We start from the raw sequence: 60,948 nt of genomic DNA on the forward strand, positions 1-60,948 counted from the left end.
TGTAAATACTTTGTATATGTATTTTAGGTTTTAATATTTAATAGTTGTTAATATGTAATAAGTTGTTTTATTCACAGCAAATCATTTCCATTGTGAGCATGCTGATTAGCGGGACGCTTTGTGAATGGAAGCCAGCTCCATTGCTGCATTTGATGGGCAGAGCTTTTTAAGCCTGTGCAGCTCAGTACTGCCACCTAAATGCATGCCCATAAGCCTAAATGTGCATTTGTGTACCACTGAATGTCATCATTTTCTTATCCTGAAAGGGTTATTATTTAAAGCAGATAGGATTAAAAGAACATAGCAGATGGGCACGGAAAAGGTAAGGAGAAATAATCAAGAAGAGAAAAAAGCAGAAAGCATTTCTAGCATCATGTTTTTTAAGGCAAGATTTTGAGAAAGAAGAGAGTAGAAGAACTAGAAATGAGAATGGTAAGGGAAAAAAGGGTGTCCTGGAGTTGCTAAGAAGGAAGAAAAAACGATATATGGCTTGGACATATGAGACAAGGGAAAAGGAAGGAGTACTTGTTTTCGAGATACAATGGGCAGATGATAAAACTTCCCATGATTCCTTCAGCTTTGTTTTTTTCCCCACTATTTTGCTAAGAAAACTCCTGGGCCAGCTAAGGTCATCTCCCATCCCACGCTGAAAAGCTTTCGCCTGGTGATCTTGACTGTGTCTGCACTGCGACTTCTCTTGCTGCCTTCCTTTACTGTGCTGCATGAACAGAAAGCATAGTAAGGGAGAAAGGAGAAGGTGGCAAGGCTGGTAATGCAGGGCCTTACTGTTCCCAAACAAGAGTCTTTTTCCCTCTGAATCTTTGATAGCAGGATTAATTTAGTTCAGATCTGAGGTATGAAGGCTTAATGAAGATTTGTAAGCTGCCTGCTCCTCAGACGTAACCAATTTGTCTTCCTTTTATCTGAATGCTAGTGATAGTATTATGTCTCTGCCCAGTGTTATGCGTTCTATGCTTAGTATTTGAAAACATCTGCAGTTTTGCTGGAAATATGATCTCAATTTTGATTGACCTTTGTAAGCCTTCTACACTTCAGCTTTTCTATTTTTGTGCAAACTGGGAGATCTATATTTCTTCTTCCTTGTCTCAGGTATTTAAGCTGTTCATTGCTGCTGCTTCTCCTTTAGCATCCCTTTTTCTTACCATTCTCAGTTGTATATCTTTAAAGCAAGCCTCAGTTACACTGTGCATTTCCTATGGCAATATCTTTTTCTTCAGATGATCCTTTAAAAATGCTGTCACTGAAAGCCATGTTCCCGTCCCTCTCTTTGACCATGGTCTTCCCATATTTGCAGACTTTCCACCTGCCATCTCATTAGATTCAAGCTTCTTGTCCTTCATAACTTCTTACAGTTCAGAATTTTTTTCTAGCATCAAGAGATTTCCCTGTTTCCCCGTGTCAGGAACAACTTTCAGGCACAAGGAATTGTATGACCCATGTATTTGCCTCTCAGATCTTGCAAAGACTCTGAACCTAGGCAGATTGTTCCTGTCCTTTGTGGGAATACTGAGGATAAGGGGGCTATCTGTGTATTGTTGTTACCATCAGGTTGCAATGGAGGTGCAAGTCTGTGTTACTATTTGCAGCTTTTTTAATTAGCTGTCAGATGGCATAATAGCAAAATTGGAATCCAAGGCTGTGGCTGGAATCTTGACTCATGCTGATTAGCTTTCCCATGCCCAGCAGTTGAAAGGATGATTTTCACTAGATGGTTTAATTAATAGGTTGTAAGATGAGAAAGTGCCCATTGTGGTAATGTAGTTTGATATAAAGCTTCATGATTGGCTGTCTTAAATTGCATGCTGTTTGAGTATATCCATTTTATTAAGTGACCCCATTTGGTACTTGTGACCCATCACTATCATTGCTTACTGTGTCATCTACAGGTTTTAGCAATGATAATTTACCTTTTCTTCCAGATAACTGATTATAGCAGTAAACTGTCATCAGGGAAAGAAATGATCTTATTCATATTAAACATCACATTGTTCAAATTAACCAGTTCTTAATCTTTTCACTACTCCTAGTTTTGTGTTAGTCAAAATGCTGCACAGTACAGAGTCAGTTGCCATATGGAAGTGTCAGAAAGAGTACTCCAGTGTTGGAGTCTTGGCAAAAAAAATGGTCAGTTGGGTGGTCAGGCTCTATTTTCATTGTGTTTCTATTGACAGGCCATATTTTTACTACCTTTTAAAAATTCTATATTAATTAAGATGTATCAGTGATTGATTTTGTTAGAATCAATTTTAAGTTGATAACTATGTAGTTATCTGGACTGTTCACCTTTTAAATACATGTTCAACATTAGCTTTGTTTCCAGTTTTCAGGAACTTTTCCAGTGTTCCATCAGTTACTGAAAATCAACAGTTATGGTTCAGATAACTCTGAACTCTCTAGCAATTTAAAACTTTTAAATACAAATGACATTGATCTGCTGACTTAATTTCCGCCCCCCCCCCCCCCCCCCCCCCCCCCCCCAGTATTTGTATGATATCCTTGCTTAGTTTTTGCATGGAAATTGTATCATTATCTTCCTAGAATATAAAAATCATCTGCTTTTTTCCTCTGCAGATACAGACCAGAAATAATAGCTGTATGCTGCCTTTTACTAACATTCTACCATCTGTGTGACCATGGTCTATATCCAATATTAGGAACCTAGTCATTATTCCTAATGTATGGAAAATCTTGTTATTGTCCTTATCCCTACGGACCATAGATTTCTGCTTAGAGCTGTTGGTTTCTTTACCAGTTTTCTGAAGTATCCAGATTTTAGTTTATTTTTCTTGCTGACCATTTCCTGCTTCTTCCATTTGTGTATATATTTTTGTATATTGAGACAGACGTACATACAGATCCTTGCTGCTGTCACATTTATCCAAAAATGTCTTTGTTTTCCAAATTTTTCTTGATACCCTTAAAATGTTTTCTACTACTATTCACATTTTTCTCCCAGGCAGCTGAATCACTGATTTTTAGCAATATAAAATTAGCCTTTTTAAAATGCTGATAGATGTATAAATACATGCACATATATTAGTAGCTTTAGTGTTCTTCTGTTCGCCTATGAAAATCTGCTCAAATTAGAGTTCCTTGCCACTTAACTACTGCTACTTTAAATGTCCAGGTCTTCTTTATCTGTGCAGTGTCCTTAGAGTTACAAAACTGTTAGTGATAATTATTGTTATTAATAATTATTGTTATCACTATTTCATTAGTGATACTTAGAAATTAAAAAGTTGGAAAAATAAACATGGATACATTCTGTTCACACTAGGAGTGGGCATACTCCATTACCGGCATTTAGACTTCATGACATTATTTATATGTTTCTCAGATTGAAGTCACCTGTGATAATATAGCTTTCTAGCCTACACATTACAGACTAGTTCTTACAGTGATGATCATCATGTTCACTGGTGTGATTGTTTATCCTTTAGGACATTGATTTGTAAGCATTCAAGAACTTTCTTCCTAACTTCTCAGTGACTTGGAAAGAAGTAATGCCATTTTTGACATAGGCCCAGACTCTCCTTCCATTTTTTGCCCACTCGATTCTTCTTAAATAGTTGAGACTGAATGTGAAGTGGAAAGTTACAGGTATGCCTGAGAGTAAACCTTCCAAATTACAGGCTGAGGTCAGGCAAACTGTGAGCAGTATCCTAACAGTTCTTTCAAATGAGAGCAAACAAAGCTTCAGACCTTGTAAAATATTTAAAGCTGTGTGAAACTCAGCAGTTTTTGTTGGCAAGAGTTCTGACTTTGTTCTAGCTGCAGTTTGCATAAGGTTTGCATACGCTGAGAATTCAAACAAAAATGTAAGAGGAAACTCAGCTAAAAGCATCATGTTTTTGATAGAAACCTCAAAGCAAATACTCTTGATGGCTTTCACTAAAATTCCAATTTTGGCATAAAAATTACTCACGCCTTGGTCCAGGTTTGTCAGAAAGTTTAGAGTTGTGTTTTGCCTGTCACAGATGTAAGGCCAAAATTCAAGTTGTAAGGAAAACAGATGAATCCTATTGAATTGTATTAATTTAGAAAATTTGACAGCTCTGAAAATATTGTTGCCATTTCCTTTGAAAAAATGGGACTTCACGATCACCCTCATGGTACCATTGTGGAGATTCTTCAGTCTCATATCAGCTCTTGGTTTGATCTGTAGCAAACAGAATCATAGTATTAAATTCTTCTAAGAGTGAATTCATCTGGCTGTGCAAAAGAATAGAGAAGGGAAGACCAGCTTCCTTTAACTCCTCAGTACAACAGCTCTAAATTGGTGAAGAGGTTAAGTTGAAGTACGTGTCTTTAGATTTCAGTCCAAAGAGTTTCATTTATTACAGTAAATGTGGCGTATATAAGATCACTGAAATCAGCAATCTCTGAAACAAAATTAATTGAAGCTTTTTGTCAGTTCTTGGAGTAGTATAAGGGTCTTCATGTGCTTTCTTGCATTCTCAAATACAAATTGACAACTGCTGGGGACGAAACAATGTGGAAATCTGGAGGCATATATTGCATACAGCTTCTTTCTACAGACTTCTTTGGGTTCAGTAAACCAGACCCTTAAAAAAGCTATGTGTTTCAGAATGTCAGAATAATCATTATCACCTTCATAATGACAGGTGTAGGAGCAATATAGAATATCTACCCTGCCTGCTCCAGTTGATATCACAGTCAAAATTGCCACTGACTTCAGTGGGAGCATAATATCTATCTTTAAACTAAAAAATAAGTATATTATCTTGGCATCTTTCAGCACAGCTTTCCACTGCTCAGACTTTTTATAACATGTTCCTCTCCATGCAGTTGGAGCAATTAATCATCAGATACAAAATCTACCCCTTGCATATCTGAATGTTCTCTTCTTTCCCTTATACCAATAGAAGGAAACGTTTTAAGGAATTTAAGTAGCAGTTACAGAGTGGTTGTGATACCATCTTTTCAGGTTGCAGGTCTCTGGATGTTGGCGGGGGGGGGGGGGTGTGCGGGGAGGATACCAATCTCTTTTGGGTTTTGCAATTAAATTCTTGTTAAGGCTGATTAGAAAAGCTCCAATGTGGCAATATAGTAGCAAAATGTCCCTTGCAGTATAGCAGTTAAATTGTTCATTATTAAAAAAGTTTTCAAGTAAATTAGTAAAATGTCCATAAATTAGAGATTAAAACAGTGTTTCATTTATAAACCACTGCATCCTCAACTTCCTGAAGGAAAACTGAATGGGAAAGCCAAGATTTTTTTCATACAAGAGCATGCTATTTCTTAATGTCAAGTAAAGATATATGACACCATGTTTCAGTGAAGCCCAGAAATACTTTGTCCTTTCTGGAAACCGTTAACATTAAAACAAACCAGTTTCTGTCATTGAACAGTTAAAAATCTAATCAGTTCCTCACTTCACTCATGATTTTTCTGCCCAGTTTACATCCTTTAACTAATCTGGACTTTGTCTGTAAATTTTAAAAGATATATGTGGAAGTTAGAATAACACCTGATTAAAATAACTGTGAAAACTGATCTTTCTGTAGAGAGAGAAGTTTACAGTCGTCTAGAAGCTTGTTATTTGATTTTTTTAAGACATTTTCAGATTTTAAGGGACAAGATTATGGTCACAAGAACAAGGAAAATCAGATGGAATAAATTATTATAATTAGAAAGGCTGTTAAGAATCCTGTAATAATTACAAGAGAGTCTAATTTTTTTTAAGGCTTTAAATCATTTATAAAGGAAATGTTCTACATCTGGTCTCAAACTTTATGATTTTTTAAGTCTTTTTGAAACAAAATTTGTAATTAGGGATGGATACCACTGTATTTAAATGTATATATTAAAATTGTATATGATTCATTACATCATATTGGTATGTTTATATTGATAGATTTAGTCTCTTAGTGAGACAGAAGACTGCAAAAGTGATGGAAGCATAAGAGTAATTTATAAATAGATATTATGATGTTCAATAAAATAAAACTTCCTTCTTGCAAGGGAATTTTAAAAGGCCCATCTTCTCAACATGTCTATTAAAACAAAATACAAGTAGAATTACTGATTACATGCCATTTTAGAAAAATAGTGAACCAAAAGCTGTTTAAAAAGTTTTTAGTCATCAGGAAAAAACTTAAAACACACAAGCATCCTAAAACTCTTGTAATATTTATGCCATTTTCAGGTGAAAAATCTGTAAAATGGCACAATATTCAGTGCGCCAAATTTCAGGAAGTATGGCTTCATCTGGAGGTGCTCAGTTAGGAGGTATGTACTTAAAAACTGGGATTCTGATGCACAGTTGGCTTCATTCTTTATTCTTGTTGCTTCTTAATTTACATTTATTAGAAATTGTCCTTAGAGGTATCAAGTGATGGTTGTCTTGTGAATATTGGCCGTATATTATCTGCTTTTCTCCTTTCTGAGCTCTAAAGGACAAAGGCAGTGAAGAAAAAGTTTTTTACAAAGCCATGTTGGGATTTCTGTGTTTATAATAATTACTGTAGAAAGGCTCTCCCTTCCCTTCTCCATAAATATGCAGCTGATCTTCATCACATTCTTCTTGCTTCTGGCATCATCTCCCAATTAGATCCGTTGTCCGCCTTGGCTGTGTGCTCAGTTGTACCCTCTCACTGTATCTGTCTGTGGTTCAGGAGTTCTAGCAACCACGATTGCATCCTGAAGTCTTTTGTTTCCCCTGTTGTAATTCTCTTGTCTGCTGCTCAGTGACCTCGGACTTCCTGCAGTCAGGGGCTCTGGGTTACATTGCCGTTGTGCTCTCTTTGTTTGATTATCCACGTTGTGATGGCTGCCCAAATGGTCTGAACTTTCCCTTCTCCTTTCCACTCCTTCAGTCTATCCAAAGCCACCCTTTCCTCCATCTAGAGTATTCAAGTCCCTTTTCTTCTCTTTTCCTGACATCAGTGGATCGTTCATTTTCCATACCACTTTAGCTGATTTAAGCTGGTTTTTAAACTTGAAGTCATCTTTCTGCTCATTTGTGTATGTGGCTAAGTACAGATGGTATCAATTCAAGCAGTTAAGCTGAGTATTCTTCATGCAGGTTTAGGAAAGAAGAAACTGACTTTCATCTAAGCAGAGATCAAACTGTTCAAATGTTATTTCAGTCTGAGTGGGACTTTTAGTCAAATACTTAAAGACAACTAAATATAGAGCTGTTATTTTAAATTGTGTAGACAAAGAAAATTACTTCACAACTATTGTTGGAGCCAATAGTGTGTTTTGAAATTTGTGCAAAGGACAAACTGTACAAAAAGAAAACTGAACATACTTATTTCTGACAGCTGGCAGTGTTAGTAATGAGCTGAAGTTGAAACTTCTGACATAAGTGTATTGGAAGTGGAGAAACCTATTTAAGGATTGAAATATTATTTCAGAAAGAAGATTATCTGCTTATCTAGATGTCTTTTATGAATATTTTACGGGGAAACAGTTCACCAACAATTAAAACCTAGGCAGTTAGGCTTTTTTCATATGTGCTAAATCTTATTAATATATAGTATTAGTTTTGATAACTGATTGTCCTTTGTGGTATAACTTGCACCTTTTGACCTTGAAAAATGAGACATAAAGTGTACTTCAGAGTCAAGAAAACTAAAGCAAGTTGTTTAAAATGTGCATGAAACAGCAAAGAGTTAAACTGAATGTCTCAAAACTGTTACAGACTCTAAAGCTAACATATTTGAAGCTCCATAGAAGCATTACATGTATATGGTTAGCTGCATTACATATAAAGGGAGGCAGGAACCAGGAATCCTATTGTCCCAGAAATATCATCTAGTCTGGAAGAAAGCCCTTATGATGGGAATCCAGTAGGGCTTGACACTCCCAGATAGGTTTTAACCCATTACTTGTGATTTTAAGAGACGGTACTGCCAAACTGGACTGAATCACATGCAGTGTACTCCCGGTGCCAATACTGTCTTCGAGAGTGAATACTTCACAGTGGCAGTCTGAATATTCATGTGATTTTTAAAAATTCCATTTAAAATGGATCTAATTAAAGAGCAGACAGGAAATATCCAAGCTAACAAATACAACTTCACTTTTTAATTTTAAATATCAAATACAACAGGCTGTAGAAGATCAAAATAAACAACTTGACCACATTGTGGCATTAGATTTTTAGCAAGTAACTTTTTTGAAAATTTTGTTAAATTTTCTAGGTGAATGTGATGATGTAAATTTTCCCCTATTTTGGATTCTTCCCTGTTTAAGGGGATATAAAGGTTCTTGCTTCTTTGTATCCTTTACTTTCAGATCCCCTCATGAAAGAACTTAGGTGAATTAAAGCAATGGGATAAAAAGCCTTAAAAAAGTGTTGAAGTAAATCACAATCCTGAAAAATCAAAGTAGAAGAAATGCACTTAACAGTTACACATAAAGAAGACATTTAGAAAATAAGTATGCATGTGTATTATTACCTTTGAACTTTCTACGTATGTGAATTTCACTGGGTATTATAATAAACAAGAAGCTCAATTTTTAGCTGGATAAATGGGTGTGAATTCACTAATTTCCTGGGGAATTCTCCTAGCAATATACAGCATATGTGAGGTATGAAAACTTGAAAAATGATCTGGATCAAAAAACCCTGCAAACCATTACTGTCTGTCTTGCACATTGTAGCAGAAAATAAGAAGTAGTCCAAAGAGACTTTGATTTAAAATTCTCAACTATTATTGGGGATTTGACAGAAAGAAATTAGATTTCTATCCAGTCACTCAGGATCTCATGGTTTGTCATTTTATGAAGCTTTTTAATTGGTTAGAAATGTTGACTCTTTTTTTCTTCCTTATGTCATTACTCTTTATATTGCTGTTAGCAATAAACCTTGTTACAACTTAGTCAAAAATGTCAGCAGAAAATCAGAGATTCCTGAGCCACCTTTAAAGATGAACTTTGGAAGCTCAAATTGATGAGGAAAGCTGAAGTTATAATGTCAATTACTTTATATCATCCTAGATTTTGGCTTTACAAATCAGCTATATTAGGGCTGTAATTCAGCAAAGAACTTAAGCATATGCTTAGGTCTTATTTAAATAAATTAGACTTAAGCATGAGCTTATGCAGTGTATATAGATACATATGCATTTGAAAGCTTTGTCACATAGGGATGATTTGTTCAACTAGAACTAAATCAGCATTCTTTTCTAATGTTTTCCCAGTTTTCATTTAAATAATTTTTTTTTCTGACTTACATTTTACAGATTATTTTTAGGATGAGTTAATTTTTCTAGCAGCCTGCTAGCAATAAGAGTTAGACTCTGATGTCTTTACTTGTACTGAATAGTATCTTTCCTGTGTTATTTATTTTACATATTTGAGATGAAAAAGAAAAAGTCTGGCTAGGCTGGAAATATTTTTGTATGGTTTAAGACTGCTGTATATTTATCCAAATGCATTCTATGGTTGTCTTTCAAAAAAACCCTGTACAACCTATGCAAAATGATATGTAATATAAACCTGTTGCATACAGAGTAAGAATTTTTTTTTTTTCTTTATTAGGAAAAAAATGAGACTGCCCATAAAAGCGTAAATATTTGGCAACTGAACTGCAGTAATTTAGTAATGTGGACTACTTCCATCTTTCATTTTTGTGATCTGTGTTCAGAAAGCATTTCATGAGGGCATTGACAAATCTTGTTTAGAGCTATGACTTTTTATAATGTTAATAGATCATGTAAAGTGATATATTTGAGGGTAAGAAGGGGAGTAAGCCTCAAATATTTACTTCTATAAGATGTCCTGTGTTTAGTATTAATTGTGTAAGAAAGGTTTCTGATCCTGTAAACCCTAAACCTGGATTTAAAAAAAGAATGCAGTCCCAGTAAATAAGAAAAATCTTTTCATTCCACAATAAGATAACAGCTTTAATTAGTAGTATTAGAATCGACATTTATGACATATCAAACTACATTTTTGCATTAGACTGTATAAGTAAAATATTGTCATCAACTTTACATTTGCCTGCATGGCAGATGTGCTGATTATTCTGCACTTGTCTGGAAAAAAACTTCAGAAAGTTGATATGGAGCCAAAATATGCATGGAGACAAGTAAATTGCCAATTGTAACATTTTTTGCCAGCAGCTTCCTTAGTCAAGCAAATCAAGTACCATTCTATCAGCACTAAAATCAGACAGCTTGAGACTCTGCTGCCATTTTAAAACTTTCCCTAAGCAAAGACGCTGTAGTGGAAAATCCCCAGCTCAGAGGTGGGGATAGAGAAAAAGTAATCATTTACCTGTCACCATGTGTGCCTGTAACCAGCACCAGCTTTCCAGGTACTCCAGCCCCCTGTTACAGAATTCAAGTGTGGAAAACGATCAGAAATACATGAAATAGATTAGAAATGAGACTGTTTTTCATAAAAGCTCATAGCTACGGCACAACTACACTGTAGCTCTCAACAAACAAGGTTTTGTTAATTTTTGTGCAAGGAGGGGAACGATGAGGTTATTGTGTGTTCACCTTTCATTCCCCTCTGTGATGTAGTCTTTGGGCCCTCTGAAACAGTTGAGACACAGAGAAAAAACTTTTGGACAAACGTCACAGGGTAAGGTTGGGGCATGGCTGACCTCTGTGGTACATTACTGTGACCATGTAGTCTACAAACTTAAAAGACCCATATGTCATATAGGTACCTGCCCCATGTTCCCAAGTGTATAGTTTCCAGCTGGTGAGATACCTCAGGTCTGTTAGTCTCTATGCTCTACTAAAATAAAGACAATATTGAACAAAAGGGGATCCTCGAGGGAAAATTTTTCATATCATCATTTCCAGAATTAAATTCCAGTATGTATTTTCTTGAGTGACGTTTTGCCTCACTAGGTTTATCTTCACTGCAGAGTTCATTGGAATCATAATGTGAATGCTGTTCCTGCCTTAAATCCATTCACCCAGAAATCCTAACTCTTCTTGCAACTCAGGTTGGCTGTTTACTGTGGGGTAAACTGGCTAAGAGCTCAAACCACCACAACTCACCAGCAGCTAACACAACCGTTCTGTGGAAGAGTTACTGGCTCATTCCATTTACCATTGCTAGGCCTTCATCAGTAAGGCCACACAAGATCTTCCATGGTTCACTAGGAAGGATTGTGTTGAGTGGTTTGGTTAGCTGTGGTGCTGAGAACCTGGGCAGTTTTTTCTGGAAGGGTAATTTCTATGCAAGGGAAGGCAGTACCAGCACAGACAGAGCAGCTCCAGGCTTCCAACAACAGTCACAGCCAAACTCAGATCTGGCAACTGAAATGATTGGAGTTGCCAGTCTTCCGCTCTGCTGGGCCACCAGAAATCACTGCCTCAGCAGCAGGACTGTTGTTTGTTGCCGAATGGAACTGTTTTATTTGTTTCTTAGCTGCATCAGTCCATAGGCCACCGTATTAACACCGACTATCACTGACTCAATTTTGCATTAATACATGAATTCTAGACTGTGGTTGCTATGTTCAAATACCAATTGGTGGCTTCCTGCACAAGGCCTGGGCAGCTAGAAGGGGGTGTTAACCATAGCCCAGTAAATCCCTCTGCAGTTATCTGCAGCATACTTAAAGTAAAGCCGTCGTTGATTTTAGTTGGTTGTAGAGCACTGTTCTGACATTTAAGTCAGCTGTTTTATGAAACAGCTGTTTCATGAACAGTTCAGACACCATTGTATCGGGAATGGGCCAAACTGAAGATGGTGATAACTCTGTCAGCTGTCTCTGTTCATTGATTTGGGCCCCAAGGTGGACGAGTTACCATGAGAAGATAATCTCATTCTTTTAATCATTCTTTTCATCACCCTTAATAAGACAGACACAGTGACTGACCTTTTCAAAATATGGCCCCTATTAGCTGCATGAATTTGCAGACTTGATTGCTATCCTGGAGACAATGTAAGAGCTAAAGAACTGCCCGGATTTACACTTGTGGCATTTCAAGTTTTGCATACACCTGGGTACAGTTAGGATAAGGCCGCTGGAAAATCAAAGTCATTAAGCTGGTACTGAGCAGGTGCTTTCCAGATAAACCTGTCCCATTATATGTTACGCAGGTGCATTATGGAAAAAAAAGGAACTATCAGTAAGTCTGGCTTGTTATCAGAAGTTGCTGTTAGCCATTTGTAAGTGATTTATCACGGATGGGTATGACTATTTAATTAGTTAATGGCAGAGTGTAAATAAACAAGCACAAGAGAGACTTCACACCTTTCCCTTTTTCTGATGTATGTATTGCAGTAGATCTTATAATCAATCAGAGGCGCCTGTTATTTTGTAGCAAGCAAAAGTTTCCCAAGTTTCTCAGGCACAACCCACAGAGAGGTCCTATATAAAAAGAAGCCATACAGAAGTGATATAGGAAAAGAGAGGCTTTAGAAATGCTCTGTCAGTTTAAGAGTACACAATAGAATGACATACATTTGAATTATCTAAGTCTCCTAGAACCCATAGTGCTTTCTGTATTACCCACAAATAATGACTGTGTTGGTATGGGAAACATGTCTAAGGCAGGTTGAAGACTAATAGAACCATTGCACATGAGAAGCTTGAATACATAAATAATAAAATTGTTACAGAATTAATCATAGATTTTTAAAAATTGCTTTTAACTTTTAGTCAGAACTGGGCACTTTTATTGCTCTTCTATAGTTTAAGCAAATGTTAAAGCTTTGGTGCAGAAATTAGCAAGTGCCATAATAATTTTTATGGCCATTATACAGCATGGCTGGCTATATTATTATAATCATACTGTAAGCATTATGATTCTGTGAAGCTAACAAACACTTTCTACCCTTTCTTAATATGGCAGCTTGACTATGAAATTATGTAAAGAAGGTACATCAGCAAAGATTGCATTTTACGCTATATATTGCTTTTTTGAATATGTGGGTTGTGAATTATTTTGTGTCTGCATCACACACATCCTCTCAGTTTATTTCTCCTTTGCAGAAACCTCCATGGAAACATTGTTTGTAACTGTAAATAGCATTATAAGACTCTATTTTCACTTAGTCTTGGCTCTTCTTCTTTTAGCTCTGGAGACAAATGAAGACTTCAGTGGGCAGAATGAAGTGCTGAAGCAGGTATCATTTTCCTAAAGAAACCAAATGACGAAAAAGTCCTCAAAGATCATGACACTGAGCAGTTTGCAAGATGCTAAGATTTCACATGGGAGTGCCAAACACACACAACCTACCATGATGTCTTCAGCACAGCATGCAGGTAGCACAATCATAAGCATATTAGAAATGCACAAAATAGGTCAGGTCAGATAAAACCAGTGTAGTTACTTAAACATTAATAATTGATTTAGAAAGAATATTAAGTAGATCAAATTCCTGATTTGCAACTGCAAATTCATTAAGTTGAATATTTATTTAGATGCTGTAATAATATGTACTAGCCATTTGATATATGTGCTGACCTCACCAACAAGCTTGAATAAGCTAATACTTGGCACCTTCTGACCTCCATAGTCAGGAAGACAAGGAATCAGCTAATCAATTTAAATTGTATATTGCTCCTTTGATCTCCCTAGCAATTCTCAGTGAGGTATTCCTGCACACTTCTAAATATAGACTGATTGTGTTACATAGTAAACACAGTCAGAAACAACTATGTGAATTGAATGTAATACTCTTTTTCGAGACAGAATTACTGGCTTCACATAAATAGTCACATGTTCATGTGACAGGGTTTTATACAATTCTGATTACACTTTAGAGTCTCTAATAAAATGAATTTTTAAAAAAGGAAATATTTATATAGAATTTTTTCTATGAAAAACTCTGTCTTTCATGTTGCAGAATTCTTTCTGGGATTTGCAGATAGAGATCTCAAATTTTGGAGTGTCAGATTCTTCAGCAAAGTGTCATTGCAATGAAATATCATTTTTCCTTTGTACGAGGGCTGTCCTTCAAACTTCCTAGCTTAATATACATTTATCTCACAGGAAACGAAATATACTTTCTCATCAGCTTCTGGAAAGCAATGCCTCGCACCATTTTACAACCACTTGATTTGGAAGTGTCAATATGCTCCAAAAGATTTGTAACCTAACTTTTCTGACTGGAAAAATATATCTACCTGTCTTCACAGGTCTGATGACTAAAACAGGTAGGTTAAATGGGGGATCACTTCAGTTCTATAATGATAATCCCACAGTCCATTAAAAAGCAATGTTTTCTTGTGAGCTCTTTGTTAACAGGTTAGATTTGTGTATGTGTTTGAACAAGAACTGTCATAGGACTTTTACTTTGAACGAGTCCACTGGGTGTAATTTTTGTGCCTTGTTATTTTTCATCACGAGTCTAGGTTTTTCAGTATTTGAGGCAGCACAAATAATCCATTGTTCCTAGTAATGTATATTCTGCCACAATATAGCTGTATCAACAGTCTTGTATTTCTTTGCTTCTCTGTCTTTCATTTGAGAACACAATTTATTACAGGAAAACATGGTGTTATAGACACCCAGGACTCTGGGCAGTGGAAGGCCGTAAATCAATACATTAAGCCAGTAGCAGCCAGAATGAGAACTGAGGCTGCAACTTCCCAGTTCTTAGCAATAGAAAAGTAGTAACAGAACATTATTAAAAAAGACGCTTTTTGAGTTAAACATATAGGGACATCACGTACCCAAAGTTGTGCAATAATCTTACTGTGAAACCGTGGATCATCCTGAATTCAAGCAAGACTTACAAGAAGCAGAAGAAAGTAAATCTGGCATCAGTTTCTCTCTGTCATTCAAGCATTTGTATTTGAAAAATGAGCAGTAGCTCAGAAGGAAACAGGAATACACTGAAGACCTTATCTTGGCTCTTTTTATGACTGACATTCTCTGCAATATACAAAGACACTGGAACTACTGATATGATTAAGGAATATATATTATTCACATTTATTAAGCACTCCAGAACTGAAATCTGTTTCATCAAAAAAGCGTGAGATATTCCTGATAAATTTATGATTGACAATGAGAATGTACATTCAGCCTCCTAGTTAAACTTGGGCAATACTCACAGGTAACACTGACTCCCTTTAGAAAGGAAGCATAAGAGGGAAGAAGTTGTCTGTATCTTCAAGTGATTGGGTATGTCTCTGACAGTTGCTACTGAAGAACCTAAATGGACAGGTAACATTTAGAACCTGATTGTGTGAGCTGGCACAGCAGGATGCAGGAACAACCACAAAACCACAGAGGAAATGCAGAGTAAATTTATTTTCGTTACCTCGCCAAGCGGGGGATCCCCAAAGCAGCACCCAGGCGGAGGCACACAAGCAGGGAGGCAGGCACTGCGGAGCTCGGTCCATGCTAGAGGATCACTGAACCTCCTGTTTTCGCCTTATTTCAGGGATTCACGCAGGTGTGGTTTACCACTGTGCTTTGATCTTTCCCACAGCAGGGCAGGAATCTCAAGCGTGTTCGACAGGGTGCCTCTAAGTCTATCACAGGCATATGTTATAGAAACACAGATGTTCTACTTGTCCAACACACAAGGCTAAACAACAATTAGTATGATATAGGTGTTTTTCTACACCTCAGCTGCAGGTCACTTGAGCGTGTTTATAATCCTCCTCACCAATCTTCCGGTATTTTCCCACACTGATAAATCTAATTAAATATATATGATAGAGGAATGATTAAATGGATTGGAAAAAATTAGTACAGTAAAGGCACCACAAACATAAAACTTGTGAAACAGTAATAGTAGGGGAGGTGTATATGAAATCTGTTCTCTTCTTTCACATTAAAAAAAAATAAAAGGAAAAAATGGGGGGAATTCTTTAAGTTTAATGACTGAAAATTCCTAAACATATGTATAAACCTAGGTTCTAGAGTTTTATCAGAGAACCTAAATGGTGCTATTTTACAATTAACTGATAAATTATGGTGCCTGTTGATGTCAGAGGGGATATTTTCATTGACATCAGGGAGACTTGGATCGCTCCCTAACACATAAAACTGCCAAATAAAATGGATGGTGCATATTAGTGAATGGCAGAACATAAAGGATTGAGTCTGGTAACAATCTTTTTAATGAATGAAACACTAGTTTAGCAGTCGTTATAACATAGAGTAGGTGTTCTATAATGATTTTTTTTTTCTAATGATTAATGGTTTGATTAATATCAAACTGCTTTAAAAGTATTAATTAATTAATTAATTGGGTGCTTGTGGCGACAACTGAACATCCTTTGAATTTTATATATAAGATACTAAGACAGGAAGCTGATTCACCAGTGGAGGCCAAGAACAAATGTCACAGAGGAGCAGAACAAAAAATTCTGTGCAGAGATCTCACTCCACAGGAGTGAGTAAACAAGCAAAACCACCTCTCCTTTTTGCTTCTTTGATTCTCTATCTTTCCTTCCCCCTCCATACTCATTTTTCCTGTAAGGCTGCTCACCTTGTCAACTTTTACCTAAGAAAAACAACTGTTGGGTTAAATGAGAACACTGACTACATGAAGGTTCAGTAAGGAGGGGAAGATGTGGCTATAGGCCATACTGTAGCTGCCAAGAAAAGCATACCTCAACGGATGTCCTGTACAAACTACTTCCATTCAGCTTTATTGCTCATTCTTCAGAAGAAAATTTGACAAGCTATTTTTACGTTACCCAGGAATGTCCTTTTTCAGTATTGAAAAGCTATGCGAAGAGAAACATTGCCTAAAACTGCTAGTTTTCCACCACTGTGTAGAAAGAAGATCATGATTTCATTCCTCATCATTTAAGGCAACAATGCACCATTCTGGATACTGTAGGTTTGAAATAGCACTTGGAAGAGCTGTTAAGGAGCAAAAAGGTTAACTAACTTCTGGCAAGCAAAATAGTATGACTGACTCAAAGCATGATTCTGCAGTTTCTGATTGTCATTTAAAAGCCAAATACTGTCAAGCAATCAACCCACAATCATAGAATCCTAGAATGGTTTGGGTTGGAACAGACCTTAAATGGCACAGTCAACATGGATTCACAAAGGGAAAGTCCAGTTCAACTAATTTGATATCCTTCTATGATAAGGTCACCTGTCTAGTGACCTAGCGGTGGATGTAGTTTTTCTGGATTTTAGTACGGCTTTTGATACTGTCCCTCACAGCACCCTTCTGGACAAGTTGTCCAAGTGTGAGATGAGCGCGTACATGGTGCACTGGATGAAGAACTGGCTGAACGGCAGGGCTCAAACGGCTGTAGTGAATGGGGCAATAGCTGGCTGGTGACCAGTCACCAGTGGTGTTCCTCACAGCTCAATTCTAGGGCCAGTTCTGTTCAATATTTTTATCAGCAATCTGGATGCAGGAGTTGAATGCAGTGTTAGCAAGTTTGCTGATGATAACAAACCGAGAGATGCTGTTGACTCTCTTGAGTGGCAAGATGCCTTGCAGAGGCATCTAGATAGGTTGGAGCATTGGGCAATCATTAATGGGATGAAATTTAACGAGTCCAAATGCTGGATTCTGCACCTGGGACGGAGTAATGCCGGGCACAAGGATAAACTGGGAGAGGAGTGGCTGGAGAGCAGCCCTGCAGAAAGGGATCTGGGGGTGCTGGTCGCCAGCAGGCTCAGTATGAGTCAGCAGCGTGCCCTGGCAGCCAAGAGGGCAAACCGCATCCCGGGGTGCATCAAACACAGCATGACCAGCCCGTCAGAAGAGGTGATTGTCCTGCTGTATTCAGCGTTGGTGTGGCCTCACCTTGAGTGCTGTGTGCAGTTCTGGGCCCCACAATTTAAGAAGGATGTGAATGCATCCTCAAATGCGTCCAGAGGAGGGCAACAAAGCTGGTGAAAGGGCGGGAAGGAATGTCCTGTGAGGAGTGTCTGAGGACTTTGGGCTTGTCCAGTTTGGAGAAAAGGAGGCTTTTATGAGGAGGGGATGTGGAGAGGGAGGTGCTGATCTCTTCTCCCTGGGATCCAGTGACAGGACGTGTGGGAATGGTTCAAAGCTGCATCAGGGGAGGTTTAGACTGGACATGAGGAAGCATTTCTTTACCGAGAGGGTGGTCAGATACTGGAACAGGCTTTCTGAGAGAGGTGGTTGATGCCCCAAGGCTGTCAGTGTTTAAGAGGCATTTGGACAATGCCCTTAATAATTTGCTTTAACTTTTGGTCATCCCTGAAGTTGTCAGGCAGTTGGACTAGACGATCGTTGTATGTCCCCTCCAACTGAAATATTCTATTCTATTCTATTCTATTCTATTCTATTCTATTCTAAGAATAAGGGAAAAAAAGTAAGGACAACAGTGGTTTTCCAGGTTTTATCAAGACAGGAAGTCAGCACGCAGCCAGAACACACACATGGCAACCCAAGAGCTGGGAAATGCTCTTGGTACCACAACATAAATGTAACAGAACTGCTCAGGAAACAGTTTGTAAGCTTGCAGGTTGTTTTACAAGACATTGTAAAACAAGCTAATAGGTGTTGCAGGCTAAAGAGCTAGTTTTATTTCTTTATAAAATATGGATGACCGGATACTGGGTAGTACATATTATTTCATACTACATTATTTCGTATATTCATAGCATATGAAGAAGGTGATTAGCATAAGCAATGCAGGTGATTATTGGCCCTTACTCAGCACTTGCTAGACCGCATGTAAAATATTGCGTTCAGTTTGGGGTCCTACAGTACAAGAAAGACATTGATAAACTGGAGCAAGTTCAGCACAGGGCCATGAAGGTGATTAGGGGCCTGGAGCACTTGCCCTTTGATGAGGGGCTGAGGGAGCTGGGCTTGTTCAGCCTGGAGAAACAGCTTCAAGGGGATCTTGTAGCAACTGTTCAAAACCTTAGAGGAGCTTGTTAAGAAGATGCAGCCAGACTCTTTACTGAGGTGCACAGCAAGAGAACAAGACAGAGTGGTCATAAATTGAACTGGGGGAGGATCTTACTGAATATAAAGAAAAAAGAACAGGTTGTCCAGAGAAGTTGTGGAATCTCTGTTCATGGAGGTTTTCAAGACTCAACTGAATAAAGCCCTGAGCAATTTGGTCTGATTTCAGTGTCCACCCTGCTTTGAGCAGCAGGTTGGACTAGATGATTCCCCGAGGTCCCTTCTAATCTGAATCATTCTGTTATTCCATGATTTTGATACATAATTTTTGACATGGAAAAACAAAAGACATTTAAAAATCCAAGCCAATGATTTAAAAACTGAAAAAAATTACTTATATTGACATATATAGAGTTCCAGTTCTTTAGTGCAAAATATGTACTATAAATAGATTCAGTAGTGCACATATTGCTTTCACAAATTAGTACACAGGAAGCACTGCACATGCACATTCACACAGATATACATCTGTGGAAAACGTGCCCTTTTAATAAAGCACATGCCCCTAAATTTTACATAGTACTGCTAGTAATAATACATTTTATTTTTACAATGTCTTTCATTTTTGGACTTCAAAGTACTTGGAGGATGATATAACAAACATAGAATTAATTCTGAACTGGCTGGTGTCTCTTAGTCTTTAATGAGTTTGATTTGGCAGCTCTGGGGATAAAAAATGAATGTGTATGTCCTGAATGAGCAACATGCCTGGGAAGTCAGTTCATTTTCCTGAGCTGCTGGTTAGCAGAACACCACATGGCCCCAAACTGTTAAAAATACTCTTGTTTTGCACTGCGTGTTTGTTCTGGAATACTATAGTGGAAATTTAAGTAGCAACTACTTACTGCCAAACACATCCCTCACTAATTTCAACAGTCTTCACCAAGCTTTGTACCTCCTCCAGATCCCTTGTCAGGCAGCTGTGCTAAGTGACCCAGTCGGGCTCCGAGCCTTTTCCTTTTCCTTCTGCGTGACCCTGCCCAAGTTAGGAGCTAGATCTCACTTAACAGCCCTGAGGCTGCTGTAAACATCCAGTCAGTAGCTCTCCCCATCTGCGTAAGCAGTAACTAGAGGTGGCAGCAACATGTGCTCTCTCACTACCTTCATGCCTCCTTCCCATTCAAAGGCCAAGTGTGTTGCAACCCTGGCTCTAGTTGTCCTTGCCTTTGGGGCAGGTGAAAGGAGAACATGTTGCGAGTACTCACAGCGTAACAGGCACATACTCAGTTACCTCACTGAGCTCCCCTCTGTTCAGCTGTTCTACCATGCAACTGAACAGACAGGCAGGGCAGAAATTCTGGCACAGAGACCCCCCTCAAATACAGCATTGGAACTGGTCTGAGAAAAGAAATGTGGGAAGGGGTTAAAAATCAATAAAATGCCCTGCTGCACTAGGCCAAACTGAGCAGAGTGTAAACTCTGTGTTACGGGAAATAGGTAAAGGACAATGAGCAAAGTACTAAGATGACTGCTTTTTAAGTATTTATTCCTTGAAATTAGATGTCAGCTGTTATCAAAATCTCATGTCCATTCTTTTGTTGTTTAGGTGTGGAGAACAGAAGTGTTGCAGCCGCAGGGTGCCATTATAGACTGCATTTGTTCATGAGGGTGGGGGGCAAGGTGACATGAATGTGATATGAATAATATTCCCTCTAAAATTTTAATAAGTGGAGAGTGCTTAGATACGTGCCTTTTGGTTGAGTGATTAACATATCTGAAAATTACAATTAATGTATTGTGCTTCCTTTATTCATGTTAAATAAGGAACTCTCAGAGGTTATCTTTGGAGAAATAGGAGTCATGTGAGTGCATCATGCTGACATTCACAAAATCTGTGCTGTCCTTGGAGGTTCTGTTTAATGAGAGGAACAGATCTGCAGGGGAGAGTGCCAGCCCTGCCAATGACAGCAGGACACATGCAGGCATTTTCAGGACTTCGCTGAACACTAATTGCAAACACTTGGCTTTGTTTGTTATAATTGAGTGCTCACAAAACTGTTAGACTCATAATTAGATTATAATGTCTTTGGTCTAGAGTTCATAGTTACTTTGTCTATAAAAGAACCTTGCACCATTTGGAGGCTTGAAGAAATAAGGATTTTATCTTGTGACCTAGCTAAGACTATAGCACAGCAAACTCTCTGGTTTTACTTTTATCTCTCTTAATCCAAAATTAATTTCATCATGATGTGATGAAAAACTACTTATGGATAAGCTAACTGTTGTTTAATTTACATTTTCATAGAAGAAATATCAAAAGTACAGGATATATGTGCTTTACGATTTCCAAACAAATTATTTTGCCTCTTTTTACTTTTAGTTTACAGTTTCAGATGATGTTCTACATTCAATTGGCTGTCACAGTGTATTACAGATTTTATTATTTGAAGGAGTTCTGCAAGGAAAATGAATACGGTATTAACACAAGGATAGGAGAACGGCGATTCTGGGTTGGACCACAGTATCCTGTCTTCAGCAGTGGCCAGCAATGGATGCTGAAGCTGAGAACAGGACGAGCCGCTGTGACGCTTCCCAGAACACTCTTTCCTTCTCCAGCAGTTGTAGTTAGGGACATCTAATAATCCAAAAGGATTCTATAAAATCTGTCACAGGGAGTCACAGGGATTCATTTCAATCATCTGTATCTGTTGATTGTCAGCCAGTGCATCTGGTTTCACTGCAGACTTTCTGTTGCTGTCAGGGCTGGTGCTTTCTGCAGGCTGATCTCAGTGTGCTCAACAATCACATGGCTGAAGCAGCCATTCTTTATATGTTCTATTTCAAAGGTGTCCCTAGATAGCAATAATTGCATGCATAAAACAGATTAAGAATCACGTGTTCTTTGTGACCATTCAAACCCACTGATTTCGGAGGGACTCCTGTCGCTGATACAAAACAGGCTGCAGGTTCCCTGTTAGTCCAACAGGCAATGCCAGGGAAGGTGTAGCAGTGATGTCAGCATGCAGAGCGGGACAGCAGCGCGGGCTGTGCATGCTTTGCTCTGCTTCCTTTCTCTATACCTACCATATCACTTGGCAGGAATAAGGACTCTGGCCCCTAGCATTTTTTTTCTGAATGTTCAGTTTAACTGACAAAAATAAGACCTCTAGAAACAAAGCATTCTTCTACTACAGTGGAATGAGACATTCAGAATCAGAGTGTGAAACATGGAGATAGATAATTGTTGCATTTTCAAACAAAAGGTAGGTGTTTGAAAGGCATGGCCAAATTGAGCATTTCCGAGTAAAGAAGAAAAGTTACAGTGTGAGGAAAAATTAATTACGACTCTTCACGTTGTGAAAAGCATCAAAGCATAATTCACATCAAACCGATGGAAACATGAAAAACAAATGAAGTGGAAATACTCAGAGCTTGTTTTTGGAGGAACTGGAGTATTTCTCATCACATTTGCTCTTATAATTTTATGGTTGCATGTTTGTTGTTTCTGTGATTCTAAGGAAGAAACTTAAACATTACATTTGTTGGGCTTTTTTTTTTTTTTTTTTTACTACTATATAAGTTGTGTTATTTTACATTTTGAAACATCCTGAGCTTTTTGGGATCACTACCTGGAGATATATAAACCAACATACTGACAACGAAATGTAACACCATGTAAATCTTGCCTCTTCTGCAGTTTTACAACATTTTAAACTCACCTAAGTTCAACTAATGCATTCTAATATTTGTAATTGTTTTGAACAAGTGTAGGCCGAAAGTTAAGCTAAGCTGGAGCAATGCATAATTTCTAAATTAAGTTGGTAAAATGGAATTTAGGTAAATTTCTGTAAATTCAGCCATTAAATTGTTTAGATTTTTCAGATCTAAATATAAAAATTTAATGTGATCTAACGTAGATCATATACGAAGAAAACATTCTCCCAACTAGGAATAGGCCCCATCTGCAAAGCTGAGACCACGATCTGCCTCCAGGTTGAAATTTTCCAGATGTTCTGGGATTCTAAGGCTTTAGATTACAAATCAAACTCATGTTTGATATAAACAATCACATTTAATTTCATACACCTCTAAACTCAGACTTTCATTTTACTTGGCCACACTTGGTATTTAAATACACTTATTTACAGTATTTTAAATGAGTTTCACAATAATAGGTTGCTGTGGGGAAGGTTGATTACACACTGGTCACAACAGAACCCAAAACAATGCCCAACAAGAACAGAATGTTCAGAACCATTAGTTCAGTCTCAGTATATTTTCAGACTCCTGCAGTGGTTGCTAACCTCTATGACCTCTATGGATTTTTTAACGTAAAGAGTTATCAGTCCCCTCATTTTAAGAGTAAAAACAGTTTTTTACACTAGTTTTTTAAAAGAATAATTCTGATGTCAAATTACAATGTCCTAATTTTCAGATGTACTAAGCAACTGCAACTCAAGCTGAATTCAGAAGAAGCTTGCTCAAACAGAGCAAGAAAGATGACCTTAAAATCACTGCACTCAAAAAAAATTAGTTTACCATTGTTTAGAATTGACCTCCTAAAATTGGCCCATAGGATTAAGATTTTCAACTCAGCCAAGTTAGCAATACATCATAGAAAACCTTTTCTTTTTAAGCTATATTAGATACATCGATCAGGAACAGAAAATGCTCAGCATCTTCCAACATGCAAATGGTCTGTTGATTTATGTCTTTATTCACCATATTATTCAGACGTTCACCAAAAGCATAAGGGTCTTGATCCTGTAGTAGAGTACACAGTAAGATTATATGGTACAGTATGCATACATGTAAGCACAATTAAAACCTCTAAGTACCTAGAAAATCTGTAGATCATATTTATGAATACACAGAAGAAAATGTATCACCAATTTATTAGTATTCAATTTCTAAGAATTCATTTATTTGGCAGAAATCAGTATGCAGTAGATTAAAAAAAGCAGTTATGTCAATTATTTAGACATTTGTAAGTCTAAAGTTAGCCCACAACTAAATATTCTTGGGATCAGACCAAGTATTAACATGACTCAAAAGCTACCTAAGAGATAGGGGAGAGAAGGCAGAATGAAATGATTAGTTTTATTGAGCAGAGATGAAAAACAGATTTTATATTAAGGCCTCTAGTGTAGCTGAATTGGAAAGCGGCCAACAATCCAGCAGCAGCATTTGCAAATGAGTTATTTAAGTCAGTCAGTTGAGAGAAGACGTTCAAGAAGTTGGGAAGTCTTCCACCCTACTAAGTGAATTGTCAATAAAATGGCAAATACTATGACTAATGACATAATACTAATGACAAATTACTGTATTGAAGGAAAAATCCTTTATAAATACATGTTATGGGATTCTAAATTAACTCTTTGACAATCTCAAAAAATGGAATTTGGCATTACCCCAAACAGTGTGATAACACCTCTGTTCAATCTGCAATATGACAGAAAAATGACTGAGATGTTAGGAAACATCTGGAAGAGAATGAAAAATAATTCTGGAGAAATCAGGCATAGCTCTGTGCCATTGCCTTTTCCGCAATGTTGACCGTGGGCCACCTGAGTCTGAAGAACGGTGTTCTGGAACTTGAGGCTTGAGACCTGCAATGGAAACATGAGCAATTCTCAGAGGAATAATGATTGAAAAGTTTTGAACAGTTTATCTCAGAAGATGAATAGAGTATATGATAAAAGTATAAAACAATGAAACGTTGTTCAGAAGCTAGAACAGGACTGTTGCACATACCAGTAACAAGGCAGTATTCAACTTACTTAAAGTGACAATTTGCAAAATCAAAAATGGCAAACAGTTCTTCACGCAATACGGTGACTGTGGAACTTGCTGACATAATGCACCCATGAAGTCAAGGGTTTAGTAAGCTTTAGACAGAGGCTGCACATTTAACTGGAGTTCACAAAAATACCTGGTACTAACAGTTAAGGCTGAGGGTACTGCACCTCCAATACTGTGTTCAGTTTTGGGCCCTTCGCTACAAGACAGCCATTGAGGTGCTGGAGTGTGTCCAAAGAAGGGCAACGAAGCTGGTGAAGGGTCTAGAGAACAAGTCTTATGAGGAGCGGCTGAGGGAACTGGAGTTGTTTAGCCTGGAGAAAAGGAGGCTGAGGGGAGACCTTACCGCTCTCCACAACTGCCTGAAAGGAGGCTGTAGCGAGGTGGGTGTCGGTCTCTTCTCCCAAGTAACAAGCCATAGGACAAGAGGAAATGGCCTCAAGTTGCGCCAGGGGAGGTTTAGATTGGTATCAGGAAAAATTTCTTCCTGAAAGGGTTGTCAAGCATGGGAACAGGCTGCCCAGGGAAGTGGTTGAGTCACCATCCCTGGAGGTATTTAAAAGATGTGTAGCTGTGGCACTTAGGGACACGGTTTAGTGGTGGACGTGGCAGTGTTAGGTTTGCCATCGGACTCGATGATCTTAAAGGTCTTTTCCAACCTAAACGACTCTATGATTCTATGATTCTACTGCCGTAGGGGTAGAATGGCACACTTCAGAATTTATGCCAGCACACACAGGGTCTCTAATGAGGGAAAATTACTCAACATCTGCCTGCTCTTGGACTTCTTGCGTCTTTTTCTGTGAAACATCTGATGCTGGCTGTGTGGAGAAACTAGATTAGACGTATGGTTCTGATGAACTTTTAGCAAATTCCTACCTTTTTGTCTTGAACTATTAGGATTAGAGGCAGTTTAACACCAGGCCTGCAATGTAATGGCCTGAAATTGCTCCCACTTGAACTGAAGAATTTGGGACTGTCATCAATTAAGTGAACAACAGGAGACACAGGCTAGGCTTTATAAACTTGCTGCACAGTGCATCTGGAAGGAGTGGGCCGTTAACACCTGTTTTTGCTGACACTGCCTTTGGTTCATGTCAGCATAGGAATAACCGTAGTGCTTGGCTGTCTTGCTTGATGTTTCGCCTTCTTTTTGAAAACAAAAAGCCCAAAAAATCAATACCAAGCGCGACATCAAAGGAGCCAGCTGCTAAGCAGAATCCGCTATTCCATTAGAGCGGAAGATACGGGCCCTTCATGATGAAACCACCAACCGGGGCAGCAGCACCGGTGTTTTAAGGGGCCCGGCTTTACTGGGTGCGTTTTGGCGATGCGCTGTGTTTCGGCCGGCCGGACAAGGGCCCAGGCCGCGGCGGGGGGCAGCGGCGGGCCGCAGCGAGGGCCGTGCTCGCGGGCGGCGCTGCAGCCCCTCCGGCCGCCGCCGCCTGCTCCAGCGCCGCCAGGGGGCGCCGGGCGCCGCCCGGCACAGCCCGCCGCAGGCCTCCCGCCTCCGGGCCCGGCTGGCAGCCCCGCTGGCTGCCGGCCCGCACCGTGACAGGCCATCAAAGGCAGCTGCCGGCCTGCCGCCGCCCGTTCCCGGGCTGGAGGCGGTGGCGGAGGACGGCGCTCGGCCCTCACAGCCTGGTGAAAGCCCTGGAGGGCCCGTGCCCTCAGTGCCGCCGGGCGGCCGGCGGGATGGTGAAGAGGCGTTCACGATCCCGGCGATCTGCGGAGCAGCGGGACAGCAGCTGCAGGAACCCTCGGGGGGGCAGTTCACCGCGACGGGAACCGAGCCAGCGCCGGTAGCGCTTCCCCTCCGCTGCCGCGGCTGCGGCTGCGCCCCCGGGCAGCCCAGCCCTGCCCGCTGCCTCAGCCGCCAACGGGCACCAACAACCCCGTAAGCCGCGGCAGCCGCCAGCCTGTCCCCCCGCGGCCCCCGCTCGGCCGGAGGCTCCTCACGCCCCTCTCCGCAGACGGAGGGGTCCCGGGCGGTCCCGGCCCTCCCCGCCCGCCACACGCCGCTGCGCCTACCCGTGACTGAACCCGCCCGCCCCGCTGCCGGTAAACCCCACGCACAACCCCTCCGGCCGCTTCCCCGCCCGCCCTCTTATGTTAATCCGCCGGGCTTTACATATCCCCTCCCCGCGGCCAGCCCCCGCTCAGAGCTTGCCCCGAGCTGTCACCGTAGCCCCGCCGCGCCCTCACTCCCTCACGGGCCGCCGGAGCGGCCGCGGCTCGCTGCGCCGAAGCGCTGCCCGGCGGGCGGCGTCCCGCATCGCCCCGGCCCTCGGCGGCGGCCCGGCCGTTACCCTCCGGTGGCGGCTGCGAGGGCTGCGGGTCGCGGAGCCTCGCCCGACCAGCTTTGAGCAGGGTGGCCTAGGGAACAGCTAATAAGACTAAATCCAAAGTTCTAGACCCAGCTGCGGCTTATATATATATATATATATATATAATATATACATAGACAATTACATACATATATATATAAAAAGGTACTTCTAAGGACCGCATAATGAGAAACCAGCCAATTCCTGCTTGCAAAGGGAATGTTTTGTATACAGGTATGCGGCGCTCCTGTGCAGGCTATGACGTTTCAGTCAGATCCGGGCACAGTGCGAAGGCTAAACCTAATCTCCCCAAAAGAAGAGACTGGCCCAGTGACCGCTGGGCTCTGCACCATGCTGCTTGCACACAAGAACAGACCACCCGAAGGCCCTGCCCCGGCTCCTGTAGTGGCAAGTTAAATCCCAAGGAGGAATGCTGTACAGGTAGGTTTTGTTGGCTAATATCTTTTGCATGTCTCCTGTGTTCCCCGTGCAAGGAGATTTCTGGGGAATGGGATAAACACAAAGAATGTGCCCGGTTGGTAACAGTGTTGTGGGTGATGCAAAACAAAAGCCTGGCTGGCTGTAGTTTCTTTATTGCAAGTTTCTAGTGGTAACCTGTCAGGAATCTCCAATTTGTGTTTTAGTTGAAGAGAAGATGCTACCAGATAGTGTACATTTGGTGTTTTACTTGTAGAGCACCTCAAAGTGGTCTCTCCATGTTTCTAAGAGTATTGGCTCCGCTGTCCTTTAAAATTTCTGCAGCTTTCCAAAATGCTGGGCCTCGCAGCAGGTGGGAACAGCACTCGCTTTCCTGGCCGTTCCTGCCCTGCACACCTGGGCACTGAGGGCAAAACTGGCCCTGTCTCGCTCCTCAGAGACATGCCTGACTACAGAGGTGCACAGCAAAATCCTTTATCATCTAGGTAGTGAGGAGGGCCAAGAATTGAGAATGATTTACATGAAATTGTAATAGTAACATTTTTTTAAGAGGATGCATAAAGAAACAAGTACTAATACTAAGGGCATTCTGCAGATGATGCCACCAACCATTTTTTACCATGCAGGCTGATGAATGAACCCAAAACAGCAAAAGGAAGGATGCACTTTCAAGGTCTAAACCTGATGATACAGTTCAGAGTGCTTGGGCTAATTTCTGAGTCAATCAGCCTTTCAGTTTGTGCTTGGTACTCAGCACACATAGTCCGATTTACTTACATACCTAAAATTAAGGATGTGTGAGTGTTGTTGGATCATGGCCTTATTACCTGAATGGTTCCACTTCTGCACAAAATCCCTGACTGTTATTCCCATGCTACTTTGTAGAGATTTATGAAATTTAATATTGGTACAATGCCCTGAAAATGGTAAAGCTTTATATGCCTATGAATTTTATTGCCCTTGCATTGAGTATTGCCGTGATTTAACCCCAGCCAGCAACCAAGCACCACGCAGTTGCTTCCCCGTCCCCCCTCCCAGTGGGATGGGGAGGAGGATCCAAAAAAAAAAAAAAAAAGGTAAAACTCATGGGCTGAGATAAAAGCAGTTTAAAGTAAAATAAAATATAATACTAACTAATAATAATAATAATATAATAATAATTGTAATGAAAAGCAATATAACAAAAAAAAGATAAATAAAACCCAAGAAAAGACAAGTGATGCACAATGCAATTGCTCACCACCCGCTGACCGATGCCTGAGCAGCGATCCGCCCCTCCTGGCCAACTCCCCCCTGTTTATATTCTGAGCATGACGTTCCATGGTATGGAATACCCCTTTGGCTAGTTCGGGTCAGCTGTCCTGGCCATGCTCCCTCCCAGCTTCTTGCACACCTGCTTGCTGGCAGAGCATGGAAAACTGAAAAGTCCTTAACTTGGGGTAAGTGCTACTTAGTAACATCTAAACCATCAGTGTGTTATCAACATTTTTCTCACACTAAATCCAAAACACAGCACTGTACCAGCTACTAAGAAGAAAATTAACTCTTTCCCAGGTGAAACCGGGACAAATATTTTACAGGCTTTTATGATAGATTAAAAATGCTGAGCACTGGGGTGTTGGAAGTTTCAGTGTTTATAAAACAATTTTTGGTTACATGCTTCAGCACAGTCCTGCTGGTCTAGTGACAGGGTTATTTCTGTCATTGTATCACTGCTAGAATTACATTGTATTGATGAGACTCCCCAAAATATTTTCTTCACTCTAATGTCTAAAATAAAGCCAACTGGGTTTCATTTCTCTCAGAAATTGTGTTAAAGTATTGCTGGAGTAGGGTTTTTTTTTGTTGTTTTAATGCCTATTTATGTTTTGCCCATATAAAGACAAGGACTGTGCTCTACAGAGATGAATGGGTGTGACATATGCTGTATTTATAAACACTTTTGCAGGCTGTCAGCTGAGTTTCCATGGCTAAAGAGAAGTATGTTAATTTTTAAATTTCATATGGCATGCTATAAACCCACAGTGGAAGCTAGGAGTAGTAAATGGAATTGTTTGGGTAAAAGAACCCTTTCCACACTGATCAAGAAAACTGTATTTAGAATCTGTAGCATTGAGAAGAGTGACTGAAGAGAGGGTGAATATGCCTTAAAAAGTTAGGGCCTGATTCTGCACAACTGCGTCTGGATGAAGAATCCTTGCTCTCATAACTGGTCTCACTTATGACAGTGAAATTATTCATGTGGGTTATGAGCTATTTGTCTGACAAAGAATGTGCAAGATTGGAGTCTTAACAGTACAGTAAAGCTGTCCTAGGACAAATTCTTCCAGAAGTTTTATTATGCAATAGTCAGTTGGATGAACTTTTCCTTTCCTCTTTCTGAGTACGACGAAACAGAAACTCACTTTTTTGACGATGTACTCCCTGTTGATCCAAACAGGGATGTGGGAAGTCATTTATCAGTTCCCCAAACTGTAGTTACAGGATGCGTTCTGAACCCAAGATAAGCAACATACACTTTGTATTTAATACAGAGTGTCTGAACAGCATGCAGTGCTGTGTTCACCAATCTCTTCATGGGCCACTGACGTACAGTCACTTCTGTAGCAAGCACAGCCAGGTAGCCAAATGTCTGTTGTATATGTTTAAGTTCTCTAGAAATAAAATTCTCAACAACATTGTTTTTCAAAAAATGAAAGGCTTTGTCCAAAATTTCATCTCAATATGTTTGACGTACTTTATTTTAATAATGCTGAAACTTTCTTCTCATAAAACACTTCAGCATGGTTTTAGACCAATTATTTAGAACAATTTCTATTGAACATTTTTGGAAAGTCAGAATTCATGAGAACTTGTTGCAAATTTATTGATTCACTGACACTCTTCAATGGAAGAGTATTCTAAATGAAAAAATTGAATTAGCTTACAAGTCTGGAAGTATGGCTAAGAAACTGAACTTGAAATTTTGTTGCCTGTATAGCAACATGCGTCTCTGGTACCTCTGTGTATGGAAAACTCTTCTGATTAGCACTGGAGATTTGACCAGACTAGAATTTCATTTGATTTATGACCCTGTTTTCTTTTCCCATTTTGTTTTTAGTAGTTACTGATTAAAAAACCCCACCATATATGTATAATGGATGTTGATACAAATAAACTAATCAATCTTGTCTCACAGTATCTTAGCAAAAACAAAAAAAAGTAAATTTGCTTGGAAAATCCTGCCATCTTGGCATTAAAAGTGATCCTAATTTTTAAGGGAGTTGTCCTAGAAAGTACTGAATATGCTTCATAAGCAGAAATCAAAAGTGTGAAGGGTAATAAACAAGAATCTGAAAGTAGGTTTCCAGGTCCATATTTAGAGTCTTAAATAAGTGACCTGATTTTTCAAAGGTGCTAAGCAGCCAGCTGTGCATGTGAATTCCACTGGAGTTCTCAACTGCTCAGCGCTTCCAGAAACAGACATGTTACTCAGGATCAGCAATGCGAAGTTTTTAAAAGCTTTTTCTGTACATCTTAAAGTTGGTCAATTTTATTAAGTTGAGTGCCTAAAGTACTGTTCTAGGACATCCCCATTTTGCCTTGTGTCATCTTCCGTATTTAAGTTTTGGCAGAGGAAAGCCCGGCTTATGTAGTGAGATCACTGAGGGATCTGAGATGTTGGCTGGCAGACTTGTTGCACTCTCGCTTGGCTGTGAGCTGACTCTATTTTATGCTGCAAAGTTCAGAGAGTTTATAAAACAGAAACTGCGTTCTACTGCAGGTTTGGCAAACCCTGTTCTTAGCCAGAAGGTTTTTACTATTTTTTCACCTCTTTTTACATAAAAATGGTCCATCTCTAGAAATACTGGCAGATGTCTTTTTGTATCAAAAACCAGAAACAATATTTAAACATGAGTCCAAGCTTGGATAGCAAAGTATTTTGTTAATTTATCCTACTGCATATTTTCACAATATGTATTTCTCTTCTGCCTGTTATTGCAGTTTTATTATCTGAAGTATAGGTAGTTTTCTGTGTTTTTGCAGCATATTGAACAAAAATTGGTCCTATTAGTACATAGTTTAACTCTGATGCTCCTTGATACAACATGTTAATGGACAAATCATCAGCTAGCACAGTCAAAATACCTCTTTTTTTTAATGGAACTATACTAATTTCTGGATCCATGTCTTCCACTGATTTCTGGATCCATGTCCATTGTTGCTGTCTTTTTCTTCACGTATATTGCCACAAAATACCTGGCACAATATTTTGTCTTAGTGTTTTTTTCAAGTAACAGCTGTAAACAGCCTATATTCATATATGGCAGAGGCAAGGATCTCTCTTGGTTATTTTTCTTAGTATTTTAGTAATGTAATACTACCTCTGGGGATGTTGGAACTCAAGTCACAGTAAATCTACTTTTCTTCTCAACATCTTCCCCAATTACATGTTCCCGTTGAGCTAATTTGTGTGTGAAACAAACAAAACAGCAATGTTATGTGCAAGAATTTGTTTTTATTGCTTAACTTTATTTGGTTTGAGTTCTATGACTTGGGAACCAGCAATCTAAGCTGTAACATCAAAATGCAGAAGTGTTTCTGCTTTTATTTTTGCAAATTATAGCAGTAATATACAAAGCTAGTGAAATTCATGCTATAGCGTATCAGAGCACAGAAACTTCCTAATACTATGTCATAGCCTTATCTTTTGATAGGATAAAACTATAATCTGATTATAAATTTTCATGTAGTAGTTTTTGTGTGTTGTGTAACACTTACTAGGATGTTGTGAGGGAAAGCTGGATGCAGTTAAAGGTTTTGTAAGTCAGTGACATTACTTGGAGCTTATACAATTTTCCAGAATCTTATTCTATTTGAGAAAACGATCTTTGATTAAGAAGTTATTTTGGGGTTTTTTTACTGTGTAAAGTAAAAATTGTAGTTTCTGTTTTAGAATTAAAAGTTTTCCTGTGAGGTGCAAAAGGGATTGCTACAAAGACCAGAGGTATAAGTTGTTATTTTAATTTAATGAATTATGAGAAAAATGTTATTTTTTACACGTCAGCTTTTGTCATCAGTGTTACATCTTTGTTGGCAGTTATGAACTACTGGGTGGGTTTTTTTCAGGTTTTGTGTGAAGGATTCAGTTTTGTAGCTCAGCCAATCTGAAATATCTGATTGCAGGACTGGTAGTTATTTGTAAAGAGCTATACAAATAATATATATAGTTGTGGGAATAGCAGAAGCTCAGGCAAAATCCAGTGGATTCGCATTAGGCCTTTAAAGAAATTCTCTGTATGAAAATGTTGAAAGAAACAACTGAGACATGAGCATCCTGCCTCCTAACTGGTCAATGGCACTTAATGGACAAATAGAATAAAAAATGCCTATTGCCAGCTCTGTGGTGAAATATTTAAAGTACAGTTTTTCATATGGCTTTCAGTTAAGCCTAATTTTAAAATCTAATACAAAGCAGAAAAGCAGAACACCATATAAAGTGTCTAACCTTACGTTTTATAAGGTATTATGTTAATTTACTGGAAAAGTAGTTATAGCTTTCTTCAACACTGACTGGCTAGTCCCTGAAGAAGGTATTATCTAGTCACTGAGCAGGAATTAAAAAATCTGAGTGATGTTGCATACCTCTGACACCACAGAAAGCCTAATTTCTTAAATAGTTACTCTGTTTTGTAATTAGCTGAAGGGGATCACTAACGAATGAAATCGATTTGAACAGAACACAAATCTGAAGGAGAAAATCAGTTTCTGGACTTCCTTTCTAGAACAATGTACATTGCTAAAACTGGAGGAGAAAAATATGATTCAAGTGTAAGAACTGTAATTACTGTCAAACTCTGATGCCTGCATTTTAGCACTTTAATGCATATGTAACATCAGTTTGATTTTTATATTTGATGGACACTCACAGCTTTCACTGGAGTCAGCCATCCTGAGTGATATAAAACCTTCTACTGTTATTTTTTATAGATGTAGGTTCCTAACTTTAGATACAAAAATGTGAAAGTATTTGGTATGAATATGAATTAAAATGTTTTCAGACTTCTGGCAAGTTTGGTAATGGTGAAGATGCAAAAGAATTTATTTTCTTTTGAATCTGAAAATGTAAAAATTAACTGTGTAAAAGTCAGAAGTAAAAAACTTTTATTGAGATCACAAATTCCTATCTTATCCTCTTAAAGATCTGAGGTTTTTTTCTTCGCTTTGGGAGGAATAGAGCCACAGCACTGTCAGCCACTTTTGACATATGACTTCAGGCATATGACTGCCTGAAAATCGGAGAGATTTGGGCTCATATTCTCTCCGCTGTGTCCTTAGCCCTCAAAGGTTAAGGATCATTTATCTGTTCTTGGGGCAAGATGGAGCAATAACAATAACTACTCTGAAATTTTCAAAACCATCAGTGTCCTGCTTATTTTTTAGTGTATATATTTTGTGAAGTTTCTACAGCTTTAGGAAAAGCAATAGCAATAAAAGTGAAGAGTGGAATGTCACAGCAAAGGCTGAAGGACCCATACACCTCATGGACAATGCTGGCTTTTGGGATACAAGCAAAGTTGGTGAAAGCAATTTTACACTATTTCTTGCATGTCAGTCTGCCTAGTGCTTCCTAGGCTTAGGCAGCAGCCAGCAATTATTTTTCCCAAAATGCGCCTCTGTATTTTCTTTCAAACCCAACTCTATAAATGCAGTCTCCATCTGGGCATATGAACGACCATGATTTGCCAGTTGCCTGCACGTACAGTGCTAGGCAGAGCGCCGAGCAGAGAGGTGGAACAGGGGTGCCCACACTGGATGAGTAGAGAAGAGCAGAGCAGAGCAGAGCAGGCACCAGGCCTGAGATCCGAGTGCCCTCCGTGTCGGGGAGCTCAGGTCAGGGCACGTTTGATGGTACTGCTGTGCAGGACAGGAGGCTGGAGCCAGGAGGCCATGCAGATACAGGCTCGAACAAGGGAACTGGACATTTCTAACGTGTCTTCCGGGGAAGGGGTTATTTTGAACTCAATGCAGCAAACATTAGGCCAAGACCTTTCTAATTCAGCAGCTTCAGTGGAACTGTAGTGAGGAAAAGAGAGCCCAATCTGTGGTGATTATTCATGGGCAGACAGACAGGTTCTGTGTCAGGAGTCTTGGCTGAGGCTGGTGGGTTAGTCCAGTCCTTGCAGCCAGGAACAGCCCATTTGGCAGGTTTTTCTGGTAACTTTTCCAACAGCCTCTTTCATCCACAAGTACCAAGCTGCTGAGGACTGGAGCGGCCCAGTCTTAACCAGGCACTAGCCAGCCTGTGTCTGTGTCCTGTTGGTGGTGAGGAGGAGGAGGAGGAGGAGGAGGAGGGGCGACTCCAGCCCACCCCGTTCCCGTCCCTCCGCGTCTGCGTGCACCCGGCCTTGGCTGCTGGTGCCTCTTCCCTGGGACAGAGTCAGGCACTGCCTGGCTGGGTGCCCCCCGCCGCTGCTAGGAGAGGAGGGTGCAGAAGGGCTTCTCCTTCCCCCAGCACACAGCCACCCACCCTGGCAGCGGCAGCCTTAGCGCAGAAAAAGAAGGAGAGTGTCGTGGGTTAACCCCCGTCAGCAGCCAAGCACCAGGCAGCCGCTCCCTCACTTCCCGCCCCGCTCCCAGTGGGATGGGGAGGAGAATCGGGAAAGAAGGTGAAACTCGTGGGTTGAGATAAGAACGGTTAAATAACTAAAGTAAAATATAATACTAACAAGAATTATAATAATGAAATATAATAATAGTAACGAAAAGGAATATAACAAACAAAGAAGGGGTAAAAAGAAAAAGAAACCCCCTCCCCCCCCAAAACCCCAAACCCCAAACCCAAACAAAAAACCAAACCAGTGATGCACAATGCAATTGCTCACCACCCGCTGACCGATGCCTGAGCAGCGATCCGCCCCTCCTGCAACTCCCCCCCGTTTATATTCCGAGCATGACATTCTATGGTATGGAATACCCCTTTGGCTAGTTCGGGTCAGCTGTCCTGGCCATGCTCCCTCCCAGCTTCTTGCACACCTGCTTGCTGGCAGAGCATGGGAGACTGAAAAGTCCTTGGCTTAGGATAAGCACTACTTAGCAACAACTAAAATATCAGTGTGTTATCAACATTATTGTCACACTAAATCCAAAACACAGCACTGTACCAGCTACTAAGAAGAAAATTAACTCTATCTCAGCTGAAACCAGGACAGAGAGAAATGCAAAGTTGCTGATCAGTGTGAAAATTAGCATGTTGACACGATTGTGGTAACTCCTTGATGACTTTATGTTACATCCACAAGTAATTCTGCATTGCTTTTTCTGTGGGGATCAGCTGCAGATATTTTGTGCTTGAATATCTGAGAAGTTTAAAATGTAATTGGAAATTGATGCATAGGATACATATATAGTTAACACAAATATATTTTTAAAACTCTAGTTATGTATGGCCTGATTGAGGAGTGAAGACCTTACTGATAAGCTACATGGAATACTTTTCAGGAATTACAAAAAGATTTTCTTGATTTGGGTAGAAGCAATACAGAACTGTAAAAATAATAAATAACTATGGCAGCACCAGCAACCTCTGACTAAATCTACAGACAGTAAGAAAGTTTTCCCTTTGGCTCAAAAGCAGTTGATGGGATATATCTTTTATATTTATCTTTAAGAGGTACCATTATACCCTAGCTTCACATGTTTCTGTTGGTAATCAACCTGTTACAAATTTTTCTTCAGGAACTTCTGGGTTTTAAACTATTACTGGAATTTTGTTGTTGTTTAAATTGTAGTGAACTTTCCTAATTCCTTCAAACTCCCTACAGCCTTTTAGCTCCAGCAAAAGTTAACTCTGTGATAGAAAGTCAGTTCCTTTTTCACAGCAATTCACTCTTTGCTAATTCCATGCTTTGGAGTAGTAAATGTATCTTTAAAAATATTGCTAGCTTCTGAGCTTTGAGAGGTACTGTGGAGAATATGAAGGTTTCTGTAGTCATGTTTTAATTTTGTATTTTTCCTTCATGCAATAAGAATACAAGTCCTTTTTTTTTTTTAAGGGAGACAGGAAAAAAAACTATTATATTGAATAAATCATATTTCAGTGAAATACTATTGTTTATGTGTGCCACTCCCCTCTAGTGAATAGAAGTGGAATTGCTCCATCTCATGCCATGCCATGGACCCCAGCTGCAACCGGATTATGGAAATTTTCTTCAGCTTTCAGTGACAGTTATCTTTTTTGGAGTTAAACAATATGAACTTTTTTCTGCTTTTTCTATTAAGGACAAACCAGACCTTCATTGCAAAGCATGCAAGGTTTGCTAAATTCAGTCCTTTGCACACACATAATGCCCAAGTAAATACAAAATTAACTTCAGCAACAGCAAAACTGTGTTAGTTATTACTGCTGTGTCTGCATATCGCTGGATTTGAGTAATAGTTTCATGCTGCTTGCCCCAGTTTACATACACGCAGCATTTATTTTAACAATGTTTACTTTTTTCTTGATTGTTGAATATATATTTATTTAGTAACTTTAAAGCCTCCATGATAGGTTGATATTTGCTTTGTTAAACCTTTAAGTAATTGATACCAATGGTAGAGTGGTTTGGTCACAGATAGGTGTGCAAGCCAAGATAAAAATATCAATCCATATGTTTTCACATGGACATTTTTGTTGAACAGGTAAATATTCTAATATAAAACTGAGGAAGCCAGTGTTATAAAGATGGTGTGTACATGATAAATATTCTGTCAAATGTCAATTAACAAGATACCAAGTGTGGGATTTCTCTGGCTAAAGGCCAGTCTTATAGCTCAGTAGTCACCTTAGTCTGTCGTTATCACCCATGGAGAGAAATACATGCGTTTAGTTCTCCATTCATCTCCTAATGTGCACAACTAAAATATGCTCATGCTCAGAAACTGATTGTTTCTATTGACTCCATGTTCCAGGCATCTTATGAGGTGAATCCTGTATGTGGTGGTCTAAAGAAATCTATTTGTGTCTGCTTCTTTGCTCTTCAATTGTGCCATTTATTGGCATAATAAATGTGTCATTAATTGGTGGTACTGGTGAAAACAAGTTCTGCTTTCACACTGACAACCAAAGTTAGTGCATTAGAGTTGCACAGGCTGTGAAGGTCTCATTCTTAGCAAAGTAAGTAGCCCGAAGAAGTCATGTAAGATGTAGAAGTAGTGAACCCTAAATCAACATAAAATTTGATGTGAGGCAACTGTATGCTGAAATATGTTTCATTTAAAAAAAAACCCCAAACAATCAAGAACATGGATCCAAAGTTGTTTTCAGTCATACTTAAGAAATGCAGAGGTATGCCTGAGAGTAGAATTTGCTCTATAGAACTTCTTATGTTTATATATCATACTCACACACTAAAACTGACACTAGGCATTCATTTACCTGAAGCCTGAAGAATGGGAAGTGTGAAGGTAGCTGAGAGGCCAAGTGTAACACATTTCCTTGCTTTCCTTTGGGATGCATTTCACATCCTTGCACTTTTCTGAGAACCAAAGCTGCAGTTCACCCTTGTTCTTAAAGGATGGCAGATGTTGTTTGTAAAAGCTAAAAGCACTTTTTTTGTTCTTTTTAACTAAAAGAAGTGTAAAAATATATGAGGCCAAATCCTGTGGCATCTAGTTAGGCAAACTCACACTAGGATTTGAGGACTCTAGCTTTTTTTTATTTATGGACTGTGCTGTACATCACTGCAGCTCTGTATTTTCTTCCTTTGTAACAAAAGGATAAAGTCCTGTTTGTTATTGCATAGCACTTTGAGAACTGTGGTTGAGAAGTGCTATTACAGAATTGTTATTAAAAATTATCTCTTCTCTTTTCCAGAGAGATCGGTGCTTGCCCAGCCAACATTTGTTTTTGAAAAGAAGGACCGTCCTTTGAAGGTAAAAAGCGCCCCTCTTTTTTTTTTCATAATTGATAAAAAATGCTGAGAAATTAGGATTCTATAGACAATGATCCTAGCAGTAATACAAGATTTTAGCTCAGGTTAAGACTTGTAATAAATGGTCTCAAAATAGAACAAGGAAGAGTAGAAACTAGAAACAAGACTGCTTTTAATGCATATATGCTGGATTGATATACTTTGTGTCCTGGTCTAGAAAATGGCTGTTCTATTCTCCTTGACCTTTCCACGCTTATATTTTTTTTTCCAGCGGCCTGCAGAAGACCCAGTTTGCAAAGCTGAAAATGGTAATAACCACCTCATTGAAACAGTATAATAATACTCTAGGTTATTCATAGGTCTGACTGTTGCCTGTGAAAATAGTGTTTGGACCCTTACTTTGTATGAGCAGGGACAAATCCCTGTTAGTAGACTAAGACTATGTGGGTTGTAGAGCCACCTACTATGTCCTAATATATATATCCCTGTCTTACCTCAAGAGTTCTTCCATCTTAACCTCTCATATTTACCAGAAAGCCAAACTCCACAAGCCCTGAAAAGTGGCCAAGTATCTTCATCAGCTGTACGAGTTCCTATCAGCCTTTTTCTATTTGTTTATGCTACATTATAATGTAACTTCTCATTCTTAATGTCTTCTGAGCCTATGGGCTATGAACTGATTCTGAGTGCTTGATTTAGGTTCCCTGAACTTAGCAGAAATAAAGACAACTCCCTAGGGCTTTGTGCCACGTGTTGACTGAGATTCCAAAGCCCTCTTGCTCTTAGGTACTGCCTTAAACCTGTTCCTGTAAGTCATTCCTAGGATTTATTGTGTTCAGGTTTTAATTCCATATCATAACATTGTGCTGGAATCTGCCAGTCTGTCCCTGCAGAACATTATATTTACTTTTCTCTAGATTTCATTAGTTGTTCCAGAAAACGTGCAAGATCATCATCTTTTACTTTCCAGAAGTCTGACTCTCAGACTAACACAGGTATGACGTTTATTTCCAGTCATGTTTTAATTACTGTAGTTCTGTATTCTCATCTGGTAAAGAAGAGAAGGAATTTTCCTGTCTAAGAAACGTTTCTGCACTGTAGAAATGCTGCAAGTCATGACAACTTAAACATTGATATAAACTTGCTGGTAATTTCCAATAAATCCCTTTTTAAGTAAAAATATATTAATTATCCATACTTATATAATATTACATGAAGTACTGAAAAATCTGTATATTTCATATTGTTTTCTTGAATTGCTCACACAGTCAAGGGAGGAGGAGGGCTGGAAAGGAATGAGATTCCCTGGTTTGTGGAAGAGATCAGTGTTCCCTGGGCAATCCCTGAAAATGTAAAGCAGTTTCCAGAAGGGCCCCTCCTTCCGTCCAGCCAACAGCTGACCTGGAAGGCCCTTTAAGGACTGTGTATTGCTTCCATGGGAAATGCACACAAGTCACTGAGGCTACTGTGCAGAAGGACTGATCTGTTTTTTACAGTGTTTATTTAGCATACAGATGGGACCAGAAAGTTACTTCTGAATTTAGGCATTAATATGTGTACACTATATTTTGTTTTATCTAGTCCTGTGACACACCTGAATGTAGCTAAGAGGATTTAAGATAAGCTAAGTTTGGTTTAATCTGAAGATTATACTGACATCATACGCAAAAAAGCATAGATATGGTAGAAATTTCAGGGTATGCCTATACCAAAAAATAAAGCGGGGTGCAGGAGGAAGCTTGAGTGATTGACCTCTTGACTGTCCACACTGCTTAACAGATAGCTCACTCCCTGGTTCTGTTTTGAACCTCTCTAACTGGTCATCTCCAAGACAGAACTGTTTACAGAGTGGACTAGCTGTAAGCAGTGTGACCAAGCCAGGCTGTGCCACTTGGCCTCAGAGACCTCTCCGATTCAGCAGTATAGGCATAACCTAACAGTCTACTTCAGAAAGCTGGTAGGATAATAATTTATTCTACTGCCAGTGAAGGCATGACATCAAATTGGCTAACCTTAATTTTTTTTTTTTCTTGAAACAAACGATAATTTCAATCTCTTATCCTTTCAGATACAGCTCTCACTCAGAAAAGAGGGAGATCGTCTTCCTTTACCATCCTTCCTACCTTCCCTCCCTCCCAGCCAGGTAATTAAAAAAAAAAGAAAACAACAAAACCAATAAATATTTATGTAGAAAAGCAGGTATTAGCTAAAATAAAGAGGTGTACAGAAATGCTTTTTCTGCAGGACAGAGCTGGAGGGCATTGGACTAGGCTGGTATTTGGACAGGAGAAAGGAATGTTTTAGGAGGAGGACTGGCAGTTCAATAGAAGAAATGTTTTTTGCATTTGTTGTTAGGGAATCCTGCAGTGCTCAGGAGGAATCTTTGAATGATTTGCAAACAGGCATTACAATTTGTGGTACAAATTATACTTGAAAAGACAGAATGGAGTTAAAGTAATTACATGAATTAGTTTGCTTGCAATTTAATGGTGATGGTTCCTATAGGAATATCATTTTCTGTCCTAGGAGCCTGTCTTCTACCTAACCAGTGACCCTGGGAGTATTCTCCCACTTACCACTAATGGGAACAATGAAGTGGTCTTGAATCTTTGTCTATGTCTCTTACCAGAGACAGGTCCTTGACAGACATTGGCATAAAGTATTTCTAAACAATCTTAAGAGGACACAACATTGTTATAGCAACAAACCACACTCTTTCTGTAATGAAAAGTAGTGATTGTGTGTGGAATATCAGTTGTGTCATTTTACAGGACGTGGTACTTGGTTGCCTTCACTTTCTGGCTCATGTTTGGTGTCTTTATTAAAACAGTGAAAGCATCAGTAGTGCACTGCCATCATTATAGTAAGTTATGAAAGCCTTTTTACCAGAACAGGGCAGGGCACATTTATTTATTCCCATGTTCTTGGGCCTCATTTACTCAGCTTAAAAATGCCTAAGACTGGACCAGATCGCATTGCCATTTCAATAGCTTTTGCAAACATGCAGCACCTGGTTTTCAAAGATGAAGTATTTAATGAGTTTAAAACATCGTTAATATCCAAAAGACTCCTGTCTCTGACATAGCCAGACAACCCATGGTGCTGTCTGTGCCCCAGTCTACCCACCTGTAAAATGGAGAGAGTAACAGTTATCTCAGAGATCTTGTTTAGATGGATAGGTTGGAATATTGCTCGGGTACTACCAAAACAGGGAGAGGTTACAGAAACATGAATTAATAATTAAAGTTTGTTATTACTCATTATGAAAGTTTAAACTCCTTGTTCTGTAGTAAAGAATAACGTATTCATGACCTCAGCTCTTCTTCGAAGAAACCCTGACTTGATCAAAAGTACAAAAGAAGGTAACTGTCATTGCAATATTTGTTCACTGTAGTTCCACAAAGATGTTCGTAACAGTTACAGAAGACATAAAAATGACAGCTCTTCTCTATGCTGAGTGATAGGCTAAGTATCTTTATGAGGTTCATAAGTTATTTGACAGTGTAAATATCCTGTGAGCTCTGTTCTGAGCCTCTGCTCTGACTACTTAATTCCTGAGTGGATTGAATATAACCTTGAATAGTGAAATTCCACATTTCTAACTGAATAACTCTGCTCCTGGAGAAGGCAGTGAAGAACCTTCTTGGCGTCTGCAGGTGCAGAATTAAATCTGAAATACCAGAAGACAGATCTAACACAAAGCAGTAAATATAACTATAAAGATATATTTAAATACATAAATACAAATATATTTTATAAATATAAATAAGTATATTTATGCATATAACACATTAACATTTTATTCTGATAGGATAACAGGCATTGGTGTCACTGCAGAGTTGTGTATTTTAGAAGGGATTACAATTTTTCAGAATATGTAGCAAGTAAACAACAATAAATGTTATTTAAATATGCTTTGAAGCTTTCAGTTAAAGAGGCAAGACACATAGGTATGAATTAGATGTGATGAAAAAGCCTCTGCTTAAATATTTTGTCTTTGTATTTTCCAAGGATCCTTGCCACAAAGTCAATTGCGGAATGTCATTAGACCTGCCATTTTACAACCCCCACAAGCCCTGACCTGTCATGAAAATCCTGTAGTATCCCTAGTGACTAAGAAAGAAGCACGTGTTCAGGTAAAAAGAAAAGTAATTTTACTGTCTAATATATGTTTGGAGCTCAAATTAAAAAAAAAACCAGTACTGTTTTAAAGCAGTTAATTATTCCACTGCATGATTTTCAAGAAAGTTCCCGTATCAGTTTCAGTGGAATCAATGGATCACTGACATGGTGTGAACTGTTAAACGCGTGCTGACTGTGTTTGAAAAAACATCTCTTCTGTGCAGTCTGTCTCAGCTTTCAGATGTCAGGGTTCTGTTGGCAAATCAGCTTTGGGGGTCTTTGGATTTTGTTTATTTAGAAAGTAACATTTTAGCATTTTGATTAAGGGCACTGGCTTAGTACACAGCTGGAGGAAGCTCTGCCAACTACCACGTATATATATATGTACACATATATATACACACCTCAGTGACTCTGGACTTCTAGCAGATCTGTTTATAGCAGAAAATAAGCTTGGTCTAATTAATTCATCTCATTTTATTATTCCTAGCTATCTGAAGACAGCTCTTATTCTTCAGCTGAGAATTCAGTAAGTTCCAAAACAGCAGCGAGGTCATCTACTACCATGAATCTTTCTAGCTCTAAAACAACACCGTAAGTTTTTATTTATTTCATTCCTACACCATTTTGTCACTTGGTCTATGGCATGCCCTTTTGTCCTACATGTCTAACATGGTACTAAGCCCATGCTATCTACACCCACACAGTGCTCGCTGGTGTTTGTGTGTGGTGCCAGCATTTGTGGGTGCTGACATGAGCTCCATACGCTGTAAGAAACGGACTCCTGCCAGGAATTCATCTCTGTGGGACAGTTTGTTTCTCAGTAGCAACCACCAAGCCAGAAACTATTTTGTTTTGCTATCTCATGCAGCTTTGGCAGTTCAAAATACGTCCCGGTTTTGAATGTTTACAGTCATCGTTGTGTCCTTTTGGAGAACTCTCTGCTAATTGCATAGCTGCTGCATCTCATAAACAGATGCAGAGAAACTCAGGAATTACCAAAATATGTCAGCATATTGGACACAGGAGACATGAAGAAAACCATACAGGACTGATTTGGAAGACAAGGTGAATGCTGCAACTGATGCTCTGCTTCCATGCGCACGGAATTCCGTGCACAGAATTTCTGGCATGAACAGCTAGCTGTGATGATTGTGAGAGGGTGGCATCTTTGTGCAGACGTGGGTTGGCCAGCACGGACTTCAGAATTTCTGCATGTGGAAGCTGACTTCCTTGGACTAGGACGTTGCCCCATGCCCTTGCCTCTGTACGTGCCTGAAAGAGCTCATACTGGTGCAAAAGTGGGCTATTGCCTCTCTCTGGAGACTGGCTCGTGAGAACGTTAGGTCTGTGGTTAGCCAGCAGGTTATCTTGTGGGTATTAATACTGCTTGCTGGTGGATGATGAGGGTTATTTACCTGGAAGTTGTGAGCATCAGGAATACACCTGAGATCAGTTATGATGAGAGAATGACATTTCAAAATCGCTAGGGCCACAGATAACGATTCTGTGATGTTGCCCCCCTTTCCCCCTCCCACCCAAAGAGGGCAGAGAACATCTTAACTGCAAAGGAGTCTGTTCCAGTCTTCTTCAGGGCTGGATGGGCCACAGATAAAGGTTGCTGCACACAACATTTGGGGTGTACAGTGCCGGGGTTCTGAGGCAATAAGGGATTTTTAGATGCACAGACAACTTAGATTCTTAATCCTTATCAACAAGAAGAGCATCATTAGAGGGCAGATGGTCACTGTGATTGAGCCTGTCCTTTTCTGTCACAATTAATGCTGTGATGATGCCCTGTGAGGACAACATGGAGCCACACAGCATGCTGGATTTTTAGCAGATTCAGAATGATGGTAATGCACATACTGGAAAAGCCAAGGGAAGATGGTACTGACTTCAAAATCAGTTGGTATCAATACTCCAAGTCTATTTATCTTCTGTCACCTGCACAATATCTAGGAAAAGACAGGTGAGTGGCTTTGTCTTGTGAAGTAGATGGACAGAGAAATGCAATGCAGTGTTTCAGTGCTGACAAGTTACAAGGCTTAAAAGTGCTTATGGTATTTCTTTTCCTGTTCTTTTTTAAAAGAGGAATTGCTAATCTGCTTGGGGTATTTGTGCCTCATTAATTCTGTATACCGCAATTGTGGTAGGTGTTGGTTTACTTGACAAGTTGAAAACTCATTTCAATACAACTTGGTGCTTACTGCTCTTCTGAGATTGCAGGGGTGTGTAAGTGCCATTCTTCTGATCTGTATTAAGTGACTGATGCTTTAAAATACTTCAGTAAAATCTTTTTGGCACAGCTGTTTTCTCATAGATCACTTGACAACAAGTACTCAAACAAACAACTTTATTAAACTCCATATACATGCCAAACAGTAGTGAACATTGCAGCCAGACCTGCTCATTGCTAAGAAAAGAATTTTTTAGGTTTGTTTTTAATTATCAATCAAGGTGTAACTATCGACATTTATTTACAAAATAAAATGCAGAGAGACTCAACAGCAGGGATTGCTGCTGCCTGCAAACGTCCCTCTTACTTTCCCTCCTCTTCCACCTCTTCTTCTCTGTGTGACATGGTTCCGTAGAGAGATGAATGAAAATGGTTTGTTAGCCCTCTGCAGTTGCTGCAGCTGTCCATGTCCCCGGAAACCACCAACAGTTCCATTTCCTGAACTGGCTGTAGTAATGAACTGAAAAGGAGAAATCTGCAGTTTCTTGAGTCTCATTAAAAGCTTGGAAAGGAGATTGTGTCGTAAGTGACAGAAATAGAGTGCTGGGAAAATGCAGGCTTCTGGTCATGTATTCAGCTTTGCACAAGGATTTGCTTGGAAAACTGCAAGGGCCAGCACTGGAACTGGCAGCGACTGAGACCCTTCTGGACACTCTGAGAAGGACACTACCTGGATCTACTCCCTTTCCGTAGTCTCTTTCCAGTATCTTACCCACATTTCTCCTTCTCCCATTCTTCCTTGTTAGTGGTCATTCCCTGAATTCAGTGCCTCTGTTTTGCATCTCCATGGCAATGTCATCCCTGGCACACTTTGTTCTTGCCCTGCAGCAACACAAGGGTATTGAGGTTTTAATAAGACTTTAAGGCTGGCACTTCCAGTTAACTGTCTGGAAAAAGAAAGATCCTGCACTGATTACTTTTTCCTTACACTTCTGAAAATAATCAAAATCCATTCCCCACATTATTTCTTTGAGACAAGCCTCTAGTTTCTGGTTTTTAGCCCTTCTGGAGTGCTATCCTTACTAAGTTGCTACTGGAGCAGCCTAGAAGTAGCAGATGAAATTTCAGGATGGAAATTGACCACAATTCAGTGAATTTTAGCAGGGAGTTTTCTCAAGGATAAGAAACTCCTTAGTTTAAACACACTTCAGGTTCCCTGTTCATGGCCCAAAACATGTATGGCAGGCTTCAAGGCTGAAAAGAGATGGATTTTCTGATTTCTCTTTCTTATTTGCTTTTAGTCTTAGCAACACATCAAGCATGAGAACGTTAAGGAATATTTTTTTCCTTAAGTGTAAAATGGAGATAGCTTCTACTTGGGAATTCCTTCATCCTATGTGAAGAGATTTCAAGCACACTATGTAGTTGTGAACACAGAAACTAAGGTTCAGAGGCAATCATCAAAGTTCTGGCAACAAACCCAGCTTATTAACAGGAATATCCTCTGCATGACATACGTGCCGTTAAGCCCTCGCAAGGGTGATAAATGATCTGGAAAAGCGGATCAGTGGTGCTGAAGTATGCGGTTTGTGACAGAACATCCGGTCGTCTTCCTGCCAAGTCATCCTTCTGGAACAGAAAGAGACAAGAACTTGGATGGTTTTGCCTTTGCCAGCAAGAGATGCAGTGATTAAGCTCTACAGAAAGCATGAACAACCTATAAGCCTTTTGCAAAAAAAACCCAAAACAAAGCAGCAGCAGGAACAACTTCCACACAAAGAAGTTTACAACGACTTTTCCAGTGACTTTCATAAAAAATAGATCCTGTTAATTTAAATTGGCTATGTAATTAGCAGGTCAAATCACAACTCTACTTATATTAGAATATTTTTGAATGTAATCCACAAGTAATATACTTTTTACAAGTTGTGACTATGTCACTATTTAAAAACACATCCACCTTCTCTTAAAACCTCCTGAGAGGTAAGAGGCTAACTGAGAGCAGTTAAACTCAGGGTGGCAATGCAAAAAAAAAAAAAAATGTTTTTCATCCGGAAAACCTGAGACACTAAGAAGGAAAAAGGGACAGAAGACAAGAAGGACAAGTGTTGTTTTAATGTAGCTTCTGCCAAAACCAGTTACACTCCAGATCCTAAACATAAAGTGATTTATCTACTGTATGACATTTTCTCCCAAATCTGCACTCCGAAACTATAGATGGCCAAAGGATTACAAGTATTTAGTTTTCTTCACTTGTCATTTTAAGTATATCTATGGAACAGGTCACTGAAAAATGGAAAGAAGATCATTCTTTCCTGTTTTAGTTATACCTCATCATAAGCCATCTGCTATCATACCTTTATGTTTTTGCAGTTTTTATGTGAATTGAAAGTGTGCGCATTAGAATACGCTTCCTCTCTGCCTTTCCAAGATGTTAGGTGGATGACCAAGGAGTGCCTGTAAGGCACTGGGGAGTATGTTATTCTGAAGGGTACCAGAGCTGCACCAACATGAAGGGTTAGCTGCTAATTGTTGGTAGTCTTTTGGTGGAGCAAAAGGAAACAGGGAAACAAATGTAACTCATTAAAGCTTCTGCAGTAAGACATTTCCCTGAGGAGGAGGAGGCATGTTGTTTTGCTTCTTGTTCTTTGCTTTTAAGGAACATCCTCAATAATCTTTGTGAAATACAGCGTGATACTCTCTGTTCCCTTTGTGAAATGTTACATAGAGAATATTCTTAGATTCCCTTAAACAATTTCTCTGATTACTTAGGTGGTTATTTTTTGTTTGTCTTTAAGGTAAGGTGTGGTAAAGTAAATGCAAGAACTTATTTGTATTCTTTACAAAGTTCTAAATAGTTCTAAATCACATTCTTACATTATTTTGTTCCCACAGAAGTCAGTTGTTTGAAGACAGAAGTGTACACACCAGCAGCAATTCTGATTTTGTGTTTGGAGAAAACATGGTTGAGAGAGTTTTGGTAAGACCTGTAAATGCTGGCAGACTTTCTGTCAAGGTTAATGTACTTACAATTTTTTTCAGAGATTGATTCTTTTTAGCTCCTCCTGTTCTTTTAAAGATGTGAGTAAATATGATTCCAATGACTGTTGAGGAGAAAATACCTAAATATTTGCTGTAGGAGGGGTAGGCTTCCCTATCTTCTCCATCCTAGATAAGTACTCTTAATTACTAACCCATACCAGTATGCACTTCTTATGTTTTGCTCATTTTTTGACCTGAAAAAGGGTTTTTTATATATTCCATGTAAAGCGGGACAGCCACAATACGAGATAAAACAACGCGGTCCCCACCATCTAATAGTTTCCATCATAACTTTTAAGAGATGGGAGAAATTAATATGAGGGGAAAACTGAACACCCATCCTAGATAGTGTCCATGTTAAACTATATTGCGTGTGCTGTGAGACAGCTTAATGGATCAAGTCCTGAAGGAAACTCAGACAAAAAGGTGGTTCCCAAGCTGAGGACTGCACCATTTAAAATGGAATTGAAATTCAGTTTCTAGTACAAGTAGAATGAAAACAGTATGCATATCTGCCAGTGAAAAAGCTTGGCAACCATAGGTCTGGGTTATGACTTCTGACCAGGATTTAGTTATAAGGTAGGAGTTGAGCCACTGAGCATTGTCAGGAGCCAGAAGCATCTATTTAGACATGCCTAAGAAACTTTATCTGCAAGAACTGAAGGTCATGGAAATTTTTAATTCCTCTGAGGTTAAGTTTGTGGTGTCTGGGAGTTTTAAACTATTCTTCTGGGGCTCAATTGCTTAAACTGGAAATTAGCCGGTACTTTAACATCCAAGTCCTTCAGTGGATTTAAATCCTAGTCCAGGATCCATACAAAGAGGCCATTCTTCTTGGTGGAAGAATGATGTACTGATTTTATGATAATAAAATTACTTCCACTAGAGACTGAAATTGTATCATCTGGGTCAGTTTTTACCCTGAAGATACTACAATTGCTAATCTTCAGCCTAGCATGCATTAAATGATTCAATGTTCTATTTGATATGAAGTAACATAGCCATTTTGTTTAAATAGGAATTCTTATTTCCCCTGTTTTTTTCTAGAGTCCTGAAAAGCATCCCAAGCCGTGTAATGAAGCTGATTCATACAAAGGAGAAATAACATCCATGTACATAGAATCTTTTCGTGTCAGTCCACAAAGAAGTAAGCAAACAAGTACAGTTAGCTTTATTATTATGTTTCACTGTATTTTAGAGGATGTCAAATGAGTGGTGGTCAATAATTTTCATCTGTTCTCAAGTTACCCAGTCACTAATACACTTGCAGTATGTGCCAAAATCTGTGTTCAGAAAACATCTACAGTTTGGTTTATGACATTTGAACTGGACTAACTTCAGAATGAATGGTCTAAGTTACTCAGGAAAGGATAGAGTTTTACAGATCATTATTATTATTTATTACAGGTTATTACTATTTATTATTTGAAAAAAAATGCAGTGAACTTTGTGAATGCCTTTTGGACCGTATTTTTGAACTACAATTTTAAGCTGTATGCTGCTTTTATTTTGTGACTGCTCATATAAATTACTTTGCCATATTTGTATCCTAATTGTAGGATGGAAACTTCTATACAAACAGATTTCAGGGGTTGTTTGTGATTTTGGTGTAAGCTTTCCTACTAGGCAAGCCATGTAAACCTAGGCTGTGAGGGAATCCCAAGTAGACCCCTATCTTGAGCCCTCTTGCCAAATTTTGCACCCCTCCTTACTAATGGATATATTGGATCCTCTTACTTTGTATGAACATTCTTACAAGTAAATAAAAAAATTAAAGCCTATGGAAAACATATATAGATGATGCAAGCATACAAAATATTGTAACAATGTTGTTCCTTTCAAATCTTGTCCTTTCATGTTCCTGTCAAATATTCATTGTATATGTATTACTATTCTGAATATTGGGACATGTGTCTTTCATTATTTATTAATCTGCACAGCAATATGACAGACCAGTTTCATTTGGAAAATCAACTTCTAATTATTTAGGGCTTGTTCCTGCAAGTTGTCCCTTGGGGCAAACCTCTGCAACTGCAGAGAGCCCTGTTCAATTGAAAATGAGCCTAAACACGTGAGACATTTTGCAGCATTCCAGCCTTTTTCTTTTTCTCTTCTATTTACTGCTTTGGCCAAAAACTTACTAATACCACTAAATAGTATCAGACACCACAGGGATTACTGAAGTCACAGGCCATCCTATGTGCTAGTTTTGTTGTCCTGAAAGCACTCCCTGTACAGAAAGGATCTCCTTTTTTTTCCCCCCCTACAGAAATAGCTTTGTTGAGGAATGCAACACTAACTGAATCAGCAGCTGCCTGTATTTCCAAGCCAGTGGAGAAAATTCTGTTAGATAAAGTTGAAGTTATAACTGGAGAAGAAGCAGAACACAATGTATTACAGGTGTGTATTTCATAAAGCCTTGATGGTGAGCAGTTTTATTGTTGAAAAGAACATCTAGATCTATTACAGATTGCAGCAATCTGAAAATAACCTCAGTTTATATTTTAAATTTTCACTTTTTAAAGATATGCCTCTGCTAACCCATTTTTCTGTAGGCTGATATTTTCTTTTTCATCTTATGTTTGTTCATTTTATAGTCCCTTTCAGTAAGTGTCTGCTTCAGAACTTCATTCTACAGTTGTATTTTATAAGCATCTACACAGCATACCAGCAGTAACTAAAACTTCAAAAGTCGAAGTGATTTGAGTAAAGATTTTTTTATGACAAAACTTTTTTTGGAAAAAAGCAATGTGTTGTCAAAGTAATTAGTTTTATAGTTCATCTAAAATATCAATTATCTTTCTGGCCTGGCAGGACATATCTTACTATTCTTCATCTTCAAAATGTTATTTTCTCAGAAAATAGCAATGATGTATATGATTTTAAAAATCTTAACATTGAAAGTTACATTATTTTATCATTGATTATATCTTCTGTCTTGTCAGAACATGGAAGTTTTACTCTCTTTGGAGTAGTACTCTCCTAGTAGTGGTACTGGTATCCTGGGCTGCATAATGTTTCTAATGAGTGAGGGAATAAGATTGTAGAACACTTGCAACAAATTCAGCTGTGTTAGCGGATATCACAGATGAAGAGTTAATGAAGATGAAATAATTGAAAAAGTAAACTGGGATTCATGCTGAATGTTTTCCATGACTAGCAGAAAGTTTAGCACAGATCTAGACGCCGTTTCATTTTAAGTAATAATGGTGATGTATCTATATATCTATCTTTATAAACATGCATATGGATGTATGTCCTGGTTTTGCCTGGGATAGAGTTAATTTTCTTCCTAGTAGCTGGTACAGTGCTGTGTTTTGGATCTAGTGTGAGAATAATGCTGATAACACACTGATGGTTTTAGTTGTTGCTAATTAGTGTTTTTCCTAAGTCAAGGACTTTTCAGCTTCTCATGCCCAGCCAGCAAGAAGGCTGGAGGGGCACAACAAGCTGGGAGGGGACACAGCCAGGACAGCTGAGTCAAACTGGCCAAAGGGATATTCCATACCATATGACGTCATGCCCAGTATATAAACTGGGGGGAAATGGCTGGGAGGGGCAGATCACTGCTCAGGAACTAACTGGGCATTGGTCAGTGAGTGGTGAGCAATTGCATTGTGCGTCACTTGTTTTGTATATTCTAATTCTTTTAGTATTGTCATTTTATTGTAATTATTATTATAATTATTATTACTTTTCTTCCTTTCTGTCCTATTAAACTGTCTTTATGTCAACCCATGAGGTGTTTTTTTTCCGATTCTCTCCCCCATCCCACTGGGTGGAGGGAGTGAGCGAGCGGCTGCGTGGTGCTTAGTTGCCAGCTGGGGTTAAACCACAACAATGTATTAAAAGCTGTATCAAAAGGTTTAAAAACATAAAGTTTTAGAGCCAATAAAATTAACATTGGCTGGCAATTCCCATCATGTATTTCTCTTTCAGATCAACTGCAAGCTCTTTGTATTTAATAAGCTTGCTTTAACCTGGATTGAAAGAGGCAGAGGATCCCTGAGGCTTAATGACACTTCTAGCAATAAACGTGGAATGTTGCAGTCAAGACTAAGTAAGAATTAAATAATGAAGTTACACATACACAGAACACTAAATAACTTGTACTATTGCTGGCCAGAATAAGTTTATTTCAGAACATTTAAAACTGAGTAGCTAGTTTTATTTAAGTCAAGTTGCTGAGAGTCTTTTTAACATTGCCTGGTAAAGTTAGCTGTGTTACGGACTGAGGCAGTGGGCATTTTTCACTCAGTTTGTACACTCATGCTTGCATATGTCGTTAGCTTCTGTGTATTTCTACTGCAATGTATCTTTAGCTCAGTCACCAGTCTGACAGTTTGCTCTTTGTCGATTCTGCTTTTCCAGGAGCACTGTTTCATGACACTTCTGGAACGTTGTTCTTACTGTGCTGTCATTTTTTGTACTGTAGTGCACAGTTTCAGCAGAGTATTTGCTTTGTATGCCAGACATATTGAAAGAAATTAATATATGGTATTTTAGCATTTTTTGGTATTTAAAAAAATAATTAAAAAAAAAATCTCACCATGTCAGGTTTTAGACCAAATTAAAAAGAATAATTCATGAAAATATGAGCTGTATACAAGTGCTAGAGAAAACTGCTGAGTAAAAATGAAGATGGTTCCAATGCCTTCTCATAGAAACCTTCTTATTTTAGTTATGCGAAATCAAGGCAGCTTGCGACTGATTCTCAACACCCGACTCTGGGATCAAATGGTTATAAAAAGAGCAAACAGAAAGAGCCTGTGCTTCACTGCAACAGACCAAGAGGACCACTCTGTTCAAGTATTTCTAATTCAGGTGAGCAAGAGATAAAAACCCCACCCAAATCCCCATGTCATCTAGGATTCTGAAGACTTGCTGAGGCTTTGGTTTTAGCAAATGGCCTTTTATGCTCTGTCAGGCTATGCTTAGCTTAGCTGTTACACAGCTTTTATTATGAAATGAGTTAGAAGTGCTAGCCCTTGGTATTTCAAAAAAAAGGTGGGAAGATGGGATATGGCCTTAGGAGAGATGTTTCCAGACTCTGGTTCACATACCACGGATGGATTGGATATCATTCCAGTCATATGCAGCAATTACTTTCTTACAGAAGGAACACTGTAAGAATTTCTATACAGGTAGTTACATATTCATAAGTTACTTTGGTACAAGGCAGCAGCTTTCTGCCATGGTTCTCGACACAGTGCTTGCAATAATCCATCCAGTGTAGGACCTCCATTTCTCAGATGAGGAGAACATAGATTTTGCGATGTCACCTTATGTAAGACAGTACTCTTGGGAATCCTGGTTTTCTCTAGCAAGGGCTGATAAGCTAAGGATGGAAATGTGGTGGACTTACTTGCAAATAAATAGCACATATGTCCTAGGTTGGGAAGTGAGAGCATCCACGTGAGTTTAAGAATGTCTCTGGTTTCCCCAGTAGACCCTTCTGGGAAGGGTTCAGCCTCCTGGGCAAGAAAAATAAATCACCACTTCCAGGAAGTGTCACATCTCATACACAAGTAAAGCACCATGCACTGTATATGCAAGCACTGTAAGTCTACCACTTCCAAACAGTGATTGACTTAACTACAGCTATGCTGCACAGCTGGTCTGCATGTGAGAATTAGAAGTATCCTAGATTTCCAGATGTGCTACGCAGTTTTTCTAGTGTATATAGATGTAAACATTCCTTAAATTCTGTCCTGGCACTTCTGGACAGTAAAAAAAGATGTGTATTAGGAAACCAAGGTATATGACAGCTGTATGTGTGTGGCAAGGGTTGCAGGAAGCTGCTTCTACAGTCGTCACTGAAGCAGCTGGTATCCATCCCTATGGCTGGTATCCAGCCAAACTAACACTGAGACTCTTGAGTGTGGAAGGCAAATTGATCAATGCGTGAGACACCCATCAGGCATCACCAAAGCCTTGCCATGTAAATCAGGCTGCTCTAGTAGTCAGTGGAGCCTACTCCTCCAAGGCACCAGCAGGTATTTTTAACTGCCATTTAAATTTGTTTTTACCATGTCACATGAATGATACATTTGGTTCAGGGATATTATCCAAATGGCTTCTCATGAGTGAGGGGGAAGAGTCATATGATGCTGACTACAAAGGAGGCAGTCCACAAGACTCCATTAGGTTGGTCCTGTAGTATTCACCCAGGTTTGCACAGAGGGCTGACCCTGCCCCCTCCCCTCATGCTTGTTTCTCCCTCCTGACTTCTGGTGGCATTGGAATTTGTACAGCTATGAGTGAGGCAGATCAGAGAACCGATCTGGGTAGGGTTTTTTGGTTTTGCTAGGTTAGTCTTTTAGCTTGATTTTATTCACCCTGTGATTGCCCTAATGGAGAGGGCAGAAATGAAGAGTCAGAGGATGTATGGAGGTGAGTCCACCCCTCTTGGCAGAAGCTGGAGTTCATATTAGATTGAAGTGACAGAGGAACTCTGGCTTTTGAATGAATAAGTAGAAAGGTACAGATAGAAATGATCACACTGAGTAGCCGCCTTTTTCATATTTATGACCCTGTTTCCTGAAAAGCTGTGTTATCTTGAGAGCTCAGATTTGTCCACTGAGAATTGCTTTTGCAGTTGAGACACCTGAACAACTCTGAATTGCTTTCTTCTTTGCATGGCTGTAGGGAGAGAACTTTGCTGCTGCAAGTCTGGGTAGCACAGAAGGCAACCCTGATCTGCTGCTGCTTCCCAATTCGCATAGCTTTTCCACCTGTACACACTGAAATCTGTCATTCCAATCCAAACAAGACATATTTCTTCCTATTGCAAGTGATACAGATAGAAATTACTCCACATGATGCACAGAAGTGGAGAACTGGGCTACAGAAGACCATATGCATTCAGTTACCCTCTGGTACATGATCTGCTTCGTAAGAACATAAGTGCTCTACTGGCACTTCTGACAGTGCCCAAATGCAGTGCTTTTAGGAAGCACAGGCAAACATGGCCACTTAGTATGGTCTGTTCACCTCACTGACCCCCAGCATCCATAAGTGTTGTATCAGGGATGTGAGAGCATGCACCCCTACTTGTTTCCTTGGCTATCTATTTTATGAAATGATTGTACCTGAATTTTTCTAATTCCTTTTCTAAAACTTTTATTACGATATTTTTGGCCTGTTGTTTTTAGTTTATACTCTCTGTCCCCACTCTCTCCTGAGACAGCACATGCTAGAAGTTCTTACTCACTCTGTGAAGCAACACTTTCTTTTACGCTGATCCTCTGCTGCTTTCATTAAGCGTACCCTGGTGCATTTATTGTGTGGTCTGACGAACAGCCATACCATATTGAGTTTATCCACCACTTCTGTAATTTTGAAAACGTTAGTTACACCCCCTTCTCATCCTTCTCTTCAGACTGAAAAGTCTCAACTCCTCATAAGGAGATGCACCGCACCCTTTATCATTTTTGGTGCCTTTCTCTTTACCATCTTTGATTGTACTATATCCTTGAGATGCGATGACCGGAATGGAACACAGTAGTCAGGACATGGCTGCTCGAAGGTTTTATGTACTGGCAAAGTGCTGCCTTGCCTAGTTCTCAATGCCCTTCTTGATGATGCTGATCTTCTGTTCAACAATAGCAGCAGAATTCATGGTATCTTTAAATTTTATAATCACAAATAACTTTTTGTCATTAGGTTTTAAAATTCTTATTTATTCTGTAAACCAAAATGCAATACATATATTAACATTTCAGTGCTTTCTTACTTCTAGAATCACATTCAGGAATTGTATGGAATATCAAGTACTCAGTACAAACTGAGCCACTCTTCAGGGGAAATAATTTTTAAGCTTATGTTTCTTGTAACTATAGAGAAAATAATCAACAGCTACATATTATAAAACTCAGGCCACTTAAAGAAACTTGACATTATTTGTATTTAAATTTATTTTCTGAAATGAATTATTAAGTGTGTATCTTAAATGGATTGTTGTGATTAAAAAGGACAAAATACAGCTCTTCCGTTACTTTTGAAATTTTCTCAGTCAGCTTTTCTGTGAAAAACAGAGATTTTTCTCGGTTAGTTTGGACTGTATGCATTTTATGTTCTGCAGGCAAGCTCAAAAGACACTGGATACCTGTATGCAGCAATACATCACCGCCTTGTGGCATTGCGAAGCTTTGCTAAGCAAGAGCCAGATGCTAATCAAGTAGACACAGAGTCAGAAATAGCTTTTCAGCCATTAAACTGTGATAGTGATGATGAAGATGATGAAAAAATAACTCAAGTGAGCAGCAGTGGATCTGGTAAGCAGAAATTTTCCTGGGAATGCTGTAATCCTTTCAGAGTATTTTCTTGTAAGCAATGAAAATTGTACTATGGGGAGGTTATTTTCATGCTGACTATAACTTTCATCTGTTACAGATACCCCTTTTCAGGTAGAAGAGGGTAATTCCTTTTAGTATTTTGACTTACTACTGTTAAAATACAAGATTTTGCCAGATCAAGTATCTACACATCTTTATAGCGGTGGAACACTCTTTTGCCAAAAGGCTGAGGATTAAGAAATTTTAATATTGTCAAGCTTTACCTAAAGGTTTCTTCAGTATATTTCAGTAGAAATGAGTAGAAGTATTGAGATACTAGTTGTTCCTTGAGTAAGTGAAAGTTGAGTCCCTTCACATCAGCGCTTAGGTAGTTACTAATGGCTTGAAGCATAATGTGTTTACTAAGATATTTATTATGCAGTGGTTAACTTTATGTAAAACACTGATTCTTGATCAGCTGTAACAACTACCTCACTAGGAAATTTGCAGGTCAAGATTTACACACCAGTTTTGCCAGCTTTCTTCAACATAAAAAAAATGTAGGCTCCTCAAAGGGAAGAATGCAACTAAAACAAGATATAAGGGGCAAGCTGCTGACTTAATCCTTCTCTAGAAGCTGTTAATACAGCTCACAACAAGGCTGGGGTCACGTTTGCGGAAAGCAAGGCAGAAACAGCTGTCAGACTTAAAAGCTCTTCCGTCTTAGCAAAAGGCAAGTCATATTTCTGAGGCGAATTCACTTGCTTGTGCCAAACTGCTACAGTGGATACAGGAGATGCCAATTACGTTCAATTTTCTAATAGAAGGACTACAGTAGGCATGTTTGAGTTGTTGCTCATAGCATTAGTTTCCCTCTGCAACTGAGTAACATACTGTTCTTCTACTGTAAACTCTTCCTTTTAACCACTATTCAACAAGAATCAAGTCATGTATGAGTAACAGCTATGACTGCCTGTTTCCTTAAGGAAACAAGTCTTTTTTCCCCTTTAGGCAAACAGATTGCAGTTTACCGTGCTTGTTCCCATTATTGTTTAACTACATTTCAGTAGCATTCGGTGCTCTAAACAAAGCATGATGCTCTTATACAACATTTTCTCACAAATACCTTTTTTCTGATTAGGAAATGGGAAAATTGTTAGCTCTGAGAACTCCCTGGATTGCTCCCAGATAATCAAACATTCCCTCTGTAATTCCTAAATAGTCTCTATGGACTTTACAAAGAGTTTCTGGTAACTTGAAAACTGGATGGAGCTTGATTCCTTTCCAGAATTATTGATGATAAGAACTCTTTGTTCTTTTAGGGGAAAAAAAAAAAAAAGAGGGGAAAGGGAATGTCAAAGCAGTGTAGGAGCACAGATTTACAAGTTAAATATTTATTTTGATTTGCAGAGACTTCTGATACAAATATTCAGATGGCAGCCAGCAAACAGATTCTGAGATACGAGTGTCAGGTGCTGTTTTTTCTTGACATTTTAGTTTAAGCATCTGTCCTTCATTTATGTCCAGTTATTGACAGCAGTTCTAACAATCCCTTTCAAGTGCTTTTTCGATGACATCTAGCATTTCCTGCTTATCTTAATCTCTTCTATTATTCTCAGAGCCACGAGGTTTTAGTTTTGCATACATTTCAGTTACTGGTATCCAAGTCCCACTTTGCCTGCAGACATTCACATCTTACACATGCCTGTCCCTGGAACTCCTATTTCCAAAACAGGAAGGAAAATGTACCTCATGGGTTTTGAACAGAGTGAGGTCAGTTTTAAATATCAGCACAGAAATGTCCATTTGGATGCAAGAGATCAGATCCTGCATATTTAAGAGCATTTGTTTAAATCTTTCGTTTTCATGCTTTCATTTTCATTGAAGGATGTGTGTGAATAAGTTGTCTTCTTTCTGTTGATTTAACTCAGTTTCAGAGATTACCTCTCCTTAAGACTACATAAATGTTAAGAAGCGTAAGTTCTCAGTGACCATTTCATTACAAGAAATACAATTAGAAAGTATGTGTGCATTGTATTTCATTCCATTCTACCTGTTTTGTCTCAAAAAAAACAATGATAGTTTTTTGTTTTCTTAATATAGGCAATTTCCTTCTTGTTAAACTGAACTAACACAGTTCCCTAGATTATGCTATATATTTCATGACACTGTAAAAGACATGAAAAAACAGATAAGAATTCTTTAGTGCTAGAGACTGAAGAAGAAAGCAAATATAATATATGTAATAAGTGAAGCGTTATGAACATTAAAGTGATTCTATATGTTTGCAAGACATTTTTGTAAGAATTTTTTACACAGAATTCTTCACTGTAACATCCACAGGATGTTAATGCTGTATAAGGACACTGTATAAGGTAGTAGAGATATTTCTACCATTTTACAAATTCAGTATAGACATTTATTCCAGTATTTTTTAAATTCTTAATTGAATTGCTTTACTTTCAAGTAGCGATATTAATATTAATTTCATAAAGTCCATAAAGAATAAGTTGCTGTACCCGATATTTTTATCAGATCATATTTCACCAGTTACAGCTTGGATATTTTTACCAATAAATTGCTCTGTAAATCTAAGTGGAAAGAAACAGAACAATTCATCTTTAAACAGATTTTGAGAGTGGATGGGATCAATAACTTTCTGGCAAGTATTTACCTTTTCCCACTGACTACAGAGTGAGCTGAGGAGATGAATTTAGACTAGACAGCAAACTTCTAGGCTGACCAAAGTCAAGCAAATCTCTTCTTCCATTTCTTTCACTGCTAATTCTTTTCTCTGCTAAGTACTGTAACTATGTTTGCCTCCAGTTGTCTTTGTAATACCTAGCTGAGGAAAGATCAGCAGAATTCTTTATTACGCATATGAAAAATTTTCTCACCAAATAATTTAACAAATAAAACAATGAAAAATGCTGATATGGCAATGTGTGAATGATTGGACCAAGAGTGCTCCCTTCTGAGGGAAATGCCACTGGCCTCAGACAGTTGCATGACTCTCCCCTTCCGTTTTTCCTCTCCTCGGACTTGTAAACTTTACATTCTTTGCTGTGTGGTAGATCTGCTTCAACAAACAGGACAGAGAATTCCCCTTAGCCAGGCATCTAGAATAGCCTAGTAAGGGAACATGGTCTCCTGGTAGGCATCGAGTTGTACCTCAGCCCTGCGGGTAAAGAGGACCTAGCACCCTATAGGTTGGTGTCCCGGGCGTGTTCTGCAACAAGTAACATAATGTCAAACTGTTGCCACTACCTCTTCCTGCTTTGCTAACAGATCTCAACCATGGATTTGGGGCTTTCCTGTATGTTGGCAGACCTGTGTCAGGTGTCTGTGCAGACAAAGTCTTCTGACTCCCGTTTTTTAAGCACCTTGACTACAGGCAGTTACAAATTCATCACGTGGGAATACTGAGTTGCACTACTAATATGCATAAATTCCATATGTAATTATTGGATAGACAGTTCTCTAATGTAGACACTGTGCAACTCTTGCAGGGTGCCCATCTGTTTCCACTGGTGGCACAAGCAAACAAGATACCTGTCAGGCTCAAAAAATCATACTGCCAGAACATGGATCTGTTAGAGCCCCAACACCTAAGCTTGCCATTGGGAGCAGGTGATCGGAAGTCACTACTTAGACCCTTAAGTGATGAAGATGTCTCCAAAAATGTTACTCCTTGCTTCTGACATTTTTAAGAGATTTTTGCATGTTTTCTTCATAGCCATAAGGAGATTCTGTCCTTGCTCCAAAGGAATGCATTTTGTTTACATTTAGAAACAGGTCCATCACGGTCATCAGAAATAGCAGAAGGTCCTTAACATGTTGTACCCCTGTTAGTATTTAGAAAGAACTGTTATTCCTTGAGAGACATGAGGCATTTCTTTCACAGGGGAGTATGAAATGTCAGTCATAGTAGAATAGCATGGGGCTATAGGTAGAATGGTTCCTATGATTTCCATCCTTTTCCCTTTTCTGATTTTGCAGGAATTTGTTTATTTGTATACCTGAGGGGGAACAGAGAAGCTGGAAAAGTACATGTGAGGGACAAGGATGACAGTGTCACTAGGCAAAGAAATGTTTTATGCATTATTTCTTATACTGCACCTCACCAATAACTCTTAAATCTTCTCCTAACTTCATCCTGATTGAGGGATCCTCTCTTTTGATTGAGGTGTCCTCTTTTTCCTGGCATGGAATTTTCTTTTAGAAGCTATTAGGGTGAATTCAAAGATGCTGGAGTCTAGGATTAGGTAAGTCCCAAGAAGTCTCTCCATATGTAGCCATAGACCTTAAGAGAGAACCATAATGTGCGAAGACATAGTGTGTCCCATATGGGTCCACCAAGAATTGCATGGATTTTGGAGACGACTGGTGTTGAGAGTTGGAAAGTATCATATCACAGAAGTGCAACCTTTGTTTTATTTTAGAGACATTTTCTAGTCCACTATACACGTGCCTCCCTTGTTGGCCTCATTAGGACTCTGTCATCTGCTGGTGTTTATCAAGATTTAAGATGTTATGAGAGCTTTTTTTATTTTTAAGTAAAATACTTGTAAAGTTCTTAAAGGAACTACTGTTCTGCAACACCACAGGAACTCCTGAAAAACTGCTATCTTTGTTTGACGTTTCTTGTCAATTTAATTTAAATTCTTACCAATTGTTAAGTATTCCAAATCATAAATCTAACACACACACACATATACCTGATAGTGACTAAAACTGAGGAAAAGTTAAGAGTTAACTTCTTTGTTGGAGTCCAAGTTTTTGTATTCTTTCCAGCAGATATCAGTAACATCTAAAGCAGAGAATAAAAGACAACTTTCCAATTGGCTTTAAATGCTGACATATCAGGAAAGAGAGGGCGGGAAATCAGATTTAATATTCTGACAAATGCAAGGCCTTTTCATTTCACCTGTAAAAGGTTTAAAACTTTTAGTAAGTATTTAGCGGTGGCCAGATGGTAGCAGCAATTTTTAAACAGATACTGAGATAGTGATATTATGTGTCTGGCGTTAGTCAGCTGTATCTACTTCCTGCAGATGAGTCAAAGTTATAGAGATTATGCACCAAAAACA

General features: G+C 39.0%; 1 protein-coding gene across 1 annotated transcript; it reads left to right on the forward strand.

Moving 5' to 3' along the window:
- The first annotated feature begins 27,091 nt into the window (after window positions 1-27,091).
- RANBP3L (RAN binding protein 3 like) lies at window positions 27,092-60,127 on the forward strand. The gene is made up of 15 exons (XM_050913437.1): window positions 27,092-27,347; window positions 38,182-38,240; window positions 38,511-38,547; window positions 39,157-39,234; window positions 40,308-40,382; window positions 41,530-41,601; window positions 42,251-42,375; window positions 42,852-42,955; window positions 47,436-47,556; window positions 48,630-48,729; window positions 49,852-49,982; window positions 51,522-51,642; window positions 52,264-52,406; window positions 55,666-55,858; window positions 60,045-60,127. Exons 1-15 carry the CDS (start codon window positions 27,092-27,094, stop codon window positions 60,125-60,127), a joined length of 1,698 nt encoding a protein of 565 aa, XP_050769394.1.
- Window positions 60,128-60,948: the final 821 nt, after the last annotated feature.

Source organism: Gymnogyps californianus, chromosome Z, assembly GCF_018139145.2.
Source record: "Gymnogyps californianus isolate 813 chromosome Z, ASM1813914v2, whole genome shotgun sequence".
In the NCBI taxonomy this organism is placed as follows: Eukaryota; Metazoa; Chordata; class Aves; order Accipitriformes; family Cathartidae; genus Gymnogyps; species Gymnogyps californianus.

Excerpts from the sequence above, each read along its gene's own strand:
- RANBP3L (XM_050913437.1), top strand. The coding sequence starts at position 27,092 with ATGAGAAACCAGCCAATTCCTGCTTGCAAAGGGAATGTTTTGTATACA. Across the intron at positions 38,241-38,510 it reads AGAAGGACCGTCCTTTGAAG|CGGCCTGCAGAAGACCCAGT; the intron begins GTAAAAAGCGCC and ends TTTTTTTTCCAG. Across the intron at positions 52,407-55,665 it reads TTCAAGTATTTCTAATTCAG|GCAAGCTCAAAAGACACTGG; the intron begins GTGAGCAAGAGA and ends TATGTTCTGCAG.